Raw genomic sequence first — 71,795 nt, forward strand, 5'->3', positions numbered from 1 at the left:
AAGATTCTCACAATTTTGGGATAATGGGCGATACGAAAATGCAAGCGTTTTTTTTCTCCCGCATTTTCTTTTCAGACGAGCAAAATCATGTTATGGAAATTAGACCGAAAGAGAGAGAGAGAGAGAGAGAGAGAGAGAGAGAGAGAGAGAGAGAGAGAGAGAGAGAAGGAAAAAGCGTTGCAGGTTTTATAATTCCGCGAAAATTGGTTAGATGGATTTTTTTGCTTTTTTTTATTTTTTAGAATTCGTTTTTTTTTTTTTTAGTGTTACGATTTATCAGATTGAAACAAGAAACTAAAAAAAAAAAAGAAAATAGATTAATGAAAAGTGTTTTATTTCAGTCTCTCTCTCACTCTCTTTCTCTTTTTCTCTTTTCTCTCTTTTTTTTTGTAATGTTCATACTTTTTTTTTTCGCTACGATTTATTAGATTGGAAAAGAAACAACAACAACAAAAAAAGAATAAATGAATGAAAAAGTGTATTGTTTCATCTGTTATACCTCTTAGTCTCTCTCTCTCTCTCTCTCTCTCTCTCTCTCTCTCTCTCTCTCTCTCTCTCTCTCTCTCTCTCTCTCTCTCTCTCTCTCTCTCTCTCTCTCTCTCTCTCTCTCTCTCTCCTCTCTCTCCTCTCTCTCTCTCTCTCTCCTCTCTCTCCTCCTCCTCCTTTCTTTTCTTCTTCTCTCTTCTCTCCTCTCCTCCTCCTTCTTCCATTCCCTTTTATTTTCCATCATTATCATCTTCTCCTTACTAATCTTGTGACTTCCTCTATTCCCTGTGTTTTATTCTCTCTCTCTCTCTCTCTCTCTCTCTCTCTCTCTCATTTAATTCTTTATTTTATTATCTTTTGTCCTTTATTTTTTCACGTCCTCTCCCTTCTTCCTCTTCCTGTCTTCCTTCTTCTCCTCCTTCCTCTTCTTCCTCCTCCTTTGTCTTCTTTTCTTCTTCTTCGTCTTTTTCTGCTTCCTCTTCCTTCCTCCCTTCCTCGCCTCTTTCATATATATTTCTCCTCTATTTTTTCTTTTTTGTTATTTTTTCCCTTCTCCTCCTCCTCCTCCTCCTCCTCATCTTCTCCCTTCTTCCTTCCCTCCCTTTCTCCTACGTTCCCTCCCTTATTTTCTCTCCTTCCCTCCCTCATCTTACTTTTTCCTTCCCTCCCTTCCTCCTACGTTTCCTCCCTTGTTTTCTTTCCTTCTCCCCTCCCTCATCTCCCTTCTTCCTTCCCTCCCTTTCTCCTACTTTCCCTCCCCTACTTTCTCTCCTTCCCTCCCTCATCTTCCTTCTTCCTTCCCTCCCTTCCTCCAACGTTTTCCCTCCCTTGTTTTCTCTCCTTCTTCGCTCCCTCATCTTCTCCCTTCTCCCCTCCTTCCCTTCCTCCCCCCACCCCCCCTCAGCCCTCGGGAGCCGTGATTCATTGGCGTCATTAACATAAAATTAACTTCTTTCGAGAGTGTTTACACCCCGAAGTTTTTTTTTTGTTTTTTTTGTTTTTGTTTTTGGGGTGACTGCGCATAAACTTTTGCGCGCCAAAATGAAATTGCTGGAAATGCGGAGTTAAGTGAGTGTCTCCTTCTCTGTCCTGTCTATCTGTTTATCTATTTGTCTATGTATCTATCTATCTATCTATTAATGTATTCGTTTATCTATCTATCTATCTACCTATTAATCTATTTGTTTATCTATCTATCTATCTATCTATCTATCTGTTAATATATTTGTTTATGTATCTATATATCTATCCATTAATGTATTTGTTTACCTATCTATCTATCTATCTATCTATCTATCTATCTATCTGTTTATCTTTTCTCTTCTCATTTCATTTTAGTTTTTATTTCATCTTCTAATTATCTTCTTTTGTTTTCATTTCTGTTATTTCTTATTTTTCACCTCCTTTCCCTTCTCCCCTTTCCTCTCCTTTTAAGTGAGTTTCTCTGTCTATCTATTTAACTGTCTATCTAGTTTTCCTCCTCTCATTTAATTCAAACTTTTATCTTATCTTCTCTATTCTTGTCTTTTGCCCTAGTTATGTTTTCCTTTCCTTTTCACCTCCTTTTTTTCACTTCCCTTTTTGTTATCTTTTAATTTTTTGTTATTCACTTTTGTTATCTTTTATTTTTTTTGTTATCTTTTTGTTATCTTTTCACTTTCCTTTTGTTATCTTTTGCCCCCGTTCTGTTATCCTTTCCTTTTCGCTCCCTTTCCCCTTTCTTCCTTTTCCTGTCCGCGTCCTTTTTCTTCTTTTTCTTCCTTCTCCCCTTTCGCCTCAACATGTTTTCTTCTTTTCCTTCTTTTTCTTGTTTTCTCCTTGTACATCTATCTATCTATATCTATCTACATATCTACCAACCTACCTAGCTATCATCTATCCATCTATCTATCTATCTATATATTCATCTGTCTATCTATGTATCCTTGTCTGTCTATCTATCTATCTATCTATCTCTTATTTATATAGTGTGTCAGTTTGCTCGGCGGTTGAAAAATGGCTGTCAGATGCTGTTGCCGTTTGGAGGAGGAGGAGGAGGAGGAGGAGGAGGGGGAGGAGGAGGAGGGGGGAAAGGTGGCGGAGGATGACGTGAGAGAAGAGACGGAAGGATGGAGACGGCGGAAGAGGAGGAGGAGGAGGAGGAGGTAGAGGAAGAGGAGGAGGAGGAAGAGGAGGAAGAGGAGGAGGGGAGACTTAAGGATGGAGGCGTGGTTCCTGCTCCTTTTGTTACTGTTGTTGTTGTTGTTGTTGTTGTTGTTGTTGTTGTTGTTGTTGTTGTTGTTTACCAGCCACGTATGGAGATGGTGTTTGTTTTCAGCTTGACGTGTGAAAGTCTTCGGTACATAACTATTACATAATGAGGAATAGTCTAATGTTTTACTTGTTTATTCATATATTTCATTTTATTTTATGTACTTATTTTGATTTCATTCTTTTATTAATTATTTACCTTTTTTTTCATTTTTTTTTGTGTGTGTTAACGCTGCGAAATGATAAATGGTGTCACCCTAAAAAAGTATCCTTAACAATTTTTCTACTTCGAAGGGGAGATGAGGGATGAGTGTGTGTGAATAGGATGAGGGGGAATGGAGGAGGTTGGGGAGGAATAGGCTGGTTAGGGTGAAGGGGTAGAGAGAAGGGGTGTCTGTGGTGGGGTGACAAAATAGAGCGTTGGGGGTGAGGATTTAGGCTGGTTAGGGGTGAAGGGGTAGATAGAAGGGGGTGTCTGTGGTGGGGTGACAAAATAGAGCGTTGGGGGTGAGGATTTAGGCTGGTTAGGGGTGAAGGGGTAGAGAGAAGGGGGTGTCTGTGGTGGGGTGACAAATTATAGCGTTGGGGTGAAGGGGTTAGGGGTGATGGAATTCAGAAGGGAGTGTTAGGGGTGGGGTGACAAAATACAGCGTTGGGGTGAAGGGTGTTAGAGGTTAGGGGGTAGAGAGAAGGGGGTGTCAGGGTTGGGGTGGCAAGATATAGCGTTGGGGGTGAGGATTTAGGCTGGTTAGGGGTGAAGGGGTAGAGAGAAGGGGGTGTCTGTGGTGGGGTGGCAAGATATAGCGTTGGGGGTGAGGATTTAGGCTGGTTAGGGGTGAAGGGGCAGAGAGAAGGGGGTGTCAGGATTGGGGTGGTAAAATAAACATATATTCAAAAGAGGCGATTCATTTGGCTTTGAGGATAGATCTCCGTGACTTATGATTTCCAGGTGATAAAACGACTTCCTTTCCCATCCCTACCCTTCCCCTGCCCACTCCCTGCCCCTCTCTTCCCTTCCCTACCCTGCCCCTGCCTGCCTCTTTTCCCATCCCTATCCATGCCCTTCCCTGTCCTTGCTCCTGCCATTCCCTACCCTACCCCATTTCTGTCCCTGCCCCTCTCTTCCCCTCCCTACCTCTGCCCTTCCTTCTCCCTGTCCCTGCCTTTTCCTGCCCCTCCCCATCTCTGTCCCTACTCCTTGCCGCTCCCTGTCCCTCTCTTCCCCTCCCTACCTCTGCCCTTCCCTGTCCCTGTCCTTGCCTTTACCATCCCTTTCCCTGTTCCTTCCCGTCCCCACCTGTCCCTCTGTCCCTACCTGCCCCTCACCCGCTTGGCAATGCATTCCCAGGAGTCCTAACGTTCGTGCTGCGTCCTTCTTTTGAAAGCTGCGCGGGGTAAAATATCTCCGCGAATTACCCGCTACGAAAACAAAACGGTGCCATAGTTAACAGGCCGACCGGTTCCTCGGAGATTCACGACCCCAAGTTTCTGAGGCGCGTTGGGCGAGGCGGTTGTTGTGGCCGGCGTGATCGGTGTGTCCTGGGGCGTGGTGAGGCGGGGTGGGGGGGGTTGTGGGTTAGGGGGGATGGGGGAGGAGGGCGGGGCGCTTGTTGATCCAGAGGGTTGGTCCGTAGTCAGGGCGGAAAAATAATAGTGGGGAAAATATATACGCGATCACATGCCTTGCAAAATGGTATGGTGGGTGATCAGACTGGCTGTGTCGGAATTGTTATATAGAAATTCTGGCGCCAGGGGTGGGGTGGGGTGGGGGTGGGGGTGGGGGGGCTAGTGATGCAGAGGGTTCGTCGGGGCGGAAAACTAGCATTGGAGGAAAAATATTAATGATCCCATGCAATAAAAGCCGTGCAAATGTTATGGTGGGTTGTCATCCTGGCGGGGTCGCAAGTGTTATATGGAAATCTGGCGCCAGGGGTGGGGGTGGGGGTGGGGGGCTAGTGATGCAGAGGGTTCGTCGGGGTGGGAAACTAGCATTGGAGGAGAAATATAAATGACCGCATGCAGTAAAAGCCGTGCAAATGTTATGGTGGGTTGTCATCCTGGCGGGGTCGCAAGTGTTATATGGAAATCTGGCGCCAGGGGTGGGGGTTGGGGGTGGGGTGGGGGGGCTAGTGATGCAGAGTATTCGTCAGGGCGGGAAACTAGCATTGGAGGAAAAATATAAATGATAGCATGCAATAAAAGCCGTGCAAATGATACGGTGGTCATCCTGGCGGGGTCGCAATTGTTGTATAGGAATTCTATCGGCATGGGGTGAGTGAAGCGCCTAGTGATACAGAGGGCTGGTCAGGGCTGTAAAATATATACATGATCACATTTTTTACAGTAAAGGAAGCAGCTCAAGGGCAAAAACAAATTAAAACAAGAAAAAAATCCCTCTAAGCACTGACCTATAAAAAAGTAGTGGCCAAAAGGGAGGTCAGTTTCGGGTGGAGAGGTGTCTTGATACATGGACCAAAGCTCTGTAATGTTGTGGCGGGTGATGAGGCTGGCTGTGTCGCAATGGTTATATGGAAACTCTAGCGCCAGACCACAGACAGACCAGCGTGTGTTGCCACTGGCCTTACCGTTGACTGACCGATGTACAATGTCGCGTGAGTCACCAGGTAGGATTTCCGTCGCTTCTTCTCCGCTCCCTTTACTGGGCTGAGGAATGTCTCTGGCTGGCTGCTGTGAGCGTTGGGCCGCACGTGGTTGTGACGGATTAAACTCCCCAGCGCAGGACACACGGTAGACAGAACATTTAAGTGCAGTGACGACCTGTGATGTCACGCGATGTCGTGACTCCAGGACCTGCCATGCACTGTTTATCAAGCGGCCTCGCCGATAACACTAAGTCATGGATGTAACGGGGCGTCGTGTCGTGAGCAAGTGTAATCAGTGAGGGGATGAATTTTCAGGAGCACCACGCAATGCACGTCTAGCTTAATGCTTTGTTAGTGTGTGTGTGTGTGTGTGTGTGTGTGTGTGTGTGTGTGTGTGTGTGTGTGTGTGTGTGTATGTGTGTGTCTGTCTGTCTGTCTGTCTGTGTGTGTGTGTGTGTGTGTGTGTGTGTGTGTGTGTGTGTGTGTGTGTGTGTGTGTGTGTTTGTGCCATTATGTAATACACTCCAGGCAGTTAATCTTTTACTCTTGTTTGTTATTGAAATTGATGCAGTAATTGTGAAGCGGATCAAATATCAGTTTGCAGCAATGCCAGTACAGGTGTTTTGAAAGCTGGCATCGTTCAACCCCTGGCGTTAGTGTTGTCACAGCGATGTTTAATGCATTCACAGTCTCGTCGCAGCGGCTCGTGTCCCCGATGCATGAATTACAACACTCCGGTGCCAGGAGGTGCTCAGGGCGGGACGGGTCATCCAGTCCTGGCAGGCTGGGCGAGTGACGAACATACAAATGGATCATAACTGCCGCGGGATCATGCGTGTGAACTTTAGGAGTGGAGGTTAATTGAAACCCATTACCAGGACGATAATCCCTGATGATGTCTGTTTGTCGGTCACAACCAAAACCCACCTGGCCTGTCTGACACACGCCGAGCATCACCTGCGTCGAGTTATCGCTTCTCCTCCTCCTCCTCCTCCACTTGCACTTTAGGGTGGAGAGGCATTTTCAAAGTAACCTCGAGACTTGCTTCTTCGGTCCTCTCCCACCCAGCGCTGTTCCTGGAGCATGAGATTAACCCGGTACCAGGGACGGGCCAAATTAGTGCCATGATATAAACCCCCAAAATAGATGATGCATAAACTGATCACAGATGTTTTGATATGCATTATGAAATGGTTTGTGTGAGTGATGATTTTTACTCATTTTTCTCGCTTAGAGGGACCATTAAGAAACATGATCCCCGCTTCTACCGGGTAAAAGGTAAGCCTCCAGGGGGAACAGCAGTGCAAAATACGAAAAAAATTAAAACATTCCTCAACGCTGTATAGCAAAGCGCCGCGCTCCTGCAGGCCCCCACGCGGACCGGGGCGGCGGGGCGGGGCGGGAGAGAGAGAGGCTCGGCGGGAACAAAAAGCTCCTGAACGCGATCATTTTTGGTATGCATGGCCAATTATAGGTAACTGGCGCGCTGCAAATAATCGCTGTTGCCTCGGTGAAGGATAATTAACAGTTTAACACTAGAGCTCGCGGCAACTTTTCTGATGCGATGCTAAGCGGTGGTTGTTAAGTTGGCGGTGAAGAGGCGATGGGAGCTGGGGTGGGATTCCTGCGATCATGGTACTTCTGCAGGACGATGTTGGGAGTCGTATTCCCGGTAGCAGCGGGATCATGTTTCTTAATGGTCCCTCCAAGCGAGAAAAATGAGAAAAAATCACCCCTCACACAAACCATTTCATAATATATATCAAAGCATTTGTAATCAGATTATGTATCGTCTATTTTTGGGGGTTTATATCATGGCACAAATTTGGCCCGTCGCTGCTACACGGTAAAGCCACAAATTTGGCCCGTCGCTGCTACACGGTAAAGCCACAAATTTGGCCCGTCGCTGCTACACGGTAAAGCCACAAATTTGGCCCGTCGCTGCTACACGGTAAAGCCACAAATTTGGCCCGTCGCTGCTACTAGGTTAAACATTTCAGCGCCCAAGCACACATATTTGACAAAGCTTCCATAGGAGTTGTGGGAGGCATTTCCAGGGGTAGTTTCATGACCCTGGTGGTAGTTAGACCCTTCTTCCGTACCATGAGTCTAAAATACCACTCATAAGAACCCGACTGATCTCCTTTTGAACTCGATTCCCGGGAGGAGTGGAAAAATTTGGGCGGCTTTTCCGATACCCTACGCCCCTGTCCACCCAGCAGTGAATGGGTACCAGGTATTAATCGGGGGTTGTGTCCCGTCTCCTGGGGTCTGTTCCCTTCTCCTGTAATTCTTTCCCCGTCTGTCTCTCTCCGGCATGTGACCACAGATGTTGCGCCGACTAAACGAAACTTTCCAACTTCCAGGGGTAGTTTCATAACCCTGGTGGTAGTTAGACCCTTCTCCCGTAACATGAATCTAAAATACCACTCATAAGAACCCGACTGATCTCCTTTTGAACCTTTAGAAATAGCTGATGGAGAGGAGGAAGCGTCTAAGTATATCAGCGTAAGGTCCTTGAGGGGAGGATTACGAGTATCTTGATAAATAATAACTTAAAGCCCATGGAATAGCTACTTCTGGCATTTGTTATTACACCTCATTTTAGCGTAACGCCTCTGGCTAAGTGAACAGTAACCACATATGTACGATAGTCACGGTAACCTATGTAGGACAAACTGTCTTGTGGGCGGGCGAGGTTCCTATCCCAGCAGATGTCGCGCAACGTTGCCAGATTGTCGCACTCAGCCGCTTATATATTTCCCGACTTCCTACCCCAAAACTGTCTTCTGGGCTCCAATAACGAATCTCATTTATAGTTATCGTTAACCCGGTAGGAGCGGGGATCATGTTTCTTAATGGTCCCTCTAAGCCAGAAAAATGAGAAAAAATCATCACTCACACAAACCATTTCATAATATATAAGAACATAAGAACATAAGAACGTAAGGAGTCGACAAGAGGCCGGTTGGTTCGTATTGAGTTTATGTATCATTTATTTTTTGGGGTTTATATCATGGCACAAATTTGGCCCGTCGCTGCTACACGGTAAAGCCGCAAATTTGGCCCGTCGCTGCTACACGGTAAAGCCGCAAATTTGGCCCGTCGCTGCTACACGGTAAAGCCGCAAATTTGGCCCGTCGCTGCTACTGTGTTAAAAGAATTGATCTTGATGTTTCTTGGCAATAGTTAGGCGTCAGAAACCGGTAAATACTATGCTCTGAGTACGACAATCTGGCAATGGTGATGTCGCGCACAGAAATAGCGAAGAGCCAAGGGTCTTCACCGTGCTTAAGACACTCAACGAGGATCTCTTTGTTCTCAGGTGTTTCGAGTAAGGTCCTCCCCCCCCCACCCCAGCCAGCCAGCCTTCCCCCTGTCCCCCGTGTGTCCCCGCTCCGGCCCTGGTCTCCGCCACTTCTCCGCTCCCGAAAATCGAACTCATAAATACACATTCCCGTAAAGAATAAGCTTTATGCAGCGCTCACCCTGAAGTAATTTTCCCTTTTCTGCTCGGGGCCTGCAAGAGTTTTACATTATGCATTCTCCGCCTTATCTCTTTAGCGTATTGAGTTGGTAAGCATAACAGCTGGTGTATACGTTAACGCAGGGAAATGGTGGCAACAGCGCAAGCATTCTTTGTATTAATGTAGAGTGTTGTTCGTTACTTTGGATTATCCTTTGGTCCCTCTTGAGGCGTTGAAGAAAAGAAAGGCCCGAGACGCTGTTGACCAATAGTGAAGATTTTTATTATATTATGTAATGTAAAAAAAAAAAAAGAAAAGTAAGACAACTCATTCTAATCTTCTTCTTCGTTTTCCTCTAGTTGTTGTTGTTGTTGCTGTTGTTGTTGATGTTGTTGTTGTTGTTCTTTTTCTTATTCTTTCTCCTCAACCTCCTATTTCCAGTCCTTTAATTGTCTTCTTCCTCCTTCTCATACTTCTTATTCAGCCTCCTCCTCCTCCTCCTCCTCCTCCTCCTCATCATCATCATCATCCTAAGTAGCCGCGTTGGAATAATGACACACTACCATTTATGCAATCTCCGACCATTAGCAGTTACTCACAAGAAGGTCTCGTCTCGTCAGCTATAAGGGGGAACTTAAGTAATTGTTAGGCCAGCGTCAACCCGCCTCTCCCCGCTCCCTGCCATTTGTTTCGCTATGCTGTGGTCGGGGGAACGTTGTGGCTTCCTGTGTCTGCTGCTGCCGGGACCAATAATCTTCAACATTTTGGGGCTTACACACCCACATCAGATATGTTCTTAACCGCACCGTGTATAGACCCTTAAAAACAGCGATACCAAGAGGAGAGATGGTTGAAGTATTTGCGTCAATTTTACTCTTGAATTACTCACATCGTTAAAAGACACTTATTCCTCTTCTATATATTTCTTTATGAGTATTGTAGTAATTTTAATCTTATGTGTCGTTCTCTTGCCTCATAGCTTTTTGCAGAGGCGTAAGAAATAATTCGTAGTTACGGGAGTCCACAAAAACCCGCCGTGGGCAAAATCTAAGCCGCCAAATCTGTGGAAAATCGCCCTTTATGAAGTTTAAGTCCACCTGAATGTAGTACTACGTTGTGTGTGTGTGTGTGTGTGTGTGTGTGTGTGTGTGTGTGTGTGTGTGTGATATTTGCGAGTGAACATTCCGTGCAATTTACATTCATGTGCTTACGTGGGGCGACAATATAAAACTGTTTAATAGCGCAATGAAATTCACCTCCGTGCTCCGGCGTGACCAAGCAATTATTATAGGTAAGAGGCGTAACTGGCGGGGCGGTTACGAGGTGCCTTAACCATGGACTTTGAGGCTGAATAAACCGTTTATTATTATTATTATTATTAATGTTATTATTACACACACACACACACACACAAACACACACAGGCACCACCCTCCCTCTCACACACACACACTCACAAATACAACCCTCCCTCCACACACAAACATATAACCCCCCGACACACACAGACACTTATAACCCCCCCCCCCCCCCCCCACACACACACACACACACACATACGCAACCCCCTCCACACACACATATACAGTCCTCTCTCCACACACACACAAACATACCCCCACCCCCCCCCGGCACACACAAACGCCACCCCCCTCCCTCCCTCCTCCCCACACATACAAACACAGTCCCCCACTTTCACCCACACACATACACACAAACACACACACAGGAAACGGCATCCACGGTCACGTCACGCTATGGCTGGACGCTCCCCGGAAGGTCACTGGCTCCCATCCCATTACCGCGCCCCCCCTCACCACAGCGGCCCGATGGACTGCACCCCGTAGGATAGGATTAGATAGGATGCTTTTTATTGTAGTTATCCTCACCCTCTTCATGTCTTTAGGATAGTATAGGAGATAATATATAATAGGATCAGATAAAACAGGGTTGGATAGTATAGTATTGGATATATATAGTGGAGCATAGGATAGTATTGGATAGAACAATTTAGGACAGGGCAGTTCAGAATACGACAGGATAGGATAAGATGGGATGGTTTAGGATAGGGCAGGAAAGGATAGGGCAGTAAACGATAAGATAGTAGAGGATGGAAGTTTAGGATAGGACAGTTAATGACAGGACAGTTCAAAATAGGACAGGATAGGATAGGATGGGATAGTTTAGGATAGGACAGTTGAGGACAGGACAGTTCAGGATAGGACAATTTCGAATAAGACAGTTTTGGATAATATAGTTTAGAATAAGGCAGTTTTGGATAATATAGTATAGAATAGGACAGTTTAAAATAGGAGTTTAGGATAGGAAAATATAGGAGGATAGTATAGGATAGGACAGCTTAGTATAGGATAGGACAGTATAGGAGAGGATAGTTAATTAATTTACATTACTAAAATCTTTGGTATCGCACTCCACATTTTTTTTTTCTTTCTTTTTTGCGTCAGACTCTTTTCCTCTCCGCTGAATGCCTCCAAAGGTCCCACCACAAATTAATTTCCGCTTTCTGCTTTCTCGCTCCCATGAAAGTGTTTTTGTGGCGCCGGCCTAAAAAGTCGGCTGATTAGTTTTAGTTTTATGCTGCCCGCGCGCATGGAAGGGCCAGCTGCTGGGAAGAGGCTCATGTGTTCCCCGATATACCAAGGAAGGGAAGCAGATAATTCGATTGTTAGCGCTTTGTTAACGATATGAAAACGACTGATATTTCCATGGGTAGTTTTGAGTCTAGTGATAGTTTGATAAGGCTTCCAGACCAAGAATATGAAGAAACACCATAGAATCCGATTGTTAGGGCTTTGTTAACGATATGAAAACGACTGATATTTCCATGGGTAGTTTTGAGTCTGGTGATAGTTTGATTAGGCTTCCAGACCAAGAATATGAAGAAACACCGTAGAATCTGATTGTTAGGGCTTTGTTAACGGTATGAAAACGACTGATAGTTCCATGGGTAGTTTTGAGTCTGGTGATAGTTTGATAAGGATTCCAGACCAAGAATATGAAGAAACGCCATAGAATCCGATTGTTAGGGCTTTGTTAACGGTATGAAAACGACTGATATTTCCATGGGTAGTTTTGAGTCTGGTGATAGTTTGATAAGGCTTCCAGACCAAGAATATGAAGAAACACCATAGAATCCGATTGTTAGGGCTTTGTTAACGGTATGGATGCAAGTTATATATCCATGGGTAGTTTTATGAGTCTAGTGATAGTTTGATAAGGCTTCCAGACCAAGAATATGAAGAAACACATGAAAATCTGACTAATCCTCTTTGTGACCTTTGGAAACAGGTATAGTATAGGATAGGATAGGTTACGATAGGAAATTGAAGGACTGGACATTTCAGAATAGGACAGTTCAGGATAGGACGGATTAGGATAGGACAGCTTAGGTCAGGATAGTAGAGCATAGGCTAGTTTAGAATAGGACAACATAGGATAGGGCAGTATAGGATAAGGACAGTATAGGATAAGGACAGTGAAGGATAGGACGGATATACCAGAGAAGGGAAGCAGATAATTCGATTGTTAGGGCTTTGTTAGCGATATGGACACGACTGATATTTCCATGGGTAGTTTTACGAGTCTGGTGCTAATTTGACGAGGCTTCCAGACCATGAATATGAAGAAACACATGAGAATCTGACTAATCCTCTTTGTGGTGTTTAGAATTAGCTGTTGTGAGAGCCGAAAAAGTTTGATAATACGCGTCGTTGATCAGACATGCTAGATTTATAAGCTTTGTGATAGTTTGTTTACGTTAGTGACATTAGTTAGTTTACATTAGTGACAAATTTCGAATAGAGTAGAAAAAAGCATTCTCAAACAAGCCCCCATTTAATAAGGCTTTTGTAGGAGTTGTGAGTATTTCCATGGGTAAATTTATAAGCTTTGTGATAGTTTGTTTACGTTAGTGACATTAGTTAGTTTACATTAGTGACAAACTTCGAATAGAGTAAAAAAACGCTCTCTCAAACAAACCCACATTTAATAAGGCTTTTGTAGGAGTTGTGGGTATTTTCATGGGTAGATTTATAAGCTTTGTGATAGTTTGAAGAGACATCTGCTTCATGAACTTGAGAACAGTCATGAGAACAAGACTAATCACCTTTGCCACCTTTAAAAACTGTTGTGAGAGCCGAAAGCGTCTGAAATTACGAACCTTAACCCGGTAGCAGCGACGGGCCAAATTTGTGGCTTTACCGTGTAGCAGCGACGGGCCAAATTTCTGCCATGATATAAACCTCCCAAAATAGATGATGCATAAACTGATCACATATGCGTTGATATTTATTATGAAATGGTTTGCGTGAGTGATGATTCTTTCTCATTATTTTGCTTAGAGGGGCCTTTAACCTAACCTAACCTAACCTAACCTAACCTAACCTAACCTAACCTAACCTAACCTAACCTTAGAAACATGACCCCCGCAGCTCCCGAGTTAAGCACTTCGGTAAGGCTTTCGTAGAGGTTGTGCTGTAATTTCCATATATAGTTTTAAGAGCCTAATGATAGTCTGACCTTAGTTATGGACCTTGAACGTGAACACCCCCGACTAATCTCCTATGTGACCTTTGAAATACTTGTTGTGAGTGCCGAGAGCGTCTGAGCATACCGACGTAAGTGAGTCACGCATTTTACGGTTCTTGTCTGGTGCCTCGGCGATTAGGTGACGTCAGCTCGTATCTCTTAATCTCCTTATCGCTCGTTTTATTACCATTTGCACTAATGACACACCTGGGGAGAGGGACAAGACTATAAATGAGGCAATATCGCTTTCAACTTTTAACTTCTCTCTTTCCTCAGTTCGTATCTCTTTCTTTATCTCCCTATTATTCGTTTTATTACCTTTTACGCTAATGACACACCTGGGCATAACGACAGTACCGTAAATGAGATGCAATGTTGCTGTTAACTTTTCCCTTCTTTCGTCACTCAGTTTGTATCTCTGTACTTCCTTATCTCCCGTTTTCATTACCTTTTGCATTAATCCCACACCTGTTTTGGGGGTTGCGACAGTACCATTAGTGAGACCTACCAATAACGCTTTCAACTATCCCATTCTTTCTTCCCTAATTTCATATCTCTGTACCTCCTTATCATCAGTTTCATTAACCTAGGCACTAATACCACACCTGTTTTGGGGGGTTGCTACAGTACCATTAGTGAGACCTACCAATAACGCTTTCAACTATCCCATTCTTTCTTCCCTAATTTCATATCTCTGTACCTCCTTATCATCTGTTGCATTACCTTGTGCACTAATACCACACCTGTTTTGGGGGGTTGCTACAGTACCATCAATGCGACCTACCAATAACGCTTTCAACTATCCCCTTCTTTCTTCCCTAAGTTCATATCTCTGTACCTCCTTATCATCTGTTTCATTACCTTGTGCACTAATACCACACCTGTTTTATGGGGGTTGCGACAGTACCATTATGGAGACCTACCAATTACGCTTTCAACTATCCCATTCTTTCTTCCCTAATTTCATATCTCTGTACCTCCTCCTCATCAGTTTCATTAACCTAGGCACTAATACCACACCTGTTTTTTTGGGTGATAGCGACAGTATTCCGTAAATGAGACACAAATATCGCTGTTAACTTTTCCCTTCTTTTTTCCCTCAGCTTGTATATTTTTTTTTTATCTCCTTATCATTCGTTTCATTACCTAATGCACTAATACCACATCTGTTTTTTGGGTGGATTGCGACAGTACCATTAGTGAGACTTACCAATAACGCTTTCTATGGTGGATTGCGACAGTACCATTAGTGAGACTTACCAATAACGCTTTCAACTATCCCCTTCTTTCTTCCCTCAACTTGTATCTTTTTTAATCTCCTTATCACTCGTTTCATTACCTTATGCACTAATACCACACCTGTTTATTTTGGGATTGCGACAGTACCATCAATGAGACACCAGTAACACTTTCAACTTATGCACTTGTCCTACACCTGTTTTTTTGGGGGATAGCGGCAATACCATCAGTGAGATACCAATAACAGTTTCAACTTATTCACTAACCTTATGCACTAGTCCCATACCTGTTTTTTTGGGTTGCGACGGTACCATCAATAAGACACCAGTAACACTTTCAACTTATGCACTTGTCCTACACCTGTATTTTGGGAGGATAGCGACCGTACCATCAGTAAGACACCAGTAACACTTTCAACTTATGCACTTGTCCTACACCTGTATTTTTGGGGGGTAGCGGCAGGAGCATCCATTATACCCACCAATAACGCTTTCAACTATCCCCTTCCTTCTTCCCTGAACAGGCATATGAATAAATAACACATAAATCATGCCTTTCATCCTGTTTTTCATCGACAGGCGCCATCGATCACTCCACAGTGTTATCGTGACGCCCCTAGGCAGGCGGCGCACACTGGCAATATATTCCTCGGGCTGTACATCACCGGCAGCGTCAGGTGTGTGAGGGGGGATGGTTGAGGTGGGAGTGAATGAGTGTGCGGGTGTGTCGTCAAAAGGGGCTTACTGTGGTGGGGAGAATGGGACGGTTGGTGTATATGTGTGTGTTGTTGTGTTGGTATGTGTGTGTTATGGTGAGGGTATCAGGACACCTCTCCTCCCGAAATTGACCCCTCGTTCGGCCACCTCTTTGGATTCTTTTTAGGAGCAGCGAGTAGCGGGCTTTTTTTTTTATATATATATTATTGTTTCCTTTTTTTGTGTGCCCTTGAGCTGCCTTCTTTGTTGTAAAAAATAAAGGGGGGGATTGTTTGTTTGTGTGTGTGTGTGTGTGTGTGTGTGTGTGTGTGTGTGTGTGTGTGTGTGCGTGAATAGCGTGCGTGTGTCTACTTAAGTGCAGGTGTTATTGTGTATACGTCGTGGGGTGAGTCGCTAGAAAAACAGTAAAACCCGCAAGTTAGAGTTCACAAATCACATTACGCAAAAAAGCAAAAAGTGAAACAGGAGAGAAAGTTTGCAGATTTGAATACATGTTTTTTTATTCATTAAGTAAAAGAAGTTTGTAGTTCTAAATACATATTCTTTTTTATCTATTATCACTCACCGCTGCGTTTTTTCTGGTTAAAAGCAATATTAGATTAAGTACCTAATGAAGCAAGATTAAAACACAAGTGCAAGAAGTTAGCGGTTTTAAATACATATTCTTTTTTATTCCATTATCTACCACCGCTGCATTTTTCTGGTTTAAAGCAATATTAGATTAAGTACCGTCTTAATGTAGCAAGATTAAAACACAAGTGAAAGAAGTTCGTGGTTTTAAATACATGTTCTTTTTATCTATTATCTACCACCGCTGCATTTTTCTAGTTAAAAGCAATATCAAATTAAGTACCGTCCTAATGAAGCAAGATTAAAACACAAGTGAAAGAAGTTCGCAGTTTTAAATACATACTTTTCTTTCCCATTAGGTGACAAGATGTAGGAAGTTTTAAATACGTATTCTTTATTTCATTCTTTTTAACTGCAGCGTTATTCTGATTATGCAATATTAGATAAATTTTTGTCCCAAGGAAGCAAGATTAAAATACAAGTGCAAGTTCGCAGTTTTAAATACACACTTTTCTTTCCCATTAAGTTAAAAGATGTTAGGAGTTCTGAATACATACTTTTTTTTAATTAAGTAAAAGATGCGAGCTTTATGCATATACTATTTCCCATTAAGTTAAATGTACGAAGTTTTAAATGCACATTCCTTATTTCATTATCTACCACATGAGCATTTTTCTGGTTCAAGCAATACTAGATCAACCACCGTCCCATACAAACAAAATTAAAACGCAAATGAAAGTTAGTAGTTTTAAATATATGCGTGTTTTTCTCCATTAAGTGAAAGATTTACAAAGCTTTAAATGCATAATCCTTTTCATTATCTTCCACTGCAGCAATTTCCTGGATAAAGCAATATTATATCAAACAAAATTAAAACGCAAATTAAAGTTAGTAGTTTTAAATATATACTTGTTTTTCTCCTTAAGTGAAAGATGTACAAAGCTTAAACACACACTCATTTTATTATCTTCCTCTGTAGCAATTTTCTGGTTCAAGCAGCATTAGATAAACAAAATTAAAACTCAAATGAAAGTTAGTAGTTTTAAATATATGCTTGTTTTTCTCTCAAAGTGAAAGATGTACAAAGCTTTAAACACACACTCATTTCATTATTTTCCACTGTAGCAATTTTCTGGTTCAAGCAATATTAGATAAACAAAATTAAAACGCAAATGAAAGTTAGTAGTTTTAAATATATGCTTGTTTTTCTCCCAAAGTGAAAGATGTACAAAGCTTTAAACACACAATCCTTTTCATTATCTTCCACTACAGCATTTTTCTGGTTCAAGCAATATTAGATAAACAAAATTAAAACGCAAATTAAAGTTAGTGGTTTTAAATATATACTTGTTTTTCTCCTTAAGTGAAAGATGTACAAAGCTTAAACACACACTCATTTTATTATCTTCCTCTGTAGCAATTTTCTGGTTCAAGCAGTATTAGATAAACAAAATTAAAACGCAAAGTAAAGTTAGTGGTTTTAAATATATACTTGTTTTTTCTCCATTAAGTGAAAGATGTACAAAGCTTTAAACACACACTCATTTCATTATTTTCCACTGTAGCAATTTTCTGGTTCAAGCAATATTGGCTAAACTACCGTCGCCGAGTCTTTCTGGATAAAAAACACGAGCAAAACACAAAGATAAGCTACTGTTTACGATATTTACACCACACTACCACGTCACATACACGTCTTGGCACTGCGGGTCCCTCACACGTACGGAACCCGACAGATCATCCTAATTCTGTCGTCATCCGTCCTGTCAAATTGGTATACAAATGATAAAAAGTAGACCAGAAAACATTGTGCAAGTTACCACTATACCAGATAACGGGACAGGGCTCTTAGAATTCAGCTGATAAGTTAGATAAGGCGATAACGGGAAGGGGGAAGGGGGTCGTTATCCGTGTATTGAGAGTAGTGTGTTCGAAGTGGTTGACCGAGGAGTGAGACTTAGGTTGGTTTCAAGTAAGGCGTCGGGAAGGAAACGGCGTAGGAAGTCAACCTGTTAAGTCAGTGGTGTGTGTGTGTGTGTGTGTGCCCTTGGTGACAATCGAGGCACGGTGGGTGGAGCAGGTTATAGGGGAAAGGTTGGTAACGTTGCCAGTTCAGTGAGAAAAATGGTTTGCGGTCAAGAAAAAGTGCTTGTGGACCTTCCTCTCTTGTGACCAGCAGGAAGACAAGTGTGAGGCCAGGCTCGCATTCTTAGACGCTTTCTGCTCCAGCTAAAACAATTTCCCAAGGCCACATAGGAGATAGGTCGAGTTCTCATTACTGTTTGTTCACGTTCACGGTGCAAAAGCCTTGTCAAACTATCCCTAGGCTCATAAAACTACCCATGGAAATACCCACAACAACCTCTACAACCTCAATCAAATGTGGGTGTATGCAACTCCAGGCCACATTAGTTTTTCATGTTCACTGTGCTTGAAGCCTTGTCAAACTATCCCTAGGCTCATAAAACTATCCATGGAAATACCCACAACAACCTCTACAACCTCTATCAAATGTGGGTGTATGTAAGTCCAGCCCAAATTAGTTTTTCATATTGACGGTGCTTGAAGCCTTGTCCACCTATCAATATGCTCGTAACACTACCCATGGAAATACCCACTACAGCCTATACGAAAGCCTTATCAAATGTGGGTGTTTACTCGTAAGCCCGTAAATGTTTGAGAATATGGACTAGAGGGGGTGAAAGAAGGACCTCAGTGGGTATAAGAAATGTCATCGTTTGTGTATTCATTTGTCTACGAGTGTGAGGTCTTGAGGGAGCTGAAGGGAGGAAGGAGAAAGAGTGGATAGAGTTTTAAATTATAGATATTGTTTACAGAGAAGGTGGATGAGTTACAGTGATAGGGAGGGCAAGATAGATAAGGAAATACAGATACTAGACAGATATGGAAATAGTTACTAGACTAATTTATTTATGGATACGGATAGAAATGATTATATATAGATACTAGAAGCTTTACGGATACTAGAAGATTTTACATGCGGGTTTTTATGTACGGGGAGGATGAGGAATGGAGGAGGGGCAAGATATAGATACAAAAATACGGAAAGATACTGGAAGACAATTTACGTATACCAGAAGACTTTGTTCAAGGATTATATTTACGGAAAAGAAGGGGGAACTACAACGAAAGGAGGCGGGTGAGATACTGATACAAAAATACAGAAGAAAGAAAGAAAAAAGAAAGATAAAGTGGCCAGGGCGGTCCGACTTGCTCTTGAAGACATAGGAGAGAGAGAGAGAGAGAGAGAGAGAGAGAGAGAGAGAGAGAGAGAGAGCGAGAGAGAGAGAGAGAGAGAGAGAGAGAGAGAGACGCAGAGAGAAAGAGAGAGAGAGTGAGAAAGAGTCCAAAGAGTGAGGGTCCAATCCCATAAATTCAAGACGTTACAAAAGGTTCCCGTGACGAGGCCTCCATCCTGCTGCAGAGTTCGATTCCCTGCGTGACTGGCGACGATAAGGGATCCAGTAAAGCAATCTTATCGCGGCGTTGCGTCACTCGCCTCTTCAAGCGTTGATTCCACTCGTGTTGTCTCTCTTGTAGGCTCAGTTTGTGGGTGTTTTCTTTCTTGCCCGGTCAGTCTTGCCTTGAAATATGTCTGTGTAGGCTGAGTTTGTGTGTGTGTGTGTGTGTGTGTGTATATATGTTCTTTTTTTTTACAACAAAGGAGACAGCTCAAGGGCACACAAAAAAGGAAACAATAATAAAAAAAAGCTTTCTAGAGAATGCAAGTTTAACTGTTTGAGTCTTTCCTCGTATGGCAAGTTTCTCAACCCCTGAATCATCTTAGTCATCCTCCTCTGCACCGATTCTAACATTTTGATATCCATTCTATAGTAGGGTGACCAGAACTGAACCGCATAGTCAAGATGAGGTCTAACTAATGCTAAATATAGTTTGAGGAAGACTTCGGGGCTTCTGTTGCTTGCGCTCCTTGAAATAAATCCCAGTACCCTATTTGCTCGATTTCTAGCTTGAATGCATTGTGCCCTTGGACGGAGATCAGAGCTCACTAAGACCCCTAAATCCCTCTCGCACCCAGACCTGCTTATGAGAGTGTCATTTAAGCAGACACACACACACACACACACACACACACACACACACACACACACACACACACACACACACACATACGATTACATACTGCATCCTCCACAGTATTTCGGAAATCTTGGAGAAAAATTGCAATGGCCAGGAAAGAGATACAGTAAATCACGCGGCTGAATCTGACGTGTACCCCTATTGTTTATCTCCCCCCCCCCCCCCCCCTCTCTCTCTCTCTCTCTCTCTCTCTCTCTCTTACGCGTTCAGTACGGGTCAGAGTCTCGGTTTTCGCAAGTTGGTGGTATAGTATCATAGCTTGCGTGCGTGTGTATGTGTGTGTGTGTGTGTTTAGAGTGAGACTAGATGAGAGAGAGAGAGAGAGAGAGAGAGAGAGAGAGAGAGAGAGAGAGAGAGAGAGAGAGAGAGAGAGAGAGAGAGAGAGAGAGAGAGAGAGAGAGAGAGACCGACCAAGAGACCGACCAAGAGAGTGATGAGCAATGCAGAGTCCGCGAGATAAATGAGGTAACGAGGAAGTGGGGGTGACAAATGTCGTCATAAATGTTGACGGATGAGGTGAGCGCGCGATTTACGGCGGGAATTCGGTTGTTAAGGAGATCAGTAAACAAAGAGATGCAGAGAGACGCAGGGAGAAGGGATGCTGCTTGCAGAGGTCACTGGGTTAGCGAGTGGGGAATAAGGGTGAACAGTTTAATTATCAAGGGTCAAAGGTCATATTCTTTAGCTCCCATACCCAAGCACATATTTGACAAGGCCTTCGTAGGAGTTTCGGGCATTTCCAGGGGTACGTTCATGGCCCTGGTGGTAGTCTGAGCCTTCTTCTGTACCATGAACGTGAAAACAACACTTATGCAAAACCCGATTAAACAAAGATGAGATGCGGAAAACAAAGATGCAGGGAGGAAGATGGAGAAGGGATGCTGCTTGCGGAGGTCAGTGGGTTAGCGAATGGGGGATGAGGGTGGACAGTTTTATTTAAGGGGTCATATTCTTAAGCACCGGTACTCAGCACATATTTGACAAGGCTTTCGTAGGAGTTTCCGGCATTTCCAGGGGTACGTTCATGGCCCTGGTGGTAGTCTGTGCCTTCTTCTGTACCGTGAACGTGAAAAAAAAAAACACTTGAAAAACCAATTAATCTCCTTTCGCGTGTGACTATTGGAAGATGTTGATGTTATAAGTTAAAGGAAGGAGAATGAGGGCGTGTTTTTGTTATTTCTGTCATTTTTGGTATGGTTGTTGTTGTTGCTGTTGTTGTTGTTGCTCTTTTTTTCATCTCGTTTCCTAATCTTCAGAAAAAAAGGTAGATAACAGTTGTCTTTATTTATGTTTTCTAATTATATTCATTTATTTATCTATTCATTCATTTATTTATTCATCTTTATTTATTTATTTTATTTATTTACCTCTATTTCTTTTCTATATATCATTTTTTTGTGTGTGCCCGCTCGTGTGCATGAGTAATGACACGCTGAATCATATACGAAAGAATGGCGCCGGGAATTACGAGCAAGCATCATTATTTCCACTAGGCAGGCTGGCGGGCGGCCTTGACTTACGTGCACAGGAAGCTTAACTTAATAACCATCCGTGAGTCACGCAGGAAGACTCACTGTGCGTCGCGAGTCACCGTGGAGGGAGCCTGACTGATGGGCGTGCCTCCTGCGAACCCCCTTTTTTTTTCAACTTCCTTTATCCTCAAGTGAAGAAGGGAGGATGGTGTGTGTGTTTCTGTGGAGATATTTTACTCTGCTTTCCTTGGGGTTAGTTGGGTAAGACCTACAAATGTTTGGGGTTAGTCGGGAAAGACCAAAGTGTGCTTCCTGCGAAACTTTTCTTTTTTTAACTTCTTTTATCCTCAAGTGAAGAAGGGAGGATGGTGTGTGTGTTTCTGTGGAGATATTTTACTCTGCTTTCCTTGGGGTTAGTCGGGTAAGACCTACAAATGTTTGGGGTTAGTCGGGTAAGACCTACAGATGTTCATAGGTGTGTAGTAGTTCATAGTGAAAAGACTCCATCCGAATTTTTCTTTTCTTTCGTTGGGGATAGTCGGGTAAGACCTGCAAATGTTCATAGGTGTGTAGTAGTCCTTAGTGTAAAGTCTCCATCCGAAATATTCTATACTTTCTCTGGGGTTAGTCCGGTAAGACCTACAAATGTTCATAGGTGTGTAGTAGTCCTTAGTGTAAAGTCTCCATCTGAAATTTTCTTTACTTTCTCTGGGGTTAGTCCGGTAAGACCTACAAATGTTCATAGGTGTAGTTCATAGTGCAAAGTCTCCATCGGATTTTTTTCTTTACTTTCGTTGGGGTTAGTCCGGTAAGACCTATATATACAGATGTTCATAGGTGTATAGTATAGTACATAGTGAATTGTGTCCATACGAAATTGACCTCTCGTTTGGCCTTGCACACATCTCTGCTTTCTTTTATATGAGGAGTTATTAGCGAGCTTGTTTGCTTGATTTAGTGTTGCCCTTGAGCTGCTTCCTTCACTGTAAAAAAAATAATAATGATGATTGTGTTTTTTTTTTTATTCTCAGTGACAAAAAAAAAGGGAGAATGATTTATGACTTTCAATGAAGAACTATTTTATTTTACTCGTTTTGGGTTTGCTCAGGTAAGACTTGATCAGTGTGTGTGTGTGTGTGAGAGAGAGAGAGAGAGAGAGAGAGAGAGAGAGAGAGAGAGAGAGAGAGAGAGAGAGAACAGTCTAGTGAGAGGACACACACACACACACACACACACACACACACACACACACACACACAGACCCCTCCCCTTCCTCCTTCCCCCCCCCACATCCAAGCTCGCACAAATGAGGTCATAAAATTACTGGAGCCAAACATGTGCCGGACAAGTTGAAGTGTTTGTATATCAACAGGGCGATTGCGAGCCTGTTTATGGAAAGTGTCGTTTCATTAGCGAACTGGATGTCGTGTTGGGGCGGAAAATTCAAGCGTTATTTTTTCCGTTTTATTTATTTATTTATTTATTTTTTTTTCCCAGCAGTGTTTCCGGGTTAGTGGACAAATGCCATAAGGGATTTTTTTACGTATTAGAAACAGCGTCATTTTTTTTCTTTTTAATTATGATGTGCGTATCTTGTTTTTCTTCTCTTTTCATCTTTTTTTTCCCAGCAGTGTTTCCGGGTTAGTGGACACATGCCATAAGGGAGTTTTTTACGCATTAGAAACAGCGTCATTTTTCCTTTCCAATAATTAGGATGTGCGTTTTAGAGTAGAATATCCTGGTTTTTTTATTCTTTTCATCTTTTTTTTCCAGCAGTGTTTCCGGGTTAGTGGACAAATGACATTAGGGAGATTTTTTTACGCATTAGAAACAGCGTCATTTTTTTCCTTCTAAGTATAGTGTGCCTTTTAGAGTAACCTTTTTTTTTTATATATTCTTTTTATCTTTTTTCTTTTTAACAATGTTTCCGTGTTAGTGGACATGCCATTAGGGAGGTTTTTTTACGCATTAGAAACAGCGTCATTTTTTTCCTTCTAAATATAGTGTGCCTTTTAGAGTAACCTTTTTTTTTATATATTCTTTTTATCTTTTTTCTTTTTAACAATGTTTCCGTGTTAGTGGACAAATGCCATAAAGGGATTTTTTAACGCATTAGAAACAGCGTCAGTATTTTTAGCTAGTTAGTTTTTAGCCTTCCAATCATCGTGTGTCTTCAGAGTATCGTGTTTTTTTGTTTGTTTGTCTGTTTGTGCTTCTTCCTGTTAGATTATTGTAATGATTGAGAGAATATTTACCGTAGGATTAAGTTGTGTGTGTGTGTGCGTGTGTGTGTGTGTGTGTGCCCTACCAGTAGTGGCTTGCACCCGTTGCGGTAGGGGTCTGTCTGTGCACTCCATACCCTCCCCCCCCCCAACACACACACACAATAAAAGTAACACATCATCATCAGACTCAGGACATATGTTTCTCCAAAGCGTTTCTATCCGTGTTTGACCTTTGCCTCTCGTTTTCAATCAGTATGAAAGCTTTCGTAAACTTTTTAAATTTCATCACAGTGTACAGTAAATGGTCTCCCCTTGGGTCTTTCCATATCAGGTGTTTCCCAGTCTATCTCTTTTTATCCATCTGTTGTCCTCTCTCCTGCATACATATCCTGGTCACTGCCATTTTTGTGTTGATTTTCATTGCCTTTGTTGTCACCTAGCAAACATATGTCACCTTGCAAACAGTGTCGCCTAGCAAACAATGTCACCTAGCAAACATATGTCACCTAGCAAATATATGTCACCTAGCAAACATATTTCACCTAGCAAACATATTTCACCTAGCAAACATATGTCACCTAGCAAACATATTTCACCTAGCAAACATATGTCACCTAGCAAACATATGTCACCTAGCAAACATATGTCACCTAGCAAACATATGTCACCTAGCAAACATATGTCACCTAGCAAACATATTTCACCTAGCAAACATATGTCACCTAGCAAACATATGTCACCTAGCAAACATATGTCACCTAGCAAACATATGTCACCTAGCAAACATATTTCACCTAGCAAACATATGTCACCTAGCAAACAATGTCACCTAGCAAACATATGTCACCTAGCAAACATATGTCACCTAGCAAACATATTTCACCTAGCAAACACATGTCACCTAGCAAACATATGTCACCTAGCAAACATATGTCACCTAGCAAACATATTTCACCTAGCAAACACATGTCACCTAGCAAACATATGTCACCTAGCAAACATATGTCACCTAGCAAACATATTTCACCTAGCAAACACATGTCACCTAGCAAACATATGTCACCTAGCAAACATATGTCACCTAGCAAACATATTTCACCTAGCAAACACATGTCACCTAGCAAACATATGTCACCTAGCAAACATATGTCACCTAGCAAACATATGTCACCTAGCAAACACATGTCACCTAGCAAACATATGTCACCTAGCAAACATATGTCACCTAGCAAACACATGTCACCTAGCAAACACATGTCACCTAGCAAACATATGTCACCTAGCAAACATATGTCACCTAGCAAACACATGTCACCTAGCAAACACATGTCACCTAGCAAACATATGTCACCTAGCAAACATATTTCACCTAGCAAACATATGTCACCTAGCAAACATATGTCACCTAGCAAACACATGTCACCTAGCAAACAATCACCTAGCAAACAACCATTTAGCAAACAACCACGTAACAAACAACCATCTAGCAAACAATCACTTAGCAAACAACTTCAAGGAGGTGACAGGATAGCCGAAGGAAGTTTCAAGTCTCATGTACAGTAATTGCTAAACTTAAATGAGAGAGTTAGGCGAAGAAGACGCCGTTCCCTCCCCCGTCAGCAGTGCCTTCCCCTCACCCCTCGTCACCAGTGCCTTCCCTCAGCCCTGTCAGCAGTGCCTTCCCTTCAGCCCCGTCAGCAGTACCTTCCCTTCAGCCCCGTCAGCAGTACCTTCCCTTCAGCCCCGTCAGCAGTACCTTCCCTTCAGCACCCCGTCCCTCGTCCGCCGCAGGTGTGGTGAGCCAGGACGCCCCCAGGTCTGAGTGTCGCCAGTGCCCGCCGCCGCAGCCTCCGCCACGATGCCGCGCCCCGCCAACGCCAAGAAGAAGCGTGGGTTCATGTTCGGCAGCCTTCTCATGTGCTGCCTCTCCGCCTCCCTGCTGGCCACCTCCTTCGCTACGGAGTATTGGTTCGTGTCAGACTCTAAGTGGTTCCAGGGAGAGAGTGTCATTGGCAACGGCGCCGTCTACTTTGGTCTCTTCTCGGGAATGAACGAGTTTCTTGATACGACGTCCAACCGGATTCACACTCTCTACGGTGAGCCTCGCGCGCGTCTGCCGGGCTGGTGGAGTCTCAGGGCCAGTTTTACAGTCCGATCAGCAAGTTTGTAAGCTCCCAAACCGAACACAAAGCACGACCAAAATTCCTTGTAGCTCGAGTGTTTGACGTTGATATAAAAATGAAGAGGAAATTTTAGGAAGCTACACAGGGCGTCTCTTTATTAGTGTCTGGTATTGAGTAGAAATAACGGATCATTGAGGAGAATATGGTTTGGTTCGGGTGCTTACGATGACCCTGTGTTGGACTGTCAAACTGGGGGTCAGTCTAGGCCGCATTCATCAAGACGTTTACAAGACCTGCAGTTGGTAGTTCCTCTGGTAACTCCATCCACTACGAGGGCCAGCGTCACCAAATTATCGTACTCAGCCACTCAGCACATTATATTTTCCAGTTTCTGACTCACATCTATCGCAAAGACACCAATAAGTGATGATTTTAACGATAACTTTAACTGGAATTTCGTTATCTGTGTGGGTAGGAAAGTTTCAGGCCCAGGAGCTGATAAATGCGATGTTTTGAGTACGATAATTGGGCGCCGCTGATGAGGGGTCTTGATCCTCATACGCCTCCGATGGAAATGAATTAAGTAACGGCCTGGCTGACACTTCATTCATTGTCATCGGAGCCGCCTAAAGACAAGGAGCGTTCGTAGTGGACAGATTTACCAGAAGACTTACCAACGACAGGTCTTGTGTCTTGATGAATCCGGCCCCAGGTCTGTAAAGTACTAATGTCCGTGAGCCAGCGAGCTGAAGGAGGTTTCGCTGGTTCTCTTATAGTCTTTTCTGGATACAACCTTTAATATTGGAAACTGATTTGACTTTAATTTGTAATACCTTTTTTGATAAGTGATAAGAGGGGAGTATCAAGACACTTCTCCACCCGATACTAACCTCTTCTCGCCACCCTTCACTTCTCGTTTTTATAGGAGCAGTGCTGGGCGGGCGTTTTGGTTTTCATATATTTCTTCCCTTGAGCTGCTTCTTTAACTGTAAAAAAACAACTTCACTTGAGATTTCATGTAACTGACTTCTCCGTGTTGACAATACCGCTCACTTGTTCACACGCGCGTGCCGGCTGGTCTGAAGTGTGACCCCTACTGGCGGTTACAGTGGTGTGTCTGGACGGGGACTGCATGTACAGCTGCGCAACGACCAAGGAGACCCGCGAGGAGCAGCTGCAAATGCTACTGGACGGGGAGACGGTGGGCCTCAAAGTGAACTGCCCGAGAGGACAAGACAGCAACGCAAGAAGCCCGCTCATGATGCTCCACTCGCTGCCCGGCCAGACCAAGGGAGCTGTTGAGAGCCCTGGACAGACACATTTACTGAACCCACTCTATCCGGCGCCACTAAGTCCGGATTCTGCAGGTGTGAAGGCAGAGGGTATCGAACACATGCCCCCAGAACCCCTGTACGACCCTCGCGCCACGGAGACCACCTCGGAGGCGCCCACATGTGAGTCTGAGTTCTCATATTGCGTCGTCTTGTGTCTTGTCGTTTTATGGAGTGTTGTCGTACTGTGTTTTGCTGTGTGGGTGTGTTATGTTATGGGGTGTTGTGGTGTGTTCTGTGTTGTTATGGTGTATTGCGTGTTACTGTAGTGTGGCGCTGTGTTGTGGTACTGTGTTATATGTATTCTAATCGTCGTTATCATCCTCCTTCTCCTCCTCCTCCTCATCATCATCATCATAAGCACTGTCGATGTTCTCAATGTCACATCGTCCCTCATTATCATCATCGTTATCGTTCTCATTATCATCATCATCATCATCATCGTCATCTCATTCCGTCTCGTGATTCTTCTTCTGCTTGAGTCTCGCGTACGTTTGACATTTTAATTCCGACTGTCTATTGTGTGTGTGTGAGGGTAGTGTGTGTGTGTGTGTGTGTGTGTGTGTGTGTTACGGGCGGTGATGGAACGCCGAATTTTCTCCATCTTGCTTGCTTGCATTTACGTGGGTGTTGTTGCAAGCATTCAGCCATTGTGTTGCTGTGTTACGTGATTGCCTCCATTGTTTTTAGTAATTGTTTGGAATGATTTCACACGCGCACAAAAATAATCGTTGGGGGGGGTGTTCTCTCCTTTGTGGATGTTCGGGAAATTACTGTGCTGTTTTCTTTTCATTGTGGTAAGGGCGGATTGCTGTAATTTCAATGTGTTTTTATTCGAGTGGAAGGTGAGGTAAGGATCTCTCTTTTGGCTATTCTATACTATCTTCTGTTCTAGGAGCGGCAAGTAGCGGGCTTTTTTTCTACACTCATTTTGTTGCCCTTGTGCCGACTCTTGTAAAAAAAAGGGAGGGTTGTGTAGGAGTGGACAAAGTTTCCCCCGTTACAACCCTCACTGCCCCTTACACTATCCTCCATCCCTCACAATGCATCCCCCCACAACACCCAGCCAGTCCCCATAACAGCTGACCAACCCCCACAATACCTAACAACCACCCCATCATCTTACCCTTCCACAACGCTATGCATCTTTACTAACGTTCCACTACGCCTTTTAAGACTCCCACGACCCCTTACAATATCCAGACAGTCCCCATAACAGCTGACCAACCCCCACAATACCTAACAACCACCCCATCATCTTACCCTTCCACAACGCTATGCATCTTTACTAACGTTCCACTACGCCTTGTAAGACTCCCACGACCCCTCGACATTTCCCAGCAACTCACAATACTTTACCGCTCCTTCCAACGCACCCCAATCCTCAACAGCCCCTTACTGCCACACACAACACCCTGACGTCCCCCCTCCTCCCCCTACAACACCTCACCACCCTTCACAACACTTATACTGGCCCTTATAACACCCCGTCCACCTCAGCACCCCGCCCCCCACACACCCTTGAGCTCTCGTCTTGAATTGTTCTGTTGTTCGCCACATGACCTAACTTTTTCGCGGTCATGGAAAGTTTTCTTCTGACTTTTCCTGATGCTGTTGCTATCATGACCACTACTACTACTACTACTACTACTACTACTACTACTACTACTACTACTACTACTACTACTACTACTACTACACTTCCACCTCCTCCTTGTTAATATTGCCACTCGTCGTCCGCCTCCTCATTCTCCACTTCTTAATCCTCCTCCTCCTCTTACGATTACCATTTCTTCTGCTCCTCCTCCTCCTCCTCCTCCTCCTCCTCCTCCTCCTCCTCCTCCTCCTCCTCCACCTCTTCCTACCACTACTACCATTAGCCAACCACTAAGGCCAACAGCACTAACAATGTCCTTTTCCACAGCGGACGATCTCGAGTTCATGGATTACGGTCTGTGGGTTGGGACCATCGCGTGCCTGAGTGCCGGGCTGCTGATGGCCGTGGTGGGCGCGCTCTTCGCCGTGGTCAACACTGCAACCACGCCCGTCGAGGCCATCACGGGCGTACCTGGACTCTACCTCTGGAACGCACTGGCAGGTGAGGGGCTTACGGGTGATGGGGTGTGGTAGTAGTAGTAGTAGTAGTAGTAGTAGTAGTAGTAGTAGTAGTAGTAGTAGTAGAAGGAGGAAGAGTAGGATTATTATTATTATTATTATTATTATTATTATTATTATTATTATTATTATTATTATTATTATTATTATTATTATTATTATTATTATTATTATTAGTAGTAGTAGTAGTAGTAGTAGTAGTAGTAGTAGGAGGAGGAGGAGGAGGAAGAGTAGTTGGAGGAGTAGGAGGAGGAGGAGGAGGAGGAGGAGGAAGAGTAAAAAGAAAAAAAAAGAAGGAAGGAAGGAAAAAGAAGAAAAGGAAGAGGAGGAGGGGGAGGACGAAGACGAGGAGGAGGAGGAGGAAGAGAAGGAGGAAGAGGAAGAAGAAAAAAAACAAGGAGGATAAAAGAAGAAGGAAAAAGAAGACGGAGCAGTAGAAGGGAGGGAAGGGGAGGACGAAGACGAGGAGGAGGAGGAGGAGGAAGTGGAGGAGGAAGAGGAAGAAGTGGAAGAGGACGAAAACGTAGACTAAGAGGAGTGATAATGATAACAGGAAGGGAAGGGGGGGAAGGAAGGAGGGGGGGAAGGAAGGAGGGGGGAAGGAAGGAGGGGGGGAAGGAAGGAGGGGGGGAAGGGGATGCAGGCGTTGTTTGTTTTCATCCTTTTTTCTTTGTTTGTTTCTGTCTTTTTCTTTCTCTCCTCAGCTGTTTTGAACTGTCTTTTTCTTTTCTTGCTTGCACCATTATTTCTTTCCCCGTCTGGCCGAGTGAGGTCGTTAGTGACGGCCCGAGTCTGTAGGGACGGTCATAACGGAGTGTGTGTGTGTGTGTGTGTGTGTGTGTGTGTGTGTGTGTGTGTGTGTGTGTGTGTGTGTGTGTTAAAACAGGGCAGCTGGAAAGGGCAAAACACACTTCTTTTTGCTCCCGATATAGTTGTTCTTTTCTCTGGTAAGTGTGTGTGTGTGTGTGTGTGTGTGTGTGTGTGTGTGTGTGTGTGTGTGTGTGTGTGTGTGTGTGTGTGTTAAAACAGGGCGACTGGGATGGGCAAAACACTCTTATTTTTATTTCCTATATAATTGTTCTTTTCTCTAGTAAGTGTGTGTGTGTGTGTGTGTGTGTGTGTGTGTGTGTGTGTGAGTGTGTGTGTGTGTGTGTTTAACAGGGCAGCTGGAAAGGACGAATCTCTATATTTTCCTTTTTATATAGTTAATTATTCTTTTCTCAAATAACTATAAGGGTAACATAGACATTTAATTCCTTCTATTGACATAAGAACGACGTATGTAACTCCTTAAAGACATCAGTTCAGTTAAAAAGCACCACCATTGATAAACCCTAAGTAAAGATGGCGGGTTTTAAACACTTCCAAATCCATTCTTTTTCCTATACTCTTTTTTTCGGTGCCAACAGAAAACCTCGTGGGGGCGTCAGGGCTTTAATTCCCCTCACAATACACTTTTTCCACCCTTCCCCTTTTACGGCGTCCGCCCTTCGAAACTACGCCATTTCTCCTCATCGGTCTCTGTTATTCCATTAAAACACGCTCGCCTCTCTAACTGGGTCCTCTCGCTCCTCCTCCGTGTGTCTGGGGAAGGCTAGCAACCGCCCGCCCCGCCCAGACTAACCACCTCCGATAGTCTCTCTCGCGCGAGCTCACACATATAACAACGGAAGCGGGAAATGAGGACAGCTTCGGGGGACTTGAACCTTCATACTTTTTTCCCTGCCAAATAGTGCCACGGTTCTTCCTTGTGTTTTCCAGTTCCTAATGTTCGTTTCTCTCCTCCTCGTTGTGTTTTTTTTTTCTCGGTTTTCTTGTGTTTCGTTCTTTCTGTCGGAGTTTTGTTGTCGCGCGTTTTGTTGTCGCGCGTTTTCCATCTCGTGTTGTGTTGGCGTTTCCGTCTTTTGCGATGTTTTGAGGGTTATGGATTTGTGTGTGTGTGTGTGTGTGTGTGTGTGTGTGTGTGTGTGTGTGTGTGTGTGTGTGTGTGTGTGTGTGTGTGTGTGTGTGTGTGTGTTTGTAAAGTTGAATTAATTAAGAATCATCTGAGGTTGTGTGATTCATAAGTTTGTAGACATAATTATGAGAGAGAGAGAGAGAGAGAGAGAGAGAGAGAGAGAGAGAGAGAGAGAGAGAGAGAGAGAGAGAGAGAGAGAGAGAGAGAGAGAGAGAGAGCGAGAGAGAGAGAGAGAGAGAGAGAGAGAGAGAGAGAGAGAGAGAGAGAGAGAGAGAGAGAGAGAGAGAGAGAGAGAGAGAGAGAGAGAGAGAGAGAGAGAGAGAGAGAGAGAGAGAGAGAGAGAGCAACATATCCCATTATCCCCACAGTGGCTGGTCGTTACTGGCGTCGTTGTTGTCGTACTTGCCACGAAGAAGTGAAATAAAAAAAAAAACTAAAAAAAACGACCCCCCTCCCCCCTCAAAATAGAAACCCTCGCATGGTCCTCCTTGGTTCCTTTCATCTGGTTTTCGGCTTTTGAGACCGTCCCAATTTCCCGCCAACGACTTTCTGATTGCTCCCGCCTGTCCCCGTCTCAAGAGCCACTAGTTCATGTCTGTCTGTCTGTCTGTCTGGTTGTCTGTCTGTTTTCCTTCTGTTCCTCTTCCTCTTCCTCCTTTTCCCTCTTTCTCGCTTTCTGCTGTCTTCCTCTTCTCGTTTTCCGTTCTTCTTGTTCTTGTTCTTCTTCTTTGCCTTCTTCTGTCTGTTTGCCTGTCTCTTTGTCTCTGTCTGGGTGTCTAATTATCTGTTCGCCTGTCTGTTTGTCTCTTCCCCTGTCTGTCTGTTTCCCTGTTCGCCTTTTCTCTAAGTAAAGTCACATCTCTGTTTGCCTCTTCGTCTGTCTGTCTGTGTCTGTTTGCTTGATCACCTGTCTGTTTGTTCGCCTGTCTATTTGCCTCCTCGTTCGTCCGTCTGTTTCCTCATCCGTCTGTCTTTCTGTGTCTGTCTCCAACGCCGCCAGAAGGATGCTCGCCCCTCAATCTGCTGTGTCGTGGGAGATCTTGTGATTGGGTCTGATTGCTAAGCTTGATTTCCGAGTTGCATTCACGGTCCTGATATAAGCCAGTTGGATGCTGAATGTTTGCTTGGAAATGTTATGTTCTGGTGTGTTTGTGACTGTGAGTGTTTGTTTGTTGTTTATATAATGGTAGGTTTCTTTAGGTTCCTTTAAATTCGTCTTGTTTTGTTTAGTGAGAGTTTGGAGTTGAATTCATGGTCCTAATATACACGTAGGAAGCTGAATATTTACTTGGATATGTCAGGTAATCTCTTGTCTGTCTGTCTCATTCCTCTGACACGCCTTGCTTTGATTTGCCTGTCTTTCTTTATTCCACTATCTATACATGTTGGTCGTTAATTAAGTCACATCTCTGAATACTCGCTTTGTTTTGTCTGTTTCACGGCTTGCTTTCCTTTGTCTGTCTTTCTTAATTGCTCTGACTGTTCGTGTTGGTCGTTAAGTAAGTTACATCTCTGAATACTCGCTTTGTTTTGTCTGTTTCACGGCTTGCTTTCCTTTGTCTGTCTTTCTTAATTGCTCTGACTGTTCGTGTTGGTCGTTAAGTAAGTTACATCTCTGAATATTTGCTTTGTTTTGTCTTTTTTTATTCATTTATCACAATATTAACTTGCTTTGCTTTGTGTGTTTTTCTTAATTCCTCAGACTCTTCGTGATTGTCGTTAAGTAAAGTCACATTTCTGAATACTTGCTTTGTGTTGTCTATCTTCTTCCTCCGACTTCGCGTTTGCCCTTTAATGACTGTCACATCTCTCTAAGAACGTCTCGCATGTCACGTCTCTTAACTCGCAATGCTTTCTTTCCATTCCTCTATCTTCGTGTTCGTCGTCTATGTATTATCACGTCTCTGCTTTTTCTTGTTGCTCTGAAGGCGTGTGTTGGTCGCTTAACTAATGCCACATGTCCTGTTTGTCTATCTTATTGCTCTGACCGTATTCGTGTGACCGAGAAACTCTGTACACTCGCCTCGTTCTGTTTCCTTCCTCTCCTTTGCTTGTCTCTCTCCCTGATGACCCTAATCTGTCGCTCACTCTTAACCCCTTGACTGCGAATTTCCTACCAGAAGACATCACCAAGCGACAGGAATGGAACAAACAGTGGCTGCTACAATTCAATGAAGAAAAATGTAAAGTCCTGCACCTTGAGAGGGGATATCCAGCACACCAATACCACATGGGAAACACTCCGCTATATCCACCATGCACAGAGGCAGAGAAAGACCTGGGAGTGTATGTTACCAGGCTACCAGTGAAGGACAAATCCGTGCCATTCGCAGCGGACGGGTTAAGATATGAAATTAAATACAGGGAAATGATCTCTTTAAACACGCATATGATAGAGGTGTTACCGGTACGAGGAAGAGAGTTCTTGTCCCCTTCCATATAGAGGTTAAGTAGATCATGGAATTTGATTATAACGTGTTGGCGCGGAGATTTTGTTAGGGGAAATCAAACGCCTTCTGTTCTCATCAAATTGACCTCTCTTTCGGCAACCTCTTTTGATTCTTTTATAGGAGCAGCGAGTAGCGGGCTTTTTTTTTTTTTATTATTGTTTAAAAAAGTGCGTCGAGACAGACTTCATTAAGCGATCCAGACGGCATATTCTCAGCTCGAAGTTGCATCATTATTAAAAGGGTTATGGAGTCGAAGTCCGGATTCTTAGATGCTTTCAGCTCTTACTAATATTTTTTCTTAAGGTCACAAAGGAGATTAGTCGGGTTCTCATAAGTGCTTTTGACGTTCGCGGTGCAGAAATACCTTGTCAAACTATCACTAGGCTCATAAAACCACCCATGGAAACACCCACACCACAGCCTCTATGAAGCCTTGTCAAACTATCACTAGGCTCATAAAACTACCCATGGAAACACCCAAAGCACAACCTATATGAAGCCTTGTCAAACTATCACTAGGCTCATAAAACCACCCATGGAAATACCCACACCACAGCCTATATGAAGCCTTGTCAAACTATCACTAGGCTCATAAAACTACCCATGGAAACCCACACCACAGCCTATATGAAGCCTTGTCAAACTATCACTAGGCTCATAAAACCACCCATGGAAACACCCACACCACAGCCTATATGAAGCCTTGTCAAACTATCACTAGGCTCATAAAACCACCCATGGAAACACCCACACCACAGCCTATATGAAGCCTTGTCAAATTATCACTAGGCTCATAAAACCACCCATGGAAACACCCACACCACAGCCTCTATGAAGCCTTGTCAAACTATCACTAAGCTCATAAAACCACTCACGGAAACACAAACAACAACCACTACGAAAGCCTTGTCAACTGGGTGTGTGTGAGCCGCGAGCCGCCAGTCAGTCTGTGTGTGTGTGTGTGTGTGTGTGTGTGTGTCATTACTGGTTCTCCGGGCGAGCTGTTTCTCTCTTCCCTCGCCGGTTCTTTCTTTTATTAGAGCGTGAATGTTTTTTTTTGTTTTTTTTGCGTCATTTGATTATGTGCATTCATCAAGGGGCATTTTAAAAGATTAGGACAAAAGTTGTATTGTTTTATGTATAAATGTTGAGGTGCATCGGTGAGTTGGGACTTTATGTTATTATTATTATTATTATTATTATTGGTGAAGGTGGTGGTGGTAGTAGTAGTAGTAGTAGTAGTAGTAGTAGAGAAGAGAAGGGGAGAGGAGAGAACTGACTACCATCCCACCGTCTCTCTCTCTCTCTCTCTCTCTCTCTCTCTCTCTCTCTCTCTCTCTCAATCGCTGTCGACTTCCAATCTTCCCAGCTTAAGAGGGAACCCATTGTTGTGGAATAAAACCCGCATTTGTTCTCGAAATAAAAAAAGGCGCCGAAATAGAAAGGAAATTGAAGTGAAGCTGAGAGTGATATTAGCTGGCGGAGTGAAATAAATCTCTCTCTATATATATACTTTTTTTTTTCTGCGTCCCGGGAGCTATCACCAAATCTACGCAATTCGTTCTTCATCTGTCGGGGAATTACACCGTTGGGAGTTACGCTTTTGGAGTCTGAATCATATCGGCGGCCCAGCACACACATTTGACAAGGCTATCGTATGTGTTCTGTATGGGCACTTCCAGCGTTAGCCTAGTTTTATGTCCCTGGTGATAGTTCGACGAGGCTTCTCTCTTGTGAGCCTAAAAAAGACACTCGTTATAACCCGACGAATCTCCAAGATCACATTTGACAAGGCTTTCGTAGGTGTTGTGGGCATTTCCAGGGTTGATTTTATGTCCCTGGAGGTAGTTTGCCCCTTCTTCTGTACCATGAACCTTTAAAAACACTCATTATAACACGACGAGTCTCCTTAATAGGTAGCCTTTGGAAATAGCTGATATGAGTGTCTGAAAATACCAATCCATATTCTTAACCATTTCAGCTCTCAAGATCACATAATTGACAAGGCTTTCGTAGGTGTTGTGGGCATTTCCAGGGGTGATTTTATGTCCCTGGAGGTAGTTTGCGCCTTCTTCTCTACCGTGAACCTTTAAAAACACTCACTATAACACGACGAATCTCCTTAATAGCCTTTTGAAATAGCTGATATGAGTGTCTGAAAATACAAACCCATGTTCTTAACCATTTCAGCTCTCAAGATCACATAATTGACAAGGCTTTCGTAGGTGTTGTGGGCATTTCTAGGGTTGATTTTATGTCCCTGGTGGTAGTTTGCGCCTTCTTCTGTACCATGAACCTATAAAAACACTCATTATAACCCGACGAATCTCCTGAATAGCCTTTGGAAATTAGCTGATGAGAGTGTCTGAAAATACCAAACCATATTCGTAAAATCTCCGCACTCAAGGTCACATATTTGACAAGGCTTTCGTGGGTGCTGTGGGCATTTCCAGCGTTAGCCTAGTTTTATGTCCCTGGTGATAGTTTGACGAGGCTTCTGCACCATGGGCCTAAAAAAACACTCATTAGAACCAGACGAATCTCCATAGTAGCCTATATTCTGCTTCCCTTACTCCTCATCCCATCACAGTCACTATTTAATTATCTTTCCCCTCACCTCCCATTTTCTCTTCTTTCTGTAGTTTATCTTCCTCATTTTCCATCAACTCCCCTTCCCTTCCCTTTCTTTTCCTTTCCTTTCCTTTCCTTTCCCTTCCTTTCCTTTCCTTTTCTTTCCTTCCCATTCCTTTCCTTTCCCTTCCTTTTCTTTGCTTTTCTTTCCTTCCCTTTCCCTTCCTTTCCCTTCCTTTCCCTTCCCTTCCCTTTCCTTTCCTTCCCTTCCCTTCCCTTCCCTTTCCTTTCCTTTCCTTTCCTTTCCTTTCCTTTCCTTTCCTTTCCTTTCCTTCTCTTTCCTTTCCTTTCCTTTCCTCTTCTTCCTTTCGTCTCTCCTTTCTTTCTCTTCCTTTTCGTTTTCCACCTTCCCTCTTCTGCCATTCTTCACTCCTCCACTTTTCCCTCACCTCAGTTTCCTCCCTCTCCCGTTTCTCCATTGTATTCATCCTTTTCTTTCACTTTCTTTTCCTCTCAGCTTCACTTTGCCTCTATGCTCTTTCCTTACCTCTTACCTATCCCCATTTTCCTCCTTTCTTACATTTTGGGGCGTACACACTCACACACACACACACACACACACACACACACACTTGACAAGGCTTTCGTGGTGGGAGTTTGGGGCATTTCCAGAGGTAGTTTTATGACTCTGGTGGCAGTTCGTCCCTTCTTCTGCACATTGAACCTAAAGAAAACATCCCTGAGAATCCGATTGATCTCCTTTTCGGCCTCTGGAAATAGTTCACGTGAGAGGCGGTAGCGTCTGAGAATCCCGACCCAGCTGGTAACTCGGGTAGGGAGGAACCTTGACATGTTTACCTCCAGGGCAGTTTAATCTTGTTGTCCGGGAAACTGGCGGCCATTACGAGGGCGGAAGATCAAGGAGGGTCATTGATTGTGCAACCGAAGAATGATGGGACTTAACCGGTTAGATTGAGCAGGGGATAAGGCCGGTGGAAGACGAGTAGGGGGGTAGGCGGGGGTGAGGTTAAAGTGATGTCGGTCGATTACAGAAGGATCAAGGAAACCCAGGAAGAGAAAGGGTCCAATAATGTAGTTTAATGTAGCAATAAAGGGAGGAGAAGCGATCTTTACGGAAATTTACCCTTAATCACCCTAGAACCGCGAAACTAATGGATAAAACAACACGCAAAAGTGAGCGGAATGGCGCGGGGAGGTCAGGGAAAAATACCGTCAAGTGCTTAATTGTGCTCTTGTCTACGTGAGCCTCGAATTGAAGCGACTGATAACCTGGGACAAGAGGAGACAAGGGGACAGCGAGAGACATCTGAACGGCTAAGAGGAGGAAGTGGATAAGAGGTGGATAAGGAAAGACAGAGGGAGGGAGAGAAAGAGAGAAGAGTGGAGGGAAAAATAACGAAAGGTTGATAAAAGGTGGATTAGAGAGAGAGAGAGAGAGAGAGAGAGAGAGAGAGAGAGAGAGAGAGAGAGAGAGAGAGAGAGAGAGAGAGAGAGAGAGAGAGAGAGAGAGAGAGAGAGAGAGAGAGAGAGAGAGAGAGAGAGAGAGATTTGAAAGGATAAGAGGAGAAAGTGGACTAAACCAGATAAAGGGAAAGACACAGACAAAGAGAGAAAGAGAGAGAAAAAGATGATTGAGGAGGAAAAATGACAGTCGAATGGGAGAGTGAGATGTGAATGAATAGAAGTGATTACTAAGACCCAGAGGAACGCATGCATAAGAATCATAGAAAAACCATCACATCCTCGCAAAAAGAAAGGGATATTTTACCACCACCGCCGGAGAGAATGAAGACAGGAAGGGACGCCACGGAGACAGACAGGCGCGAATGACAGGAACATATTCGGGCGAGGCATAAAGTGAGATTAAAGGCCCTGGAAAGAACTGCACGCTGCTACTACTGGGAAATAACGTGGAGATGGGAACGCCAATGGAAATAGAAGTATATATACGAGGAGGGAGAACAGGGTAGGTTAGGAAGGAAAGGAGAGCGAGAACAGAACTTACAGAGGTATGAAAGTCAATGGAAATTACAGAATATGAAGAGGAAGAACATTGAAGGGAAGGAATGAAGGAAGGAAGGCGAGAGGAAAGGAAGGAAGGAAAGCGAGTACAGAGGAAAAAAAAAGGAGTTCGTGGAAATAACAAACTTACGACGAAGACAGAAGGGATAAAAGGAAGAAAGATGAGAACAGAGAAAGGGAAGAAGAAAGAAAAGAGCGCGGGAAGAGAAAGAACGAAGAATGAACAATAGAAAAGAAGAGAGAGAAAGAGTTCGGAAAGTTAATCAAAAGAGAGAGCGGGAACAAAGACATAAAGAAAAAGAAAGGAAAAAGAAAGGAAGGCAATGCGGAAGGTAAGAAATGTGGAAGAGAGAGAGAGAGAGAGAGAGAGAGAGAGAGAGAGAGAGAGAGAGAGAGAGAGAGAGAGAGAGAGAGAGAGAGAGAGAGAGAGAGAAACGATTGTAGGGGAAAAATGACAGAGGAAAAAGTTGATAAAGAGTGGATCCAGGAAAGACGGAGATATACAGACAGATAATTACAAAGCATATTCAAATCTTCAGTTCTTGATGTCAAAGTTGAACAGGATTGATTGACTGACAGACTGAACCTAAAATCATGGCGCCGAATCTGCATTGGTCATATGGAGCTCAATAAAATGACCTCGTATATAAAATCGTAAAATTGTAAAAAGTTAAAAATCCTGAAATTATGAACGGAATCACACACACACACACACACACACACACACACACACACACACTCGAACATGCGCAAAGTTTGAAGCTTATGAGAGAAAACGGATAACTGGAACAAGGGAGGGAGATTAACATAGTGCCCGGTGAAAGAAATCGATGTAAAAGTTAAGCTATGCACAAAAAATGGAGTTCGTTAGAATAAAAAATGACTGCGAACACAAAGAGGAGAAACAGATTAGCTAAGTGCCCGGGAAAAAAGAAATATATACCGACTTGGCGTATGTAGTAAATATTGAAGTAAATAACAACAAAAACAATAAGAAAACGAAGCCACAACGAGGGGAGACTGACTTAGTGCCCGGTGAAAGATAGAAAGAAATAACGACTTGCAGATTTTATTATTTTTTTTTACAACAAAGGAGACAGCTCAATGGCACAAAAAAAGAAACAACAATAAAGTAAATAATCAAGTAAATAATAATAAAACAACAAAAAATGAAGCCATGGAAAATAACACACACACACACACACACACACACACACACACACACACACACACACACACACACACGACTAATCCCTTGTCGCCTTGTGGTTTCCGCATTCTGCTCCAATTAAAAAAAGAATCATGGACTTTTAAACTGTGGGAATATTTGACTGGTAATCTTGGAGCTTCAGAAGAAATGATTGGAGAGAAAAAAAGAACAAAAAAACGCAATTAAAAAAAATATCATGGACTTTTAAACTGTGGGAATATTTGACTGGTAATGTTGGCGCTTCAGAGGAAATCAAAGGAGAAATAAAAAATAAAAAAATAAAAAAAACGAAGCCGATATAGCAGATACGCGCGTGGAGGTCGGGCGCCGGCGTTCGTCAGAGGTGAATCATTAAAAACGCCGATAGAATTTCACGCCGATTCCGAAGTTGCGAATATTTATTTCCGATAACAGTCTTGCACTCGCGAACACGGCGTTTTTAGCATTCCATTTTTGCTCCCCGTTATTTATCCAGCGGCGGCAGCAGGCAGGAGGAGGAGCAGAAGCAGGCAACCTCACGCACGCAGCCGAACTCGAATAGATCAAAATAACTCACTTAGTATTGACACAGAAAAGAGATGAAAATAGTTAATCTACGGCATCTTATTTCGTATTTTTCATCTTGGGTCTAAATAAAGCAGGCAACCTCAAGCACGCCCCGAATTCGAACGATCAAAAGCATAACCCACTTAGTATTGACAAAGAAAAAGAGATGAAAAAAGTGAATCTACGGTATATAGCATCTCATTTTTCTATCTTTCATCTTGAGTCTAAATAAAGAACACGTGCAGTATCTTCACGCACGCAGCCGAACTCGAATAGATCAAAATAACTCACTTAGTATTGACACAGAAAAAGAGATGAAAAAAGTGAATCTACGGTATATAGTATCTCATTTTTCTATCTTTCATCTTGAGTCTAAATAAAGAACAGGTGCAGGCAACCTCACGCACGCAGCCGAATTCGAACGATCAGAAACATAACCCATTTACTATTGACACAGAAAAAGAGATGAAAAAAGTGAATCTACGGTATACAGTATCTCATTTTTTTTTATCTTTCATTTTGAGTCTAAATAAAGATCCCTGGTGAAGGTGATAGTATAGGAGCAATAGTAGTAATAGTAGTAGTAATAGTATAGTAGTTGTATTGGTAGTTCTATTAGCAGCCTTTACACTTCGACACAGGAATTCAGTCTAGTATATAACATGTCTCCATCTCGGCCGTTCCTCACCAACACACCTTTAGACTTGACACAGCAATTCAGTCTACAAACGCGTCTCTCTCTCCTCCCCTACACATCATCAAACCGTTTTCCTTCGACACAGCACTTCAGTCCACCATAACACACGTCCTCCTCTCCTCCCCTTCACACCATCCCACCTTTAGACCTCAACACAGCAATTCAGTCTGCTAACACATCCCCCTCTCCGCAGCTATCTTCGACATGATCACCGTTATCCTGTGGGCCGTCCAGTTCCATAAGCACCTCTCCTCCAACGTTCTCCTCTACGACTCCAGCGACGGATGGACTACTGAAGGCATGGAGGTCTTCGGCTACTCCTTCTGGTGGGTGAACGGAGGACCTTAAACCTATCTCCTACTTGAGTATTGTTGTTATTATTATTATTATTATTATTAGTATTAGTATCTCTCTATATATGGTAGTGGTGGTGGTAATTGTTTCCTGTTTTGGTATGCTGGTCTTGTCTTTGCCTGTGTCTGTTTGTTTTTCAGGGTCATATTCCTCTTTGTTGTTGTTGTTGTTGTTGTTGTTGTTGTTGGTGGTGGTGGTGGTGGTGGCTATATCTGTCTTATGTCTTGTCTTATTATATCCTTCACACAATTTATCTCTCATCCTTCTTCCAGTTCTCCTTTACTTTATTTTCTTCATGTTATTCCTGCTTCGTAATTGTTCTATATATTTTTCCTTCTCCTCCTCTGCTCTCTCCATTTTTGCTTCTCTTTTTCTCCCTCCGCCTCTTCCTCCTCCTCTTTCACCTTTGACTTTTCCTCCATTTCTTCTTCTTTCTCCTCCGCCTCCTCCTTCTTCTTCAGTCTTAATTATCTCCTTTATCTGTCCTTAATTGCATCTTTTTCTCCTCCTTTTCCTCCGCTTTTCTTTGTTTTCTCAGTTTCTTTCTCTTCCTCCTCCTCCTCCTCCAAATTTAACTATTCTCTTTCTGTTCTTCCTGTTATCTCTTTCTCCTCTTTTTTTCTTCTCCTCCACTCTCTCTTTTCTCTGTTTTTCATTTCTTTCTCGTTTTTCAGCTCTGTTTCCTTCTCTTTCTTCTTTTTCTTCTTCTTCCTCCTCCTCCTCTTTCTTAAGTCTTAATTCTCCTTCATTTGTTATTCCTTGTATTCTTTCTTCCTCTCCTACACATTCTCTTTTCTCTATCTTTCATTTTCATTTCGTACAATAGCACAGTTTCTTCTTTTTCTTCTGCTTCTTCTTCGTCTTCTGCTTCTTTTCTTCTTCTTCTTCTTCGTCTTCTTTTTCTTCTTTTCTTTACCCTTCTTGTCTCCTCCTCCTCCTGCATTTGCTCAATATGCTTCACTCCCTCCTCTCCCTTCTCCTTTTTTCTTTCTTCATCAATTCATAATCTCATCCCCTCTTCCTCCTTCTTTTTCCCTGTTCCCATCTTTCTCTATATCCACTTCATTTGCCTCAGCATCACTTCCCTCCTCCTCCTCCTCCTCCTCCTCCTCTTCTCATTTTTTCGTTCTCCTTCCTTTCGGTCCCGCAATGACATTTTACATCCTTACTTTCTCCTGGCATTCGTCTCTCAATCTTGTCCCGGCTCTTCAATCTTTTAATCCCTCGCTAGCGTCTCCTCTTTCTCTCGTAATCACTTGCTGCGTGTGTCTGTGTGTGTGTGTGTGTGTGTCTCTCTCTCTCTCTCTTAATTACATCACTGATTCTTCCTCCTTTATAGCTGTCATTTCAACGCCTTGCCGGAACAGCTTAACGTTTTCTTTCATTTTCAGGGATTACTGCGATGAAATAATAACAGTAATAGATATAATACTAATAACAATAGGAATGATCTCTCTCAGTATAATCTTCAGTCTTTAATATTCCAATGCAGCACAAAAGTCTTATCCAATATCCTCCACTGCTCTTTGTCTGGTGTTAAGTGTACTCCATCCTGCTCTAACGAGTGCTCAAAATTCGCCTCTTCCCTTCGGTTCTCTGTCTGACCTCATTTCTATAGATTTGAGGTTGACATTTGGTTGCTTCGGTTGTCTATCTTTCTTAGTTCGACGCATGCTACGAATTAACCAGGTCTATTTCATATTCTTAGGCAGTACAATAGTTTCAATCTCAGTCTATTTTCTATTCTATAATGATTTTGTTACTCTACGTTACTAAAATTTAAAGGCTGACACTGTTACTTCGTTTTTCCACCTGTTTTATTTTGTGGCCTAAAGCGACGGAGGCTACTTCTCAGGGGCCTGATGGTAGGTTCCAGCCCGTCATGGCGCAGGCAATTGTTTATAGTGGCGCCATTATTCCATACATAAGCTGTCCAAGTGCAGTTCTTTATCTTGGTCACATTTCTTGAACCTTTGTCTGCTTTCTAATCCATATACTGTTCGCCTCCTGTCACATCATGTTATTCGTATCTAGCATTTTTCTCAATTTCTGTCACATCATGTTATTCGTATCTATCATTTTTCTCAATTTCTGTCACATCATGTTATTCGTATCTAGCATTTTTCTCAATTTCTGTCACATCATGTTATTCGTATCTAGCATTTTTCTCAATTTCTGTCACATCATGTTATTCGTATCTAGCATTTTTCTCAATTTCTGTCACATCATGTTATTCGTATCTAGCATTTTTCTCAATTTCTGTCACATCATGTTATTCGTATCTAGCATTTTTCTCAATTTCTGTCACATCATGTTATTCGTATCTAGCATTTTTCTTAATTTCTGTCACATCATGTTATTCGTATCTAGCATTTTTCTCAATTTCTGTCACATCATGTTATTCGTATCTAGCATTTCTCTTCATTCCTCTTTGTACGCTTCTTTGTTTGCTCTCGAAATATATTGTGAGGCGCCTTGCTTCTGAACCGTATATGTTAGGACTGGCAGAACACATTGATCGTACGCCTTTGTCTTCAGGGAGAGGGGCGGGACGTTCCTCATGACGGTACGGTGTTTACCAAAAGGGCTCCATCCAACGCTGTCAAATTATCGTACTCACCGCATTGCACTTCCGTAGTTTGACCGATAACTCTAAAAAAGAAAAAGAAAACCATCAATATTTAACAGTTTTAACGGTAACTTTAACTTTCCATTGCTATTTTTGTAGTTACGGCAGTCTTGGAGCCTAAAAAAAGTGATAAACGCAATGTTCAGAGTACGACGATTTGGCAACGCTTTTAGTCTCCATCCCATTCTTTCTACCTCTCTCTATATCACCGTTGCCAGATTATCGTACTCAGAGCATAGTATTTACCGGTTTCTGACGCCTAACTATTGCCAAGAAACATCAGGAAATAACTATCTTAACGAAAATTATAAGTGAATCTTGTTATTGGGGTCCACGAGAGAGTTTTTGGCTGAATACGACAATCTGGAAACGTTGCTCTATATCCGACACTTCCCGAATGCCTGCCTACACGATTTTTTTTTTTTTTTTTTTTTTTACAACAAAGGAGGCAGCTCAAGGGCACACACACAAAAAACAATAATAATAAAAGAATCAGAAGAGGTGGCCAAAACCAAGGTCAAATTCGGGAGGAGAGGTGTCTTAGTCGGATCAAATGCTTTCTCGTAATCAATGAAGGCCAGGGATGTATTATTGGTTAAGGTTTATTGTAGAGGCAGCACCAGTGTTATATGTGAATTGTTGTTGTTGTTGTTGTTGTTGTTGTTGTTGTTGTTGTTGTTGTTTCTCGGCACGAACTCGTTTGGGCTATTATTTTCTCACTCAGTTTCAAGTTTCTCAAGTCTGGATGTGTATTTCCAGTATTTTATGTTTGTTTTTGTAGTCATCTTTCTCTGCTTGTAATTCATTTCCTTTTCTTTAATCTCCTCTCCTTTCCTTTCCTTTCCTCTCCTCTCCTCTCCTCTCCTTTCCTTTCCTTTCCTTCCTTCTTTCTTTTTCTCTTTCTTCTCTCTCTCTCTCTCTCTCTCTCTCTCTCTCTCTCTCTCTCTCTCTCTCTCTCTCTCTCTCTCTCTCTCTCTCTCTCTCTCGCTCTCTCTCTCTCTCTCTCTCTCTCTCTCTCTCTCTCTCTCTCTCTCTCTCTCTCTCTCTCTCTCTCTCTCTCTCTCTCTCTCTCTCTCTCTCACACACACACACACACACACAGCTGGCCTCGTAAAGCAAAACGTAGCAAAAAGATCGGATTAGTTAGGTAATTCAAAGCAGCTATTTATTCCAGACTGCAGTAGCTTCAGTAAGGCGGAAAAATAAGAGAGTTAATTCCAGGGCTCATAACCGTAAATATCTTAGAGCGAAGATACCCCGAAATAAGAAAGAGAATGGAATGGAAAACGGGGTGAGTTATGAGTGCTTGAAGAGAGTTGGGTTAGTTGTGATATCTTTCTGAAGGGAGGGAGGGAGGGAGGGAGTTGTATAAGAGTGAATGGAACTTTGTCTAGTATAGGAATGAATGGAACTTTGCTGTGTATAGGAGTGAATGGAACTTTGATTGGTATAGGTAGTGAATGGAACTTTGCTTTGTATAGGAGTGAATGGAACTTTGCTGAATGGTTATGACTGATCAGGGAGTAGAGGAAGAGTTCTCAAGGATGGATATTTAGGACTTATATTCAGAAGTAGATAGTTGCTGTTTTCCTCTCCCTTCAGAACAGTAGATGTTTTTCTTTCCTTCTTTTCCTTTCTTGTCCTTTTTCTTTTCCCATTTTCCAATTTTTCTTTTTTTCTTTTTCTTTTCCCCTCTTTTCCTTTTTCCTTCTACTGTTCTTTTTTTCTTTTGCCTTTTCTTCTACTTTTCATTCTTTCCTTCTTTTCATTTCCTCTTGTCCCATTTTCTAATTTTCCTTTTTTCCTTCTCTTCCTTTTCCCCTCTTTTTCTTTTTCCTTCTACTGTTCCTTTCTTCTTTTGCTTTTCCCCCTACTTTTCCTTCCTTCTTTTGCTTTTCCCCCTACTTTTCCTTTCTTCATGTCCTATTTCTTTTTCCATATTCAAATTTTCCTTTTTTTTTACCCTTTTCCCTTTCCTTTCCTTCCTTTTTCTCTTCATCCCTTCCCTCTTTCATTTTATCCTTTTCAATCCTCTTTTTTTTCCTCTCCTTTCTTCTTCTCTTCATTCCTTCCCTCTTTCTTTTTATATCCTATTCAATCCTCTTTTGCCATTCTCATTTCCTTGTTTCGTGTTCTTTACCATTTCCTTCTTCATCCAAGTCAGACGAAGAAACACAAAACCCAAGACAGACAAGACATTCTCAAGTACATGACAAACTTCAGACGACACAAGTACCGGCGTAAGAACCAAGACTTAAGAAAAACCCGAGCGAGGAAGAGTGGGTCGTTTTAATCAAGGGAAAGGCGGCAGGAGCTCAGATTACATTAAGAGCGAGACGCCGCCCTTCAGGTCCTCTCTAATTAACTACTCTGACCTGCCCGGGTAAACACTGCCAGCGCTGAACTTTTATTTGATCTCGGGATGGGAGTGTCGACGGTGTCTCATGATTAACGGCTGGCGGAGGAACTGGGGGAAGAGTGTGCGTGTTAGAGAGAGAGGGAGGGAGAGAGACACAGGAATAGAGAGATAGACAGACACACAGAAGGACAGAGATAAAGACGCAGAGACGAACACAGATAGAGAGACAAACACAAACACACAGAGAGAGACAGAACCAGACACAGAAGGACAGAAAGACAGACACAGGAATACAGAGATACACAGACACACGGAAGGACAGAGACAGACACAGATAGGCAGAGATAAAGACGCAGAGACGAACACAGATAGAGACAAACACAAACACACAGAGAGAGACAGAACCAGACACAGAAGGACAGAGAGACAGACAGACAGACACAGGAATAGAGAGATACACAGACACACGGAAGGACAGAGACAGACACAGATAGGCAGAGATAAAGACGCAGAGACGAACACAGATAGAGAGACAAACACAAACACACAGAGAGAGACAGAACCAGACACAGAAGGACAGAGAGACAGACACAGGAATACAGAGATACACAGACACACGGAAGGACAGAGACAGACACAGATAGGCAGAGATAAAGACGCAGAGACGAACACAGATAGAGAGACAAACACAAACACACAGAGAGAGACAGAACCAGACACAGAAGGACAGAGACAGACACACAGACACAGGAATACGGAGATACACAGACACACGGAAGGACAGAGACAGACAGATAGGCAGAGGTAAAGACGCAGAGACACACACAGACACATAGATAGATAGAACGAAAGAGAGAGACGGAGCACATGTGTCAGAGTTAGAGAAAGAGAAACACACAGCAACATACAGAGGGATAAAGAGACAAAGACAGACAGACACAGACAGACGGAGGAGCGACAGAAACATAGATACACAGAACGACAGACACAGACAACACATACACAGACAGAGAAAGGCATAGAGTCAAAACAGAGAGAGAGAGAGAGAGAGTGAGAGAGTGAGTGAGTGTGTGTGTGTGCGACGCGAGGGAAAGTTAGGTAAGCTGATGAAATACTCAGGTCATCCCCAAGGAGAGTGCTCAGGTGATGTGTCCCTCAAGCTCTCAAGTGACTAGCCGAGAGGAAGGGAAAGAGAGATGTGACGAGGAGGAGGAGGAGGAGGAGGAAGAACAGGAGGAGGAGGAGGAGGAGGAGGAGGAGGAAAGAAAGTAAGGCTGAGAGAAGAGTTGAGGAGGAGGAGGAGGAAGTTATAGAGTGAAGATAAAGAGGGAAGGAAGAGAAGAGAGAGAGGAGCTGAAGAGGAGGAAGAAGAGGAAGAGGAGGAGGAGAAGAAGAGGAGGAGGAGGGGTTAGTCAGTATGGTTCAAGGAGATTAGGGAGGAGTAGGAATGAAGAAGAGTAAGAGGAGGAGGAAGAAGAGAGTAAGAGGAGAAGAGGAAAGAACAGGAACAAGAGGATACAGCGAGTGTCATCTCTCGGGTGTAGTTACAGGAGGGAGGGAAAGAAGGCTTATGTCGGGCAAGAGGGGAAAAAATGACGATTAAAATGATTAACTCCTCTCTTGCCGCTGTAATTGGTCCATAAGAAGAGCTTGATGTTATTACTGTGTGTCTGAGGCGTGCTGTCAGGATGGGGGGATGGGGGAGAGGGCTGTTAGGTCTTTAGCGAGGAGAACTTGAATCTTGTTATTGCGCTCATGTCGTTAATGTGTGTCTGAGGTAGGCGCTTGTGATGGTTGAATTTTGGGGGTAGTGATGGTATTTTGTCAGGGATGGTTATGGTCGAATGGAGATTGTGATGGTTGAGTGTAGCGGTTGGTGATGGTTGAAGTTTTGAGGTAGTGATGGTCGAATGTTGAGAGTAGTGATGGTATAGTGGTAGGCCTGGTGATGGTCGAATGGTCTAGTTTCACAATAAAGGAGGGAACTGTCGGTAGAAAAATATACCCTCTGGATCAGTGACTTAACAACTAGCATGCAAAATTCAGCGAAGAAATTGTCACGGAAAAACTCTAAGGCAGAAAAAAATATACTTTGAATGTCGGATAAATGAAAAAAGACTGGTCGAGCAATTATACCACGCTAGATATTTTAAGTCTGCAAATCAAAGAATTCAGTTTAAATTTTATCAACGAGAATATTGAATGCGAGGAAAATATGTTAACGAAATAGCACAAAATTCAGCTAGAGTTTTATTTCGTTAACATATTTTCTCCTCATTCATTATTCTTCGACCAGTCTAAGTCTGCAAATCAAAGAAATTATCAGTAGTAGAATGTTATCAACGAGAATATTGAATGCGAGGAGAAAATATGTTAACGAAATAAAACTCTAGCTGAATTTTGCATGCTATTTCGTTAACATATTTTCTCCTCGCATTCAATATTCTCGTTGATAAAATTCTACTACTGATAATTTCTTTGATTTGCAGACTTAAAATATCTAGCGTGGTATAATTGCTCGACCAGTCTTTTAATTTATCCGACATTCAAAGTATATTTTATCTGCCTTAGAGTTTTTCCGTGATAATTTCTTCGATTTAAAAATTTAAAAAATTAGCGTGGTATGATTGCTTGAACAGTCTTTTCGTTTACCTGTCAGTCGAAGTCTATTTTTCTGCCTCTGTCTGTGTGTGTCTGTCTCCCAGTCTATAAGATATACCGTACTGTCTGCGTGTCTGTCTCCCAGTCTACAAAACATACCGTACTGGCTGCGTGCTTTAACCTGGTCGTGTCGCAGCTGCCGAGGGACGCGTGCCAAGAGAGAGGAATTCAAATGAGCCACATGTTATCTCCTCTCACATTTGCATCTCAAAATAATGCATCAAAAACTTTCGCCATGAGATTTAAAAAAAAAGTTTTGCCCCATTTTCGTCTTATGTAAAGAAGTCCGCTTTTCCGGGCCGGCTCTCCCTTCCGGTCCTTTGCGGGTGTGTTCCGTCCCCACGCCTTTGTGCCCGTGGCTTGTTTGGGGATGATGCTGCCTGCCTTGGAGACGCGGTGGGGCGGGGAGGGAGGGATGGGACAGGGCGGATCGGAGAGGACCACTGCGAGGCCGGCTGGGTTAACATTTTGTAGGATTCTTTTGCATGGCGAATTCAGCGTATCTGTTAAAGTAATGAAGGATATGGATAAACAGTATGAATTATAGGAATGTGTTTAAATCTTTGTTGTGAATGAGTTTATATACTGAATTATAGGAATGTGTTTAAATCTTATGTTGTGAATGTGTTTATATACTGAATTATAGGAATGTATTTAAATCTTTATGTTGTGAATGAGTTATATACTGAATTATAGGAATGTGTTTAAATCTTTATGTTGTGAATGAGTTATATACTGAATTATAGGAATGTGTTTAAATCTTTATGTTGTGAATGAGTTATATACTGAATTATAGGAATGTGTTTAAATCTTTATGTTGTGAATGAGTTTATATACTAATCAGGTAATCGGTCAGTTCAGCCAATTACTCAGCCAGTTAAACGTACTTGTATTATGTATATGTACCTGTATGCACGCCCTAGGTGGATGGAGACTCATTGCTACCTGGCACATGCATGGTAATTTGGTGACAGGTATCTCGTCGGTCATGTCAGTCAACCTTGCCATATAGTAATTTACCGACAGCTATCTACCCGGTCATGTCAGTCAACCTCCCTTGCCACATAGTAATTTACCGACAGCTATCTACCCGGTCATGTCAGTCAACCTCCCTTGCCACATAGTAATTTGAAAAGCTAACTACCCGGTCATGTCAGTCAACCTTGCCACATAGTAATTTACCGAATGCTATCTACCCGGTCATGTCAGTCAACCTCCAACATAGTAATTTACCGAAAGCTGTCTACCCGGTCATGTCAGTCAACCTCCCTTCCCACATAGTAATTTACCGACAGCTATCTACCCGGTCATGTCAGTCAACCTTGCCACATAGTAATTTACCGAATGCTATCTACCCGGTCATGTCAGTCAACCTCCAACATAGTAATTTACCGAAAGCTGTCTACCCAGTCATGTCAGTTAACCTTCTTCGCCATATAGTATTTTACCGAGAGCTATCTACCCGGTCATGTCAGTCAACCCCCTTCCCCATATAGTAATTTACCGAAAGATGTCTACCCGGTCATGTCAGTTAACCTCCTTCGCCACATAGTAATTTATCGAAAGCTATCTACCAGGTCATGTCAGTCAACCTTGCCACATAGTAATTTACCGAATGCTATCTACCCGGTCATGTCAGTCAACCTCCTTCCCCACATAGTAATTTACCGAATGCTATCTACCCGGTCATGTCAATCAGCCTCCCTTGTCACATAGTAATTTACCGAAAGCTAACTACCCGGTCATGTCAATCAGCCTCCCTTGTCACATAGTAATTTACCGAAAGCTAACTACCCGGTCGTGTCAATCAGCCTCCCTTGCCACAGAAATTTACCGAAAGCTGTCTACCCGGTCATGTCAAACAGCCTCCTCCGCCATATAGTAATTTGAAAAGCTAACTACCAGGTCAATACAGGCAGCCTCCATCACGGTGACACGGGCCTTGTGAGCAACCGAGCCGCTACAGTTTCCCTGCCCTAGTTTTACCCACACACAGCACACAGTATTAAACATCACCACCAAGCTGTGTCCCATGCAGTTATTCCGGCGGAGATTGAAGCCGAGGCCCGCGGATCACAGGACATGAAAGGCTATAAAAGCTAACCACTGCATCAGACATTCATCCCGTGCGAGCAATACATAACAATCATAAACAGGGAACCGACTCTCGTTCTTTGTTCCCATCAGATCCATTTGGTGATTTTCTCTAACTGCCATTCGTTGTTTTATTATCTTAAGGTTGAGTGTAAATAAATAAGACTTTATGGAGATTGTTTTATGGAGTGCGTTAATTTGTCTTCATTCCCACGAAGCATTCATCATCCAGCGTCTCATCAAGTGGAAACAAAAGTCCGATCCTTCTTTGTATTCCTGTTTCCTTTGTGGTGGTTGAATCGACTCTCCCCTTCCGTGGCTCCTCGTAGTCTCTCGTGTAACTTCTGCGCGTCACAGCTCAGCGCCGTTGCCAGACTATCGTACTCAGCCTCCTATGATTGCCAATTTCCAACCTTTTTTTTTTATTATTGTTTACTTTTTTTGTGCCCTTGAGCTGTCTCCTTTGTTGTAAAAAAAAAAAAAAACGCTGCTCCTTAAGCTAACCTAACTTGGCTAATCCCCGTTTTCGTTTGGGATGTTGTTTCTTAGGCAAGTTTCCCCTCTGTTCTTTCGTTTGTGTTTTGAGTTTTGTTCTTTACGACGAGAGGGATTACGTTTCTATATTGTTCTCCTTCCTTATACTTCCCTCCCTCCGTAGGTTGGTCGTGATCGCTATCTTTACCTCATTTCCAATCGCCTTTCAACTGTATTTTCGTTTTTGTTCTATATAGCATTTCTTCTTCTCCTTCCCACTCTTCCTCACTCTATTCTTTCTTCCTCCGCAGGTTGGTCGTGGTCGCTATCTTTACCTCATTTTCATTCGCCTTTCAACTGTATTTTCGTTTTTGTTCTATATAGCATTTCTTCTTCTCCTTCCCACTCTTCCTCACTCTATTCTCTCTTCCTCCGCAGGCTGGTCGTGGTCGCTATCTTCGTCCACGTCGCTAACATCGCCATCATCGCTATCGGAACATACGAGCCAAAGAAGAAGACTCAGCTGGAGGCGCCGGACAGCAAGGGCGGGAACATTATGCTCTACTGAGGAGGCTGCAACTCATCCGCCATGCCGCCTCATCCACTCCTGACCCTCCTCTTCCCTTCCTCTTCCTCCCTCCTTGGTGGTGCCGATGGGGGAGAGGATGGGAGAGGACGCCACTCGTCGGTCTGATCGCTACAGTAAATAAAGGTGTAAAGACGGACTTGGCAGCGGACACAAAGCCGGGAGTGGATGGAGAGGACCTTGAGTGTTGTGAGTGTCCGCGGGAAGGGCGAAGAAAATCTGGTCCCAGGAAGAAGGGGAAAAAGTGACGAGAAAGAGGAAAGGCGGAAATCTCGTGCCAGGAAAACGGGAAAAAAATGACAAAGCGAAAATAAGATGTCAGGAAGGGAAAAAAAAAAACAGAAAATGCGAAAATCTGGTGCTTGGAAGAAGGGAAGAAAGTGACGAGATACAGGAAAGGGGGAAATATCGTGCCAGGAAGGAAAAAAATGACAGAAAATGCGAAAATCTGGTGTCAGGAAAGGAAGGGGAAAAAAAGAACATAGGGTATAGGAAAATAGTGACATAAGAAAGGAAAAATCTGATGCCAGGAAGGGAAGGAAAAAAAGAAGAGAGGGGAATGGAAAAATAGTGACAGGAAAAAGTGAAAAAAAGCGAAAATCTGATGCCAGGAAAGGAAGGAAAAAAAAGGAGAGAGGGAAATGGGAAAATAGCGACAGAAAAAAGCAAAAATCAGGACCCATGAATGATAGGAAAAAAAAGTAACAGAAAATGCGAAAATCAGGTGTCAGGAAGGGAAGGGAAGGGAAGAAAAATGGCCAGGATAAGTTGGATGCATGTCTTGTGTTAGGGAGCTGTATGTACGAGGGCGGAAAGTTGAGGTTTATAATAAATGCTTTTAATGTACAGTGGTGGTAGCGAAGCCATGAATATTCGAGCTTCATTTTAATCCAGTGCCCGGGGAAGAGGAAGCCCATTATACCCTACCAATGGACTAAACTACGAGTCTCTTCAACGCCAAACAACACAAGTAAAGAAGTACCGTTGGCGTCTGAGAACATTACACCCTACAAGTAATGTTATACGAGTCTCTTCAATGCTAAACAACACAAGTAAAGAAGTACCGTTGGCGTCTGAGAACATTACACCCTACGAGTAATATTATACGAGTCTCTTCAATGCTAAACAACACAAGTAAAGAAGTACCGTTGGCGTCTGAGAACATTACACCCTACAAGTAATGTTATACGAGTCTCTTCAATGCTAAACAACACAAGTAAAGGAGTACAATTGGAGACACTATGTAGCACCATGCAGTTCGGTAACACAAGAGGCTCACAAATCCACCACATCACACCAAAAGGGTCACCCGCCTCTCTGTACTCACTGTCATTGTTGAGGGAAATTATAACCAACACACCTGAGATATATTGAGTGTATGTGTGTGTGAGAGAAGGGGGTTTGGGGGTCCTTTATGTGTCTGTGGGGTTTGTCAACATACTGTGGGGGGACATCCTGTGGGTTCCTGTGGAGAGAGAGAGAGAGAGAGAGAGAGAGAGAGAGAGAGAGAGAGAGAGAGAGAGAGAGAGAGAGAGAGAGAGAGAGAGAGAGAGAGAGAGAGAGACAGAGACAGAGACAGAGACGAGACGAGACGAGACGAGAGACACAGAGAGACGAGACGAGACGAGACGAGAGAGAGACACAGAGAGACGAGACGAGACGAGAGAGAGACGAGACGAGAGAGAAAGAGAGAGACACAGAGAGAGACGAGACGAGACAAGACAAGAGAATAGAAATGTCTTGCAGGAAGAGTCTTACACGACGCAAAATCTCTCCCAAACAAACAGCGTGACAACATCTCCCCCGATCACTGTGAGGAAACAAGAGAGAAGGAATAAAATGGAAATAAAAGGAGGCAAAAGTTAATCCCTGAAGTGGGTGACAGATGAGCGGGCGGGCTGAGGTGTCACAAGAGTCTGTGGAAGAAAAAGTTGCATATTTGTCTGGGAAACTTTGACGAGAGACTCCGGGCAAAGAAAATCCTGAACCTCTCTAAGTCTTATTGTCCAATCCCCCTCGTGGACGCTTATCAAACTCTACCATTCTGTCTGTGTGTGTCTTAATCCTGTTATAGCGTTCTCTTGAGCACCTCTCGCCCTTAACCTGTCTATTCTATCCCTTACTTTTCTCTTAAATTTCTCCTCTCCATACGATAACTGAGGAAAAAGGAGTATAAATCTTTCCCATTCCGTCTGTCTATGTGTCTCTGATCCTGTTATATCGTTCTGTAGTCGTGTACCTCTCGCCCTTAACCTGTCTATTCTATCCCTTATTTTTTCTTAAATTTCTCCTCTCCATACGATAATTGAGGAAAAACAACTACCATATTAATCTTCCCCATTTCGTCTGTCTGCGTGTCTGATCCTGTTATATTGTTATCAAGTGTACCTCTCGCTTAAGCTGTCTACTCCATTCCTTACTTTTCTTTAATTTTCCTCTCCGTACGATAATTGTGAGGAAAAACAACTACCGTATTAATCTTTCCCATTCCGTCTGTCTGTTTGTGCTTTCTCCTCTACACAGAATAGGGAGGGAAAAAAGGACATCATCAAACACTCCAATTCTGTCTCTCTTTTTCTATCTTTTTATATCGCCCTCTAGTATAGTTCCCCGTTAAACTGTTCTCCATTTATTATTTTTCTTTAATTTCTCCTCTACACAGCATAGGGAGAGGAGAAAGGACATTATCAAACACTCCAATTCTTTCTGTCCGTCTCTTTTTTTTATCCTTTTATATCGCCCTCTAATGTAGCTCCCCCTTAAGCCGTTTTCTATTCCTTACTTCTCTACATAACTCTAATTTCTCGTCTCCGTAAGATAAGGGAGAGGAAAGAGGACGCTTAGAATTCTTCCCGGGTATTATCAAACAACTTATTCTGTGTATCTTTCCCTCCTCCTCCTCCTCCTCCTCCTCCTCCTCCCTCTTAACTCGTCTCTTTTACCCCTTACTTCTCTAATTTCTCGTCTCCGTAAGATAAGGGAGAGGGCAGAGGATGCTTAAAATTCTTCCCGGCTGCTTCCCTGCTTGAGTTTCGTCGCCTTCAGAAACGAGAACTTCCAGGGGTAAAAAAAACTCCATCTGGTCTAAGTTTTTATCAACATTACTTTCACGCGCGTAATTGCAGTTTAGACTTAACTTCACACACAAACACTCAGAGTACCAACGCTCTAAACTTTCCCCTCGTATAATGTAAGCTCCTTAAAGTTGCTGGGAGGCCGCTGAATACATAATCTACAAACAAGAAAGCCGTTGCCTGAAACATTCTCGTTAGCATCTACTTAAGGGCCGAGTGAGCGACGGGGAAAGGACCGGCGAGGACAAAGACTGAGACGATGACTTAAGGGGCTATTACACTGGGCAAATTTTCCGTGGATCTTCAGTCAGACCACGATTTCCGCTAGCGTGGTTCTCATTTGTTTCTTGTTATTGCTGCTGATGATGATGGTGAGTAATACCGTCGTCCTTTGGTGAAATCTACCGTAGCTTTGGAAGATCGTGGACACGTCGGAGAACCACGCCAGCGGAAATCGTGGTCTGACTGAAGATCCACGGAAAATTTGCCCAGTGTGATATCCCCTTTAGCTGTTGACGGCTAGCGGCATCGTCAAAAGGACGGAGAGTTCTGAGAAAGAAGCGGAGTACTAAAAATCGCGACAAACACCTCAGACTTCTTTTGCAATGCTTAATTAGTGTCGTAAGTTTGGGGTACGAGAGGATGGGAGAGAGAGTTCGAGAGAGAGAAAGAGCATCAGTACTTCAGGTTTTCCATTTACTATATACAAGTTTTCGCCTCACAATTGCGTCCAGTCCTCCCTTCACATGCTCAACCATAGACCGTGAGGGGTGACAACTGATCGCTGGCTAGACTCGCTATTAGCTAAGATATAAGCAACCTAAGAATCAATGGACTGTCAGGATGTTGATACGAGAGGGCCAGGTGACTGATGGATGCTGGGAAGGGTCGCCAAGTTACCATTGGGAGGCAAAATAACATCTGACGAAGGAGGAAGTAGTGAAAAACTGTGGCAATGGCTGACGGCGATGCGTAGGAAGTTTTAAGAGGAAATTTCGGGATTCCTGAGTGGGTTTTTTTGTCTTCATCTTTCCTTCGCGAATAGCCGTGGGAAGTAAGAAGAGAAAAGTGAGTATTGCCAAGTGAGATGATTAAATGAAACTGACGTCTATTATTGCTGTTATCATCAATGTTATTCAAGTCACATCCATGCCCTCAGGTACAGCTAGATGCATGGTTCTCGTTGCTTCCCTTTGGCGCCCACGGTATACATATTCTTCCCACCTATGCATTATGTATGTATATGTATATGTAGTTTTAAGTATAGTACGAACCATTAACACAAAAACGATGATAAAATGGATAAATGGACGATTGAATGAGAGTAAAAAAAAGTAAACATGAATATACTAAATTTATAATCCATGATCAAAAGAAGTGCGTAATGCGAGTGTGTGTGTGTGTGTGTGTGTGTGTGTGTGTGTGTGTGTGTGTGTGATGATATACAGAACCACATTTATGGCTTTGAAGACCGCCAGATTACGCGCACATTAGTCGAATGCAAACCTTCACTTTTTTTTTGTGCAACTTTTTAATTTTTCAGGCAATGCACAAAACACGGCTTCATCTCTTTTTAATGTACTCGAATATATACATAATTTTTTTTTTTTTAGTAACAGAAAAGCGTAATGTGTGTGTGTGTGTGTGTGTGTGTGTGTGTGTGTGTGTGTGTGTGTGTGTGTGTGTGTGTGTGTGTGTGTGTGTGTGTGTGTGTGTGTGTGTGTGTCAAACTTTTGCAAATTTGGAGAGCGAGTGAGAGAGAGAGGAGAAAAGAGGGAATAATACAACTTTTCAACTTTCACACACTCGAAAACACGTGGAACTTGAAAGCCGTAGTAAGTTTTCTAATGAGAGTCCGACTTGAAAACAGGATAGAGTGGGAGGGCGTGAGAGGGAGAGGGAGAGAAGGAGGGAGTCACTCAGTCGCTAGGCAAGCCCCTCGCCTCACCTCCCTAAAATGCTGTGTAAATAGAGCCAAGCCGCCCAGAAGTAGCGGCACACGAGTTGAAATCAGTGTTATAACCGTATGAAGGCCTGAACATATTTCCTCTTACCCTTGCCAATATACTACCCATTTTCCTTTTCGGAGTGTGGGCAGCAAGCTCGTTTTCTTTTTTCTGATCCCTGCCTATACTATCCCATTTTCGTTTTTAGGGGGTGGGGGCAGTAAGGTTTGGGTAGGAAGCTCATTTTTTCTTTCATACACTGACCTCCGATGTTAAATAGCTGAAATCAAGTGCTATTGCTGTGTGAAAGCCTAACATTTTATTTTCTTAACCTTGCCAATACTATCCCATTTTCGTTTTTCGGAGGTGGGGGCAGTAAGGTTTGGGTAGGAAGCTCATTTTTTCTTTCATACACTGACCTCCGATGTTATATGGCTGAAATCAAGCGCTATTACTGTATGAAAGCCTCGACATAGTACTTTTTCTTACCCCTGCCAATACTACCCCATTTTCGTTTTTCGGAGGTGGGGGCAGTAAGGTTTGGGTAGGAAGCTCATTTTTTCTTTCATACACTGACCTCCGATGTTAAATGGCTGAAATCAAGTGCTATTGCTGTGTGAAAGCCTCGACATACTTTTTTCTTATCCCAGCCAATACTACCCCATTTTCGTTTTTAGGGGGTGGGGGCAGTAAGGTTGGGTCATAAAGCTCACATCTTCTTTTCCATACACTGACCTCCGCTGTTAAATGGCTGTATGAAGGCCTCGACATACTTTTTTCTTATCCCAGCCAATACTACCCCATTTTAGTGTTAGTGGGTGGGGCGGTATGGTTGGGTCAGAGAGCTCATATTCTCTCTATTTTCATACACTGGTTTCCGCTGTTATATGGCTGAAATCAAGTGCTATTACTGTATGAAGGCCTCGACGTGTTATACTTCCTTCCCTGCCAATACTACCCACTCTCCTTTTTAGGGGCGTGGGTCAGCAAGCTCGTGTTTCCTTTGTTTCATACACTCACTGATTTCTTCTGTTATAATTATGTTAGTCTTTAAGGTGTTACTGTATGAATAAAATATCAAGAGTTTGCGTGAGTGTTTCATTATTATTTTTTTTTACATCGAAGGACGCGGCTCAAGGGCAACAAAAAGAGTACAAAAAAAGCCCGCTACTCGCCGCTCCCACAAAAGTAAAGAGTAGCCAAAAGAGAGGTCAATTTCGGGTGTGGAGAGGTGTCTTGATTCCCTTGGTCTGCATCTTCAGGATTAGTTATACTTTCTTATTGAATTAAAGAGATCAAGCAAACTACATGTGAAAAGGGGGCAGTTATTTTAAGCTAGTGATTCGAACATCATATTCAACTCAACAACAGAACCTTTACAGTGCCTGATAAGCCTCACCAAACCAACATGTGCTTTTTTTCTGTTATTGACACCTAGTTTACGCAATTGATAATCATTAAATCCATAACTCCTCTTGGCACATATTCTTTAACTGGTGTGTGTGTGTGTGTGTGTGTGTGTGTAACAAATGATAGACATGATAGATTCCGTAACACCTGCTGGCACAATCCTTAACTGATGTGTGTGTGTGTGTGTGTATGTGTGTGTGTGTAACCAATGATAAACATGATAGATTCCGTAACTCCAGTTGGCACATATCTTTAACTGGTGTGTGTGTGTGTGTGTGTGTGTGTGTGTGTGTGTATTGGCTCACTTCGCCTGCGGTGCCTCGCGAAAAATGTCCCGTCGCCGGAGGAGGCCTCGGTAATGAGCCTGACGAGCCGATGCAAATTCTCCAATTACATCAGCCATGCCTCGGGAGTATTTTCGGCGCTGCGTCCCGCCCGGTCAGTGGCCTCGGGGGGGGGGGGGGGGGGGGGGTTTAAAGACGAGACACCAGAGGGCCACATTCTTAAGCATTCCGGCGCCCAACCTCACATATTTGACAAGGTTTTCGTTGGAGTTCTGGGGATTTCTAGTAGTAATTATATGACCCTGGTGGTAGTTGGACCCTTCTGTACCATGAACCTAAGAAAAAAACACTTATGGGAACTCGATTGGTCTCCTTTTTGGCTTTTCTAAATTGTCGATCTCGGAGGTGGAAGGGGCTGAGACTACCGCTCCTTGCCGTCTTGGAACGTGTGTACTTCGGCTTCGTTACTGCCCTTATCGACTCCCTTCAGCTGCGATACAACTGAGGTGAAGAGGGCTGTTGAAAGGGGTCGCTTACTGCCCGGTCGCCTAGGTGCAAAAATATTAGTTAAAACGCGATAGCTGCGGGGATCATGTTTCTTAAAGGCCCCTCTAAGCGAATTGATGAGAAAATAACAGAGCTGGGATTCTGTAGAAAAATCTACCACCGGTATCGGTAGTCGGTAGCGAGCCGCGTCCAATCGGTATCGGTAGATCGGTAGATTTTTCAGAAATCTACCGATCGGTATAGATTCGGTATCGGTAGATTAAAAAACTCTATAATTATATAATAAAAAAATGCTTTTAAAGGCCCATAACACACTTTTTAAGTTATTTCTCTCTTATTTCGGTTAACTTAAGAATAGAAGTAAATTAGAGTCTTTTAATACCTTTTTTAAGTTCAAAAATACATAACTTATTTAATAAATGAATTTCTCCCTCAAAAAATAAACATCAAACTGAAAAAAAGTTAAATTTAAACAAACTAGACAATACAGCATTATTTATTAACTTTCACAAAATAAATTTCTTCCCAACACAAAAAAAAATTACAACTGAAGCAGTCTTGAGCCTCCTACTCCAGGTCGGTGTCGGCGCCCTTCTTGAGGTCCTCCTTGAGGAATGTCTTGAACTGCTCGCTGTTGCCCTTCAACATCACCAACTGCTCAAAGTTGTTGGCAGTCAGGGAGGACCTCTTGGGGCGGAGGATGTTGCCGGCGGTGCTGAACAACCTCTCAGCGGCAGCGGAACTGGGCAGGGAGGTGTTGTATTTGACAAACAACTTCACCCAGGCGTCGCGGTGGCCGGCAGGAAACTGCTCCTTCCTGACGACGTGGTCCCTGGTCCTGGCCCAGTTGATGACCTCCAGCTTGATGGCCTCCTCCAGCGTAGATTTGTTGGCTGGGGTGGTGGAAGTAGAAGGCCCATAGAGGTCATCATAGCAGAAGTACTGATTGCCACCCTGATCAGCAGCTGCCTCCCGCGTAGGGGTTGGACTGACGATGTCGACCAACTCCCTGACAAGCCTCTCCTTGATGGTGGTGTAGTCCTGCTCCGCAAGGCGGTGGATGGCCTGGAGAGTGTGGGCTGGGTGGGTGGCGGTGGCCATCAGCAGGTGCTCCTCCGCGAACACTAGGCTGAGCACGTTGTCGAGAGCGTAGGAGCTAGAGCGTAGGTGTAGGCTACTCGCGTCGGCAGGCCAAACAAGAGTGGGGCTCCCGCCAAAACTTTTGGCGGGAGCGAGAATCTGCTAGGTCGTGGCTGCCTCTGATTGGCTGAGAACGCCCAGAACGGCCGGTGATTGGCTAAGCGTGATGACGTCAAAGTAATACCTGGAATTTCCTGCTAACTGCTTCCCATAGATGCGCTCGAACGTGTTGAAACTTGTCCGTTTCATTTTGCCGGGGTCGTCTTCTCTTAAGTCTTAACAAAAAAGTCCCGCGCTCGCTTTTTCAATCTACCGATACCGATTGACTGCCAATCATGCGATCGGTAGCGGTATTCGGTAGTTTCTTCAAAATACCGAATGATCGGTATCGGTAGCAGTAATCTACCGCCGGTAGTACCGATCCCAAATGTCAATCGGTAGTCCCAGCTCTGGAAAATAATCATCTCTCACGCAAACCATTTCATAATATATACCTATCAACGCATTTGTGATCAGTTTATGCATCATCTATTTTGGGGGTTTGGTTCATGGGAAAAAATTTGGCCCGTCGCTGGCACACGGTAAAGCCACAAATTTGGTCCGTCGCTGCTACCGGGTTAAACATTTTTGCGGGGCGCGCACTCATGTTATTGAGGTGAAGAGGGCTGTCGAAAGGCGTCGCTTACTGCCCGGTCGCTTGGGTGCAAAAAATATAGTTACAACATTTTTACGGCACACACACACAAGCGCTGGGTCCAATATGTGTACTGGCATTGGCTGGAGTGTTTGCTGGGCCGCTACACCTACGAGGGAACACTGGTGAAATGACCCTGTAACGCTTCTGTACCCGCCGCCCTGCAACCTCGACGAGCTCACTTCAAACACAGGCAGGGACGGGCGCCCACCAACGTTCCCAAATTATCGTACTCATCGCATTGCATTTCCGTAGTTTCTGAGCGATAACTACAGCAAAAAAACACTAAAACCATCAAGATATAACAGTTGCAACGCTAACTTTAATTTTCTATCGTTAATTGTGTGGTAACGACAGTCTCGGAGCTGAAGAATGATAAATGGTATGTTCAGAGTACGACACTTTGGCAACGCTGGCGCCCACTCTGCCCTCCCTCGTCGATACTCGGCAAGAATGGAGGTAATTGTATCGCTCCCTTGTTCCATTGCGACGTTAATGTAAGTGCGTCCTCATCAGCGTTAGTAAGAGGCTTAGAAAGAGTTTTGAGCGCAAGAACAAAGCGCTGGGCGACGGCCGTATGGTGTGAAATTCGAGGAACTCCGTGAAAACACTAGTATGAAGTTTTAAGCTTTGAATTTAATGTACAGACTTGGAGGAGGAAGGGAGAGTGGGCTGAAGGAGATCAGTAACGAAAAGAGAGGAGATATATTGGTCAGAACCGAGTCATTGTAAGCGCCCAACTAAACTATATTCTCAACAATGATCGGTTATCTCCACTCAATACCATACTAATAAAAAAAAATTCCTGTGTAGTTTCCTAAAGTTCACTCCTCCTTTTTACATCAACGCCAAACACTAAGGGCCGTATTTTAAGACACCATCGCTTCTCACATCAACTATTTCTAAAGGTCAAAGAAGAGATCAATCGGGTTTTCATGAGTGTTTTTTAAGGTTCATGGCACAGAGGAAGGGTCAAACTACCACCAGGGTCATAAAACTACCCCTGGAAAGGCCTACAGCTCCTACGAAAGCCATGTCAAATATGTGAACTTGGGCGACGAAATGTTTTAAAATACGACCCTAAAGCTACAAGGAACTTTTGTCGTATTCTGTGTTTAGTTGGGGAGCTGACAAACTTGCTCTGTTGGACTGTAAAACTGGCCAATATTGTCGGTGCGTGTTGTTAGGAGAGAGGGTGCGATGAGTGGTATAGCGACAGGAACATCACACTGCACAGGGAGTGGTCAGCGTGCGGGCGTGGTGTTTTGGCGGACCCGCGTTAACCCGGTAGCTGCGGGGGTCATGTTTCTTAGGTAAGGTTAAGTTAGGTTAGGTTAAAGGCCCCTCTAAGTAAAATAATGAGAAAGAATCATCACTCACGCAAACCATTTCATAATATATATCAACGCATGCGTAAGCGTCTTTTACAAAGTAGAGAGGTTGAGTCGCTTGGGCCGTTCTTCATACGGCTGAACTCTCAAGGGTGGTATCATTTCAAACAAGGCCGCCCACCAGCACGATAATCTTGACTGCACGCGCCCATTATGGGCGGCCCCAAATGACATGACACGCCCCACAAGTCAAGTTGGGGTGGGGGCGCACGTGAGGAACCACTCCAGCGGCGGGCATGAGGCCCGCTCCCCATTATTTACCATGTAAATAAGTACTGATGTAAAACTTTTTAAAACTACTACTATTACATTTAAAATTATAAGAAATTAACAGAAAAAAATCATGGAAATGAAGATAAAAGAAACCGTAAGAAAAGCCAGAACCACGGAGGCTGACACTACAAGCGTCACTATACACACTACCAATTAAAATAATAAATGCCAAAATTCCGGCTCGAGCGCCAGGGCATACTGCAGCATTACGATAGAGCGTGGCCCTAACAGCATAACACTTAATTGGCGTCCATTAAACAGCGCCCCGCCGCCGGCCGTGCCTCAGCCGCGGCTCCCAGCACTTAGGAGCGGCGCAGGCAGCATTATGGCCGCCTTGGAGGCCATTATCCGGAGAAGGAGGAGGCACTGAGGGGCCCGGGACGCAGCGAGTAGCCATCCCGCCGAGTACACAATGGAACACAAGGGAGTACACAATGGGGAGTAAACAATGCCAGCCTGATACACCCTCTCTACACACACGAGCCCGCGCACACGCACGCCCCCTTCCCCCTTTAGTTTGAAATGTAGTTCTTCGGTAAATACAATTTGTTAAGTGTTTTAATTTCTTCATAATGGTCATTCTTCCTCTTCATCAATGTACACATAACCGATTGTATGTTTTCAGTTCACGGCTGCCAACTCTCAAATAGCCACTCATCGTCCGCCCCACACCCCCCAAGGCAAGCAAGCAATACTGCAGCGCAAGTTACCGAGTGGGTGGCCGCCTCCGCCTCATCATGGATATTGTTTATGTTTAGCATTTTCCTTCCTTAGTCTATTCACTAATCTATGTGCGTTTTAATAATCTATTTATCCGAACATAAAGCCTTCCCTCTAGGCTTTATCGACATACAGAACGAAAGTGATAGTCGTCTAGAGGGTCGAGTGGGTGTTTCAGCCTGGACCAGCGTTGCCAAAGTATCGTACTCAGCGCATTGCATTTTTGTAGTTTCTCACCGATAACTAAAAAAAAGAAAAAAAAGAAAGAAAAAAGAAACCTATCAATATTTAACAGTTTTAACGCTAACTTTAATTTCCTATCGTTATTTGTGTGGTTACGACAGTCTTGGAGCCTAAAAATAATAAATGCAATGTTCAGTGTACGACAATTTGGCACCGTTGGCCTGGACGGACTTCATTTCCTTGGCCCCGCACAGCGCACCAATGCATCAGGGACGCGCCCTCGGGGACACACTCTCCTGTCGACAAATGCAGAGAAGTTGACAACACGGCTGAGCGGTGTGAAAAGTTTCGTCGTGTCTCTTTCGGAACGACGTAACTTGAACAACACGTGGAGGAAACACACGCGTTTGTCTTCAGGATTACAGATACGTTTGTCTCTAGGATTACAGATACGTTTGTCTCTAGGATTACAGATACGTTTGTCTCTAGGATTACAGATACGTTTGTCTTCAGGATTACAGATACGTTTGTCTTCAGGATTACAGATACGTTTGTCTCTAGGATTACAGATACGTTTGTCTCTAGGATTACAGATACGTTTGTCTCTAGGATTACAGATACGTTTGTCTCTAGGATTACAGATACGTTTGTCTCTAGGATTACAGATACGTTTGTCTCTAGGATTACAGATACGTTTGTCTCTAGGATTACAGATACGTTTGTCTTCAGGATTACAGATACGTTTGTCTTCAGGATTACAGATACGTTTGTCTCTAGGATTACAGATACGTTTGTCTCTAGGATTACAGATACGTTTGTCTTCAGGATTACAGATACGTTTGTCTCTAGGATTACAAATACGTTTGTCTCTAGGATTACAGATACGTTTGTCTCTAGGATTACAGATACGTTTGTCTCTAGGATTACAGATACGTTTGTCTTCAGGATTACAGATACGTTTGTCTCTAGGATTACAGATACGTTTGTCTCTAGGATTACAGATACGTTTGTCTCTAGGATTACAGATACGTTTGTCTCTAGGATTACAGATACGTTTGTCTCTAGGATTACAGATACGTTTGTCTCTAGGATTACAGATACGTTTGTCTCTAGGATTACAGATACGTTTGTCTCTAGGATTACAGATACGTTTGTCTCTAGGATTACAGATACGTTTGTCTCTAGGATTACAGATACGTTTGTCTCTAGGATCACAGATACGTTTGTCTCTAGGATTACAGATACGTTTGTCTTCAGGATTACAGATACGTTTGTCTCTAGGATTACAGATACGTTTGTCTCTAGGATTACAGATACGTTTGTCTCTAGGATTACAGATACGTTTGTCTCTAGGATCACAGATACGTTTGTCTCTAGGATTACAGATACGTTTGTCTCTAGGATTACAGATACGTTTGTCTCTAGGATCACAGATACGTTTGTCTTCAGGATTACAGATACGTTTGTCTTCAGGATTACAGATACGTTTGTCTTCAGGATTACAGATACGTTTGTCTCTAGGATTACAAATACGTTTGTCTCTAGGATTACAGATACGTTTGTCTCTAGGATTACAGATACGTTTGTCTCTAGGATTACAGATACGTTTCGGTTTGCCGCTTCGTGCAGTTAATGGGCTTAACTTTTTCCATCTCTTCTCTTATTTTGGCACATTTACTGTCCTCCACTTTCTCTTGCAGTATTCAGGACAACGAATCTGGAAACAATACTATCAAGGCCTTCTGGACAGATATATACTTTTCAAATGTTTTTTTTATAGCATTGAAATCTATGACCGTAGCATTCACCCTCCTTACTCGGGTTCCAGTTCGCGGTTTAGCATCAATATTTACCGTCAGCCCCTTAACCATCGCGATAATCTAACATCTGGATCACTTAACCCGTCCGCTGCGATTGGCACGGATTTCGCCTTCACTGGTAGCCTGGTAACATATGCTCCCAGGTCTTTCTGTGCCTCTGTGGTGGGTAGTGGAGTGTTTCCCATGTGGTATTGGTGTGCTGGATTTCCCCTCCCAAGATGCATGACCTCATTTTTCTTCGCTAAATTGGAGCAGTCACTTTTTGTTCCACTATTGTAGCTTGGTGATGTCTTTTTGTGGGAAATCCGCAAGCAAGGGGTTAATAAGCTGTAAAATCTTAACAAAGGCTTGAGCGTCGGTTGCCGAATCAGACTATTGTGTTTTGAGTCCCTCGGTGCTGATCAGGGTAACGGTTCGCTGTCCGTTGTAAGGAGGCGTCACTTCAGGGCCATGCAAAACACTGCCATGACCACGTCTGTGCATGGCGTGGGCAGAGAGCTTGTGGATCTGTGCTCAGTGTGCTCAGTAAAACTTCAGCATAATGTTAATGAAAATTATATGAAAAAGGAATTTTTTTTTTCAATGTAAACCTTTTCATATCTCCAGCATTAAAAAGCACTGAATGTCACTTTTCTAATATTTCAAAACTTTTCCCCCTCGTCAGAGTACAAAGCCATATTTGTGAATCATCAGGAGCAATCCGTGTTAGTTAACGGCACAAGCATCATCACCAGTGGCCGTTATCATCCTCCCGCCTCTGACTGATGGCTGCCGGACCAATAGGTTATCAATCCCCTGAATGCCAACGACACAACGCTATTCAAAATGGTGTTCGTATTTCACACACTCGTACTTAATATACATTTCTTCTTATTAATGCCAAAATTTAATTAAGTACGGGAAAGATAGAAATTTTGGCATTACTTAAGAAGAAATGTGTTCACAGGTTTTTATGCTTTGAGCTCTCCTCGTCAACTTGAGGTAGGAGTGGACCAACGTTGCCAAACTATCGTACTCATCGCATTGCATTTTCGTTGTTTCTGGCCGATAACTCGCAAAAAAAGAACGAAAACCATCAATATTTAACCGTTTTAGCGATAACTATAATGTTCTATCGTTATTTGTGTGGTTACGACAGTCTTGGAGCCTAAAAATGATAAATTCAATGTTCATAGTACGATAATTTGGCAACGTTGGAGTGAACCTGACCTTGAGCCTGACTCTCCTACTATATGACCTGACGTATAAGGTTTTCCTACTGCTCCTTGTCGCCCCTCCCACTCCCTCTCATGTACATCCGTTTTCCCTGGTGGGTGGTGGAGGGTTGTGGTTGTGGAGGGTTGTGGTTATGATGGTGGTGGTGGTTCCTCAGGCTCTCAGCACGCGACCCGAATATGCATGAAAACGGGGGAACTTTGTGGAACTCCATTAGATTCTCTTTAGTCATGTAAATGCTGCGTTTTACTCTCTCAAGGGATTTAGGGGAGGAGGAGGCGTGCGTGCAATTCACAAGCGAGGCTGCGGCTACGGGCGGCTTGGCGTGGCGGCTCCTCGTCAACGCCTGCTGGGAACCGACCAGTGTGCATTTGTGGACCTGATTTGCTTCCAGATTGCTTGGTTATGTTAGGTAAATCTTTCTGTATTGGTACAATAACGACGGATTTTCCAGGTTCATTATTATATCTTGTTCTGTGGACCTGATTTGCTTCTAGATTACTTGGTTATGTTAGGTAAATCTTTCTGTACAGGTACGGTAACGACGCATTTTCCAGGCTCATTATTATATCTTGTTCTGTGGACCTGATTTGCTTCCAGATTGCTTGGTTATCTTAGGTCAATCTTTCTGTATAGGTACGGTAACGACGTATTGCTAGGGTCATTATTATGGGTAGGCGGTGGCTGAGTGGTTAGCGTGCGGGACCTACGTTCACCACGCCATGGACAACGTCGGTTCGAATCCCCACGCTATCACCTGGGATTTCTCAGTCACCGCTGAGTGGCCTAAGACTACCCACATGCTGTCCAGAAGACCATCCATCAACCCGGACTCTAGAAGAAACCGTCCAGTGAATCAAGAATGAGTTCCGGGGGGCAGCATGAGCCAAACATAACTGGCGCCACTATAAAAATTGCCTGCGCCATGACGGGATTGGATAAAACTTCCTATGAGAGCAAAAACAGATGACAAAAAAGGCAATCAAAGAAATGGCAGTGGTTAAAAGACATGTAGAATAGAGAACAACAGGCGGACAAAAGTGATATACGGGGAAATAACTGATACAAAAAGATCCACTCATATGAGACGAAATTAAAATTCTAACGGAAGGTTCACAACGAAAATGGAAACTAAGGACACTGGACATAAACGAATGGGAACGCTTTGTGGAGGCTTAAGCCCTGCAGCGGAATGATATAGCCCGCCGCTGCTGCTGACGATGATCATATTTTGTACCGCAAATTCATGATGCATTACATCCAGAAACATTGCCAATGGATAATATATATTGGCCTTCAGTTTGGAAATATATAAACCTCGCGGTGTTTATGAATGGGAGGGATTCATAACGATTAGTGCGGCAAATTTAGTCAATATGTCACGCTAAATTTAGTCGGTCATGGCTTGGTGATTTAATGGCGGTCATATTGGTTTGTGTCAGGCGTTTGATGCTTGACGAATTGTTGACCCCCCCTCCCAACCCCTCTCCCCCCCTCTACACACACACACACACACACACACACACACACACACACACATGCACTCACAGTCTTTCTGATCGCAATTTCAGACGAGTAAGTGACAATCAACGTCGGTTCGAATCCCCAAGCTATCACCATTTACCACATTTAGGGTAGGCGGTGGTTGAGTGGTAGCGTGCTGGGCCCACATTCACCGCGAGATGGACGACGCGGGTTCGAATCCCCACGCTACCACCTGGGATTTTTCAGTCACTGCCGAGTGGCCTAAGACTACCCACATGCTGTCCAGAAGACCACCCATCAACCCGGACTCTAGAAGAAACCGTCCAGTGAATCAAGAATGAGTTCCAGGGGGCAGCATGAGCCAAGCATAACTGGCGCCACTATAAAAAAAATTGCCTGCGCCACGACAGGTTTGGACCGACTATCTGGAACCCGGAAGAAAGCCTACCGGTGCTATAGGCGAGGATGTAAAAAAAAAAAAAAAAAAAAAAAATGTTGGCCCTGTTCAGCCTATAACTCGGTACTTGCTAAGGTGAAATGGTAAGGTGGTAACGGTGCGCTCATAGGAAACTGTCTATATATACTTAACACTACACACACGCGGATGGTTGGTATAAAGCGGCTGTTACACTGGGCAAATTTTCCGTGGATCTTCAGTCAAACCACGATTTCCGCTAGTGTGGTTCTCATTTGTTTCATGTTATTGCTGCTGCTGATGATGGTGAGTAATACCGTCGTCCTTCAGTGAAACCTACCGTAGCTTTGGAAGATCGTGGACACGCCAGAAAGCCACGGAAATATAAGAACCACGCCAGCGGAAATCGTGGTTTGACTGAAGATCCACGGAAGATTTGCCCAGTGTAATAGCCCCTATAGACTTCGCATGTATGTCATTTTAAACAATACTCAGGCACCACAACGCTTCTCTTGCAGTAACACACCTCATACTTTTGTTAATTACTATTTAGGATAAAAATCTGATGCATGAGTGATTGATATATTGAGTTGTTTCCTTTTATGCATATTTGTGGACAATAATCTGTGTCTATCTATTTATTTATCAAGTTAGCGGTGGACGGATGACACTGCCCGCCACCGCCTGCAAATCACCAGCCCAACCCTCCGCTCCGACGCGCTGGTAACACTGACTGCGGGTATTATCATCCACAATAATAACACCGACATCCATGAATCAAAATAATAAGAGAAAAGGTAATGAAAGGAGAAAATAATAATAGCCATCAGTGACAAGCACAACTCATATCCCGGACAGCGAGAACACATCAGGGAGTGCCGATACAAAGGCGATACTTCCGACCAACAACTGAACTGAACTGCCGCTGATTATGATGTTAGAGAGCGGCAAAGAAATAGTTGTTCCCGCGCGGCAAAGAAATAGTTGGTCCCGCGCGGCAAAGAAATAGTTGGTCCCGCGCGGCAAAGAAATAGTTGTTCCCGCGCGGCAAAGAAATAGTTGGTCCCGCGCGGCAAAGAAATAGTTGGTCCCGCGCGGCAAAGAAATAGTTGGTCCCGCGCGGCAAAGAAATAGTTGGTCCCGCGCGGCAAAGAGATAGTTGTTCACGCGCGGCAAAGAAATAGTTGTTCACGCGCGGCAAATAAATAGTTGTACCCGCGCGGCAAAGAGATAGTTGTTCCCGCGCGTCAAAGAAATAGTCGTTCACGCGCGGCAAGAAATAGTTGGTCCGCGCGGCAAAGAAATAGTTGGTCCCGCGGCAAAGAAATAGTTGTTCCCGCGCGGCAAAGAAATAGTTGTTCCCGCGCGGCAAAGAAATAGTTGTTCCCGCGCGGCAAAGAAATAGTTGTTCCCGCGCGGCAAAGAAATAGTTGTTCCCGCGCGGCAAAGAAATAGTTGTTCCCGCGCGGCAAAGAAATAGTTGGTCCCGCGCGGCAAAGAAATAGTTGGTCCCGCGCGGCAAAGAAATAGTTGGTCCCGCGCGGCAAAGAAATAGTTGTTCCCGCGCGGCAAAGAAATAGTTGGTCCGCGCGGCAAAAATAGTTGTTCCCGCGCGGCAAAGAAATAGTCGGTCCCGCGCGGCAAAGAAATAGTCGGTCCCGCGCGGCAAAGAAATAGTCGGTCCCGCGCGGCAAAGAAATAGTAGGTCCCGCGCGGCAAAGAAATAGTCGGTCCCGCGCGGCAAAGAAATAGTCGGTCCCGCGCGGCAAAGAAATAGTCGGTCCCGCGCGGCAAAGAAATAGTTGTTCCCGCGCGGCAAAGAAATAGTTGTTCCCGCGCGACAAAGAAATAGTTGGTCCCGCGCGGCAAAGAAATAGTTGTTCCCGCGCGACAAAGAAATAGTTGGTCCCGCGCGACAAAGTGATAGTTGTTCCCGCGCGGCAAAGAAATAGTTGGTCCCGCGCGGCAAAGAGATAGTTGTTCCCGCGCGGCAAAGAAATAGTTGTTCCCGCGCGGCAAAGAAATAGTCGGTCCCGCGCGGCAAAGAAATAGTCGGTCCCGCGCGGCAAAGAAATAGTCGGTCACGCGCGGCAAGGAAATATTGGTCCGCGCGGCAAAGAAAGAGTTGGTCCCGCGCGGCAAATAAATAGTTGGTCCGCGCGGCAAAGAAATAGTTGGTCCCGCGCGGCAAAGAAATAGTTGGTCCCGCGCGGCAAAGAAATAGTCGGTCCCGCGCGGCAAAGAAATAGTCGGTCCCCCGCGGCAAAGAAATAGTCGGTCCCGCGCGGCAAAGAAATAGTCGGTCCCGCGCGGCAAAGAAATAGTCGGTCCCGCGCGGCAAAGAAATAGTCGGTCCCGCGCGGCAAAGAAATAGTCGGTCCCGCGCGGCAAAGAAATAGTTGGTCCCGCGCGGCAAAGAAATAGTTGTTCCCGCGCGGCAAAGAAATAGTTGTTCCCGCGCGACAAAGAAATAGTTGTTCCCGCGCGACAAAGAAATAGTTGTTCCCGCGCGACAAAGAAATAGTCGGTCCCGCGCGCTTCCCGATTCACGACATGCCGAATTAATTTACACGACTCCGCCATCTCATTATCATAATACATGGAACTAATTATCCCGCTATTGTTGATGTAATTATATCGGATCCCGTCTCGGTAATTACTATTCAGAAGAGTTGCAAAGCTCTAGGATGAGTGCACGTGTTAAAACATTGGACTGCTTTATTTCACAGTAAAAAAATGTATTAATCCCTGATTGTATAAATACTTTCAACACAGTATATAGATTAAAATTTATAGCTGTCTGAGTATGTATGAGTAAACGGATACATTCACATATGCTTATTTGTATGCATGTATTTATCCATGGAACTATGTATTATCGTTGACTAGATGTTCTCACTTGCACGAAATAAGTAACGCCTGTAAGATAAGTATGATATGTAGTTTTTTTTTTTTTTTTTTACAACAAAGGAGACAGCTGAAGGGCACAAAAAAAAGGAAACAATAATAAAAAAAAGCCCGCTACTCGCTGCTCCTAAAAAAGAATCAAAAGAGGTGGCCGAAAGAGAGGTCAATGCAGTTTGTTTCAAGTCATGACTATATAAGGATTGGACTCTATCTCTGTATTCATTCCCGTCTAGTGCTTGGGCAATGTATTTCTCCGTCCCCACATTTTATTTTCTTAATGTCTAGGGGGAGGCCGGCAGGTACCGCCCCCCTCCCTTGTTGTGCATTCATTCCTACCATTGTATCTTTTTAGTTTCATGGTGCTACCTACACATGTATTACTCGTATTATCACATTCTGTCCTGCCTGGGGGTTAGGATGGCATGTTCCTCCC

General features: G+C 43.7%; 1 protein-coding gene and 2 long non-coding RNA genes across 6 annotated transcripts; 2 read left to right on the plus strand and 1 right to left on the minus strand.

Annotated features, from left to right (window-relative positions):
* The first annotated feature begins 17,765 nt into the window (after nt 1–17,765).
* On the plus strand, nt 17,766–52,768 carry LOC126988763 (uncharacterized). 4 transcript variants are annotated; one of them, XM_050847159.1, is made up of 6 exons: nt 17,766–17,840; nt 25,490–25,794; nt 26,931–27,275; nt 29,077–29,250; nt 40,935–41,067; nt 51,751–52,768. In XM_050847159.1, the coding sequence occupies exons 2-6, from the start codon at nt 25,557–25,559 to the stop codon at nt 51,878–51,880; spliced, it is 1,020 nt and encodes a 339-aa protein (XP_050703116.1). In that variant the 5' UTR covers nt 17,766–17,840; nt 25,490–25,556; the 3' UTR covers nt 51,881–52,768. The 4 variants fall into 4 exon arrangements, with proteins under 4 accessions (XP_050703116.1, XP_050703117.1, XP_050703120.1 ...); XM_050847160.1 differs by having other exon boundaries at nt 17,803–17,895; XM_050847163.1 differs by having other exon boundaries at nt 17,803–17,851.
* Nucleotides 31,189–34,840, minus strand: LOC126988765 (uncharacterized). The gene is made up of 2 exons (XR_007742516.1): nt 34,164–34,840; nt 31,189–34,095 (listed from the first exon to the last, which is right to left on the minus strand). It is a non-coding gene; the product is annotated as an uncharacterized LOC126988765 (long non-coding RNA).
* A 1,366-nt stretch (nt 52,769–54,134) lies between the features above and the next one.
* On the plus strand, nt 54,135–58,006 carry LOC126988764 (uncharacterized). Its single transcript, XR_007742515.1, has 2 exons — nt 54,135–57,456; nt 57,613–58,006. It is a non-coding gene; the product is annotated as an uncharacterized LOC126988764 (long non-coding RNA).
* The last annotated feature ends 13,789 nt before the right edge of the window (nt 58,007–71,795 follow it).

Source organism: Eriocheir sinensis, chromosome 70, assembly GCF_024679095.1.
Source record: "Eriocheir sinensis breed Jianghai 21 chromosome 70, ASM2467909v1, whole genome shotgun sequence".
NCBI lineage: Eukaryota > Metazoa > Arthropoda > Malacostraca > Decapoda > Varunidae > Eriocheir > Eriocheir sinensis.

Excerpts from the sequence above, each read along its gene's own strand:
- LOC126988763 (XM_050847159.1), top strand. The coding sequence starts at position 25,557 with ATGCCGCGCCCCGCCAACGCCAAGAAGAAGCGTGGGTTCATGTTCGGC. Across the intron at positions 29,251-40,934 it reads CCTCTGGAACGCACTGGCAG|CTATCTTCGACATGATCACC; the intron begins GTGAGGGGCTTA and ends CCCTCTCCGCAG. Across the intron at positions 41,068-51,750 it reads GTCTTCGGCTACTCCTTCTG|GCTGGTCGTGGTCGCTATCT; the intron begins GTGGGTGAACGG and ends CTTCCTCCGCAG.